The 72,089-nt window shown below is 37.7% G+C and overlaps 3 protein-coding genes across 4 annotated transcripts; all 3 read right to left on the reverse strand.

The window, feature by feature from the left end:
* Positions 1-16,953: 16,953 nt before the first annotated feature.
* Positions 16,954-40,854, reverse strand: loxl2b (lysyl oxidase-like 2b). Of its 2 annotated transcripts, none has more exons than XM_053481104.1 (14): positions 40,811-40,854; positions 38,363-38,732; positions 37,998-38,173; positions 29,951-30,162; positions 27,704-27,914; positions 26,050-26,230; positions 25,390-25,547; positions 25,072-25,239; positions 23,327-23,492; positions 23,000-23,240; positions 22,622-22,737; positions 22,389-22,525; positions 20,044-20,155; positions 16,954-19,200 (listed from the first exon to the last, which is right to left on the reverse strand). In XM_053481104.1, exons 2-14 carry the CDS (start codon positions 38,709-38,711, stop codon positions 19,130-19,132), a joined length of 2,298 nt encoding a protein of 765 aa, XP_053337079.1. In that variant the 5' UTR covers positions 38,712-38,732; positions 40,811-40,854; the 3' UTR covers positions 16,954-19,129. The 2 variants fall into 2 exon arrangements, with proteins under 2 accessions (XP_053337079.1, XP_053337078.1); XM_053481103.1 differs by having other exon boundaries at positions 26,050-26,233.
* A 7,955-nt stretch (positions 40,855-48,809) lies between these two features.
* Positions 48,810-49,510, reverse strand: LOC128509880 (histone H1.11R-like). The gene has a single exon (XM_053481750.1). It carries the CDS (start codon positions 49,488-49,490, stop codon positions 48,960-48,962), a length of 531 nt encoding a protein of 176 aa, XP_053337725.1. The 5' UTR covers positions 49,491-49,510; the 3' UTR covers positions 48,810-48,959.
* A 13,895-nt stretch (positions 49,511-63,405) lies between these two features.
* LOC128508918 (histone H1.11R-like) lies at positions 63,406-64,152 on the reverse strand. Its single transcript, XM_053480405.1, has one exon. It carries the CDS (start codon positions 64,112-64,114, stop codon positions 63,584-63,586), a length of 531 nt encoding a protein of 176 aa, XP_053336380.1. The 5' UTR covers positions 64,115-64,152; the 3' UTR covers positions 63,406-63,583.
* Between the last annotated feature and the right edge of the window lie 7,937 nt (positions 64,153-72,089).

Consider the following 72,089-nt stretch of genomic DNA (forward strand, 5'->3'; position numbering starts at 1 on the left):
TCTCCTAAAAACTTTTGAAACTGGGACACCAGAGTACCTGGAGAAAACCCACCAAGTGCAGGGAGAACATGCAACTTCCAATTACACAAATATGAGGTGAGAATAGAACCCTCAACCCTGGACATGCCACAATGCTGACCACTGGGACTCTAAAGCCTGTCCTAGAAGATTCTGGGCATAAGGCGGTAGATGAAAAGAATCATTTTAAGATATCATTGAAAGATTTGGTTCTATGAACCACAATTAACCACCAAATGGGGTGAAAATCATTTAAATACCTTATGGCCAAGGTTAAGTTCTGGCGGGATGTCACAGAAACATGGCTAAAACCAGTGTTACAGGACCAAGCCATGCAAGTGACTGAGTTCTTTTTAGTTTACAGCACAAAAACAATAATAGAGTCTGGGAAATTCAGGGTGTAGAGGAGTGTGTCTGGGGTAAACAGCTGGTAAGATAGGAAAAGTATTGGTCCTGTCTCACAATCCTGCACACCCAATCTGGATCTACTGATGTTGCCATATTTACAGTAGTTTGCTCAGGAATTTACCTTGGCCATAGTCGGTGCTATTTATTCACCTCAAACAGACCATCTAATGTGATCTCCAATCTTCTGACAGGGAGACCACAAGCAGTATACATGTCTCATCCTTCCTCACTCTCAGCACCAGAGCCCTTGTGGCTTGTGTTCTGAGCATCAGGCTGTACTCATTGTTAACTTATGAGTGTTTGGACACTTCCAACCATTTTCAAGTTTGCCTACTGTATTGGTGGGCCTGATTGCTGATAAGCAGGTGGACAGGTGACAAGTGTATAATTTCCTCTGTGACATCAGAAGCAGAAAACTGAGACAGTGGAGTTCAGCACAACACTTAAGTACAGCTACTGTACTACTGCCCTTAAGATGAATTCAATTGCACCCTAGTGAAAAGACAGTGGAAACTTCCAGTAGTTTGTGTTCACATTATGCAGGGTCTGTCATTTTTTGGCACAGTTACACCCTGGTGAAGAAGGCCTGTCAGCATCCTTAAAAACCTAGAGACATTATGGTCCTTAAAGACATTATGGTCTTGACACAACAGCAGGCGGGACAGGCATACTTTTCAGAGTAATGGTGTGATCACCTGAGCACAACATCTACACTGAGCTCCCTGACATGCTGTATCTTTATACAAGTGGTGTTGCATCATGGCCAGAAAGATTTCAACTGAGAGGGAAGACCTTAACCACCCAAACAGTAGACTCTTCTCACTGCTTCAGCCAGGGAGGTGGTTCTGCTTCCTTAAGGCCAATACAGAGAGGATAAGGAGGAGCTTCTTCCCATAGGCAATTTGGGTTCACAATCAGGAAAATACCTACAACTATCCTTGGGCCTTTTTTCCGTGTCACTCCATACAACATTTAATTGCACCATCAAGTCCAAATAGTACTAGAGAGCATGTAATGGGCATAGCAAGGAATGCTAAGTACTTTCCTATTACAAAATACCGCAAGACAAATTGATTTGTGCCATGACTTTAGGCAGAACACCAGTTTCTACAAAAGTCATTCTTGAGTCATTCAGCCACCAGTGGATACAGCACAAACATATCAAGGCATGGAGTTCCCCCACACTTTTTGTTGAAGTGATTTTTGCTGGAAAAAATAAATCACTTTAGAAAAAAAAGAATTTAAATAAAAAATAAAAGAAAAAAAAATTAAAAGAAAATAAAACACTTTAGTTTAGCATACTGTATGAGGTCATAGTCTGGGTATTATAAAATTCCAGGATAAGTGTGAGATTTCATGCTGGGCTGTAGGAGAGCTTGTTCCCTTTGGTAAGTCCATGGCAACTCTACACAATGAAATCACCATTTATGGAATAAGTTTCCACATAATAGTGGACTAGGTGAAGTTCTCACTAAATTTACTAAATTTACTCATGTGTTGGACTAGTATATGTTGAACCACAACAACAAATTAATAAATGTTTTATGTTATAGCTGACCTTGCATTTCTCTTTAAAAGAGCACATAGCCATAGCCTGGGCCAAACACAGAAACATAGATTGTTCTTCTTCACGTTCTTCAACCACATCTCCATTACAGTGGGCTAGTTAGAATCAATGTAAGCTACTGATTTTAGCTTTTCGGTGTGGTCACAGAAAAGACATGGTGACGTTCTGTAATACCACAGGAAGAAGCAATCCATTAAGGTACAACCTAAACTGGATATTAAACAGCTAATAAACATTGAGAGGCAAATGCAGTTTTTTCTACACCCATCTTAAGGATCCCAAAACAAAATGGCTGACTAGAGTCTATATATAAAAATAACATAGTATTTCGAATAGTGTAAAGACCTTTCGAGACCCATTGTAAACAACATTTTCTGCTTGCCACTTACACAGTACCAAAGACTCATTTAGCAAGCCATTCTTTTTTTAATGAGCTCCCTGAGTTAGAGTACATGAAGCATTTGGTCCAGGGCTACTGTGGAGTGATTTGGTTTACCAAGTTGTGGTTCAGCTCAAAGTGGCCCAAGATGTTTAAAAAAACTTTAGGTTTAGCGAAAGGCTACCCTTAGTTAACCCAATTTTGCGGCTAAACATGATACATTGCCTTACGTCATCAAGTTTTTTCTAGAAATGTTAGCATTTTGCTAACACTACAACAATAATGTTGGTGGGAGTCGTCTAGTTTTTGAAGTAATGACCAGAAATTTTGTCTACGAGTGCCACCAGAAGATCCGTGACCCTTAAACCCTCACCACAGACTGGCGCTAGCTTTGGTTAAATGTGTCATCCAGTGAATAAATAAATATTGTTGCGGCTTGCGATTGGTCTGGAGACTGTATTGGAAACACTGAGTTGTGGGAGTACAAGCTAGATGGGATGCCAGTATGCTGTACATACACATTCCCACCTGGATGTGTTTTAATGCAAGCCAACTATCCTGGTATGTATTTGGGAGGTATGCAACCCACACAAGCATGAGGAGAACGTGCAAAACCTGGAACAGCCTATAACCTCAGATCAGGAGTCTAAGACCCTAGGTTTGTGAGGTGGGGGTAACCTGCTGCAATCTCTAAATTTAAGATCCATAAAAACATATTGTAACAAACTGTGTTCACATAGGACTAACAAAGAGATTGTTGTTAAATCTGAGCATTGCTACACAGAGTTACCGAAAGGATCTGAAATTAAGCCCAGCATGTGGTTACTTTTTCAGAAAGGAAGAAGAATACAAATGCATTCCATTTACTTGTCCATCTGTATTACTCTCCCATTTGTAAATCTTCATTTTAAAGAGAACCAGCTTGTAGCCTTCTAAGGTCATGAAACAGCAAAACGAACCTAGTCCAAGACATAAAGATTGCCTTAAGACACTGTCAAATTTTTAACATATCTACTGTATGTGGATTTAAAATGATGATCAAAAAGATTTTTGCAGTATGATGGATGAGCGTACATGAGTTTAAAAAAAATCCTTAATACCCACTGTCCTTTATAGTTTCAAGATTTTATCTGACTCATCAGACACAGCTCTTGAATTGCTTAATGGTAAACTGCTGATGTGGTAAACCTCAAAATCGTGCAGGTCAAAGCGTCCCCATGCAGTATCACCTTGAGAAAGTGCTTAATAAGCAATAGTTTTTGTTCTTTCTCTTAAACTGGTCTTTGCTTCACGAGAAGCCATTTTAGGGGCAACTCAACTCTACAAGATGCACTACAAAGACTGCATTCATTGCTGGTGTTTCCTGTACATGTCATATACTTCTGAAATAAAAACGGACAAAAAATTGCCCCAAAAAATTCTCCCCTCACATTCTAACCACAGCTATGCTTATTTCGCATTCATGAAAATCCTTATCTACTATAAAGTACCTGAGGTTCCTCGAACCTTTCATTTTATGCCGGCTTTGTAACTTTGGTCTGGTCCAACTTCATGCATATCCCAGCATGCTGGTGGCCCCAAGCCAGACACTTTTCCGAAAAGTGCTCTGCATTTTCTCCAATGCCCCAGATTCCTCACATCTGCTCCCTATTGTTTTTTTCTCCACACCCATCAGTAAAGCTACTGTTCATAAGCAGTTTTCTCTGTTTCGTACACACAAATATATGCATACAGTATACATACACACACCTCTGGACAGTATGTACTATGGATATGATGTACTAGATTACTACATTTAGCATGCACCACAATGTGTTGTTTTTCATAAAGCTCCCTAAGGAGGCAGCCTGGAGTACAGAATTTTTCAGCTATAGTTCATACTTGACTTTCTTCAATTCATATGGTGCATTAATTTATCTGCATTTCAGTTTTCCTCATGTGAGTCATGGCAGCAACAAGCTGAGGAGATTGAAAGAGAAGACTAGAAGACTAAAGAGAGTTTAGACTTCTCAACTTCCAGCAATGTATTCCAGGTCTTCCTTTGCAGTTCCAAGATGTTTCCATGTTAAAAGTTTGTTATGAAATCTCCCATAGGTCCAGGATCTGCAGTTGGTCTTTGTGGTCTTTCTGAAGTGGAACACGCTCTACTGGGAGCTGTGCAAGGTGCAACCTAGTACAGTCTGTAAAACACCTTCAACATTACACCTTCAACTCTCCTGGATTGCAGAGCTCTCCACCCTATAATGGAGAGTAAGCCCAGTAAGCTTGAGGAGGAACCTTATGCTTGCCCATTGACTTGCCCATGGATCACAAAGATTTCATGTATCAACACTTCATTTTTCATATCTTTATATTTGTCAAATCACAACATTATTCTGATGTTGGAAAACATTACTGCATGTGTAGCTGTTCTCATTCATCAGAACCAGAAAGAAACTATAAACTATAAACTACTCATATGAAAAGTCTTTGTGTTGTGGGATCTAGCTTCATCATGTGGTTTGTGTGCTCCCAAATCGTCTCTTCCTGAAACCCAGATAAAGTGATATGTAAAAAGTGAAGTGTCCAAACAAGTCATTGCGTGTGATAAATATCTTCACACATCATAGAACAACCAAATTTTAATGCATATATTTTGTTTTCTCTACTTTAAACTTTGAGACAATTAGTTTCCCAGTTCACACAGCCCTTTTGTATGTTTATTAAATACCTGACCTTTTGGATATTGACTAAATGTTAGGCCTCTTGTATGTTATCCTTGTATTGCTGCCAACAATTTTGCATGCTAATCGAAGGACCAGCTGGAGCCCGGATCACCCGTGTCGATGCAGCCTTTGAAGACTGATCAAATCTTGCAGGTGGTGTTGTGACCTGCGTGAAGCTGTGTTGCATTATGGGACAGTGCACAGCAAGGGACATCTTCTCTTTTGTCCAAAGATCCAAATCACTGGATTCAACTCAATTCATTTTGACTATGGCTATTATATATGTTAGGAGTGGTGTCCTGTGGTATTTTACATCTATTACAAAATATGTTAAAAAAAACTACATACAGTACATACACAATAGGTTATGAGAAAGGCCTAACTGCATCATGAGGTACACCTTCTGGAAGCATCTACACACTAAGTTTTTCCACTCAATTATTGTGTTTTTCCTCAGTGTCACCCTTTTAAGTTTGACTCCTCTCAAAGTTCTTAAAAGCTACTTTGTTATGTCTGTTTTGTAAGAGAGTTATGGTGTTGGTGCCTGATGGTCTCAAAGAGTCTGTGGTTTGGTCCTGAACTCCAGTTCCTGCCTGTGAAGACATCTGTATGTTCTTAAGTCCCTCCTCAAATTGGAATAAAAAATTTCACACAGAGATCATGTGATTTGTCACCGAGACACCATGGAGTCAATGTATGAGAAATTAAATGGAAATTGATGAGAAGCAGACTGGGCATATCATTAGGCTGGCAACACCACACGTTAAGGATCTGAGTACTATTGTCTGTCAACACTCTCTGTTGTTTTTCCAGATGCTTTCATGCAACGTTTTTGGATCTATACTATATCGTTTTGACACATGCATGTTTTTTTTCTGAAGTTTGGTACATTTGCTGTTTTCATGTCTGGGAAAGCTAATGTCTGGTTCTTTTAAAAAAGGATGTCTGGGGCTCATTTTAACCGAACTGACTATTTGTATCAAGTGTGGAAGCTACCCACTTCTTGTGTTGTGTCCCGAGGAACTTGATTGGTTTAACTATTTACTTCCTGTTTCTACTTTGGTAATGGTGAGGTTATAATAGCCAGCATAGAAGACAAACTCCTTATTGACCTACACTGCCTAGCCAAAGGAAAAAAAAAGTCACACACTCTTTCATTTGAAATGGAATGGATTTGGATTTCATTTGAAATCCAAAGCTTGATTACAGCCAGGGCATATAGTTATGATCAGCTTATGCAATGTCACAACATTAATTTTCATCCAAAGTTCCATTAATTTCTCTCCAAGATCTTGTATTGATGATGTGAGAATCAGATCCCTGTTTAAACTCCTCTCCAGCACATCCAAAAGATTCTCAATGGCATTAAGGTCTGTACTCTGTGGTGGCCAATCCATGTGTGAAAATGATGTCTCATGCTCCCTGAACCACTCGTTCATAATTTGAGCCCGATGAATCCTGGCATTGTCATCCTGGAATATGCCTGTGCCAACAGGGTAGAAAAAAATTAATTGATGGAAACGCCTGATCATTCAGTGTATTTACATATCCAGCTGGACTCATTTTCTGGGCACATTATATTGCTGAACCCAGTTCTGACCAAAAGAAGCGACCCCAGATCATAATACTGTACCCACATAGTACATGTGGGTACACTACTTTTATAGTAGATATGATTGGTGCATAACGACATCATTGGTGCATTACAGTATGATTGGTGCATCAGCCTCTTTTCTTACCCTGATGCACCCATCAATCTGGAACAGGGTAAAACTGGATTCTTTAGACCACATGACCTTTTTCCAATGCTCCACGGTCCATTTCTCATTCTTCCTTGAAGGATTTTTTTTTCTGATAAGTGTTTTTCTTAAGACTACATTGCTGTGTAGTCCAAATCCCTTGAGTTCTCTTCGTATCAATGATATTTCAAAAGGTTTTAATAATGCATTTTATAGTTCTTAACCCAGTGTTAGTACTTTTCTTCTCATTAGTTTTCTTTGCCTGATCTTTGCCAAGACCACAGTCTTCTGACATGGTTGTTAAAGAAATTAGAAGCTCCTCACTGCATGGGTTAAGGCGAAATAACTTGCTGTCATCTGATCCATGTTAATTGCTGCAATAATTATCCAATGGAAGCTACTTGGTTTTATTTGTTTGTTTTTTGTTTGGAGGGCACTGTATTACACCATGCTGTCATTGGACTAGCTTACCTTTGTGGGCTTAGTGCTAGCACTACGAAAGTCTTAAAAAGTGCATCTTCATAGCTTAAAATCTTATATTCAAAGATGGCCCAACCCTCAAAACAGCCCTCAACTATAAGAACCAACTGCAAAAATACCCTTAGAGATAATCATTCTTGAGACATGTCATTTGGCATAATTCATTACAGACATTAGGACATTACATTACATTAATTGCCCTCTGACATTCAAGTCTTCACTAATTCTTTTCAAATTACACGGTTTGTCACGATATGTCCTGAATTGTTTCCAGTGTCAGACACAAACTTGGCATTGTCAAATTGGATTACTTCATCAGGGACAACTGAACATATGGCTGTCCTCAAATGTAATTTCGAAAAAGTTAATGTATGTGGTGTGTATACTCTCTTAAGCTCACATTTTCCTTTGGCACATCATTGGGGTGCTGACATTCTGAACTTTCTGCTGAAAAGAAAAGAAAACAACAGTTTTTATCCACTCTGTAACTCATTCATTACTGGTTGGGCCTTCTCGTTGAGTTGGATATACTTCTGTTGGTCAGGAGCTTTGATGGTGGTCCAAAGTCAAATTCCTGCTATGACTGAAAACATGTCTTCCCACGTCTTTCAACATATTTTGGCTTGTCTGACATTGTACACTCTGATGTCTCATTCTCTTTTTCCCCTCACTGCATTAATTTTTTGTTGTTTTTTGAAAATTAACTTACCTTATTACAAGGCTTTGTACTCTTTTACCAGTTTGTGTTTAACTCCTCAACTTTAAAATAACATTAAAATTACTTATCACATGCTAGAATGTTAGCTAATTAATTTAGCTAATTGTAGCATTTGCTAAAGACGAGATCAATGTGTTGGTATATTTGGAGTAATTGTATACTGCATAATAAATGTGTTATTTCCCCACCAAAATATTTCTTTAAACTGATCAGAATAATTTGAGGATGATTGATAATATATTGTCTATTCAATAAAAAGCAAATACATACAAGCAGGAAAAACATGGCCTAAGCAAAAACTGTCCATTACATTGTGAGCCTCATAGTAGTCCGCATTTACACACACACAAAACGAGTAAGAACTGTGGGAGTGTCTTGATTTATCCAGTTGGCAATAGTGCTTTTTCTGGTGATACTATAGTATATGGTATAGCTCATACATGACAAATATAACTGAACTAATTACTGTCCTTTCAGAATAGATAAAATGCTTTTAATAGGAAGGCTCAAGTAGTGATCCTGAACAAGTGATGTAATGGCTGACATTCTGCTTCTGTCTATAGCCACACTATTCTCGGCATGCTGTCTGAAAAACAGCTATACCCAGGGCCAGTGACTATATATCAAAGACTCACCAAGATTAGAGACCAATCACTGCTCTAGTAAAGAAGTCCGATTGGTAATAGGCTACCAGGCATAGGTAGGCTCACTTAGGTATTCAGTTGATGTTAAAAACTAAAGCAAGAGTAAACCACAAGTAAAGTAGAACATAAGGATGATTCAAACAGATTTAGACAGCACGTGGAGCCACAGCAGTAGAACTTTGTCAGGATCTGGCACCAGTATCACATCTGGCAGCACACACAGCTTGACAAAGTACAGATCATTAGAGTTTGGATACTGGACGTTGGAGTCTCTTATAAGGAGCATGGAACAGCACTTTGCACAGACATCCACGTTTTGAAAGACTTCTCTCATGGAATTGCCTTCTATGGACCAGGGTTAGAGGTTCTTATTTCAGGCAAGATAGGTTCAGACAAGGGTTCAGACAGAACACTGAACAAACTGTACCTTCCAAGATGGAGATCCTATCATGTGTATAATAGCAGCTGTAGTGACTTTCAAGACTTAATATCAGCTTCCACACTGTTCTCATATAAACAAAGAGCATCTTGGAACACATTTTCCCTGTTTAATGATTGCAAAAGTAGACTGTTTATTCGTGTTTTTACAGTCTAATACACTTTTTTGCCCTAAACCAGTTGTTTAATAATGGTATGCAGGAAAGTCTTGAAAACAATTAGCTGGGAGATTTGGAAAGTCCTCTGATACCTGAATACCCTCTAATATTGCAGCTTCATTATTAATTAAATGCAAAAGTATGTGGACACCTTCACACCAGCATATGGTTCTTCTTGAAACTGTTTCCAAAAATGTCTTAGCACAGAATTTTCAAGATTTTCAAGAATTTTCAAGATGTCTGCTGTAGCATAAAAATTTCTCTTCAATGGAACTATAATTCCATGTACTTATACTATTCTATTCTCTAAAGTATGGAATATTTGTTTTTGCGCTACTAACTCAGCCTGATTCTTTGACACATGATGATTGGTTGGTTTTGCCCCATTGGTTATGGTTTAGTTTGAACCCACACTGATTCACAATCAAATCGTTTTCTCGCTTCAGTTGAACCACACTCGAGTTTGATCAGAGGATGCTCTTGAACTGGATGCTTGGTGCACACCCAACTGTAATTATTGTGTTCTCATCAACTAAAAGACAAACATACCCAGGGTTCTGATCAGTAAGAACAAGAACCAAGACACTAGCCAGAATTGTCCTCAACAGAAATAATTTATTTTTAACCAGTGTTTAGATGACTAATTTGAGTATTTGCAACTGCTTGACATTGTAGACCAATGACCTGTCTGAACACTGCACTTTTAAGGGGCAGATAAATTAGTACACTGTAGCCAAAACCCATTACTGGCACTCATTTCTTGCCAACCAGGTTTGAAAAAGCCTCTCCACGTGATATTACAGTTTACAAAATGGTGACAGACAAATTTGAGGCAAAAAGACCTTCGAGAACAGTGCAGAAAAGTAGGAAACAGGTTTCAAAGGGGTTTTGTTTGAATGCCGAAACACCATGCTGAATTTGTTAAGGGTTTAGTTTGAGATGGTCTGGAGATTTAGTCATGGAAATAGAAGAAGTTTATCTTAGTTTACATGCTTTCATATTTTTCATATGACATGAGGACTCTTATATGATAGTTGAAGTGATTTCAAGATTGTAGTTAAGAATGATGGATATTTTTCATTTCTGCCCTATAAGAATTGTCTGCAGATTTCGGGTTATGGAAATTCCCATTCATGTGCCATCATAAATTTGAGATAACTTTACAAGTTGGAAGCCTTGTGGTAAAATACCATACAGATCCCATTTTCACTTTGTACCATTAATACTTCAGTACTTTGATTCTTCTGACATGAGGTTTGGCTTAAGCGCTTTTGGGCTTTTGATTACCTTAAAAATGATTAGCTTGTGTATGTGTGTGTGTGTTACATAATGGAAAGACATGTAGAAGACAAGGTGCGGTTTGAAATCTCAGACATCTTGTTTCAAGCCAGATGAGAAACAAAACAATGCAAAAGGGCTGAAACTCGCCCAATGCGACCTTTTCCTGTTTTTTTCTTAGATTATGTTAAGAAATTCCTGGGCAGCATAAAAGCATAGCTCATTTAAAAGAACGAGGCAAGTGGCTTTTTGTACGCTTGTCCACTTTTGGGTCGGTTCTCAATCTTGGCTTTTTCCTGATTTTCTCTCTCTCTCTCTCTCTCTCTCTCTCTCTTTCTCTCTCTCTCTCTCTTTTATGCTCTCTAGCTTTATTTTCCTCTTTCCTTCTCTGTTAGGTATCTGGTCTGTTCTAAAAGCCAGAGCTGTCACTCCATCAAAATCTCTTTCGGCTTCCCAGAGTTTTTTTTTCCTCCCCAAAGTCAGCCAGAATGGTTTTAATTTAGCCTTTCCCTCATTCCGTTTTGTAGTCCCGGTGGTCTTCTGTGCTCGATTTTGTTTGAATCCATCAACACATACCAGCAGGTTCTGTTATTTTACTGTCTGTGGAAACCTGCAGCTTCAACCACTTCCATGCTTTTTCAGTTCTATTAAATTAGATAACTTGTGCTTTAGCCCAGACTTTCGTTTTTGTTCCCAGTGGAGAGGAACAAATTAAGCTTGGACTTTCATTTTATCAGTTATCTCTTGTGAACTGTTATGTATTTATTTTAACAACCTTTATTAGACTTATTTTCTCTTTGTCTGTGCTCTGATGGCTTTCGAGTCCTTGAGCTTCAGCAGAGAAATCCTCTAGGTTGCTGTCACTGGTTGGCTGATAGTCTTGGTTTTGTTCCTCACAGAACACATAGGGGATAAAATCTGTTAGGGTGCTCTCGATTTTACAGCTGATTTACTGGAGGCATGCAAACACTGGCAGGCTTCAGAAAAAACATGCCAAGAATATCATACAGCGAAGGTCTGGGATTTTAATAAGTCCAGTCCCAAACTGTTAACAGACAGCTTGATAGCTAAGCATTTTTTTTTTTTACATCATAAAACAATGCAACCTTAGTAAATATATGAAAACCTGTTATTTGCATTTATAGTATGCTGGACAAGACATTGTTAATTTTTGTGGAAAAAAATAGGATTGTAGTATTCACTATTTATATCTAATATAATAATAGCTGTCATGGAGGTTCCACAACATTCAAAGCAACTGTAAACTGATAAAAGTATGGCACAGTAGGTGCTGTTGAAATCTGTGCTATGGAATAATTAGAGCATAATAAAAAAAGAAGACTTTTAAGAGTAAATAAGTTGTGAGAGAATTTTGTGTTTTTCATTAATAATAATAATAATAATAATAATAATAAAAAAACTTTCGTTGCCCTCTGGCATACATCAGGTCAAACCAGGAAATGTGAACTCAATAAAAAATCAATATTAAAGAGCAGCCTGTCGACAGTTTTTTTTTGTCAAACTGCTGGCCGTTCTCGCTTGGTTGAGCATTTGATTGTTTTAGTTCTGTTTTCCCCTTGAGGACAAAATCTGTAATGGTTCGCTTTATTTTACTGCAGATTTACTGCTCATGGCTGCAGAAGGCACGCAAACATCGTGAGGAATGGAGCACATCGTAATTATATTGTTAGCAGTGTGCAGTGATTTAAAGATGTATGTTTTTAGTTTGATAAAAAGACTTGTGGAAAGTTCAATATTCCCTTTTCCACTACATAAGCTAGGTGTTTGAGGACACATGTTGAAAGGCATACTAGGCTGTAGACAGAGGCTATTATTTGTTTTAGCACAGTAGATACATCGTTTCCTAAGTTTATTGCTCACAGTGTCGTGACCAATAAGGATTCACCAAGTGTCAATCAAATCAGAACATAACGATTACTGTATGTTATAATTAGATTAAAAAGTGCCAATGTTTATAGCATTTTGACCCTATTTACTTTTAGATTAAAAAATAAATTCTATGTTTAAAAAAATATATATTTAAGGATTATACCATTTGAGGCTAGTATTGACACTCTTTAAATAGCTGAGTAGCACAGCTAATGTAAACTTTCGCTGCTATGTTAGCAAACAAGTTAATTAATAAAGCAACTATTTACCATAAACAATTGCATAAAAGGAAAAAAAAATAAATACTTATTTATTCTTATATTCAATACTTGACTGCTAATATAACTTTACTGAGTCCTTTGCTAAGTATTGAGCAAGCTAGGTATTTACTACAGCAGCTAATTAGAGTCAAAGAGAGTATCATAACCCCAAAAAATTATAATAAATAAAATTTAGATTTTTTTTTATTGACAAAATCCAGCTGACACAAATAATTTTTTTCTCCTGGCTAGTTAACAAGCTAGTTAATAGGCAATGTGCGCTTTTGCTAAGTGAATAAATGTGTGTTGAGCTGAGCATAACAGTAGATGACAGAAAGGCATATTTTTTTGCCAACTTTATAATTTCAGTGACGTGCACAGTCATAATGAGTTAGCATGTTGTATTAGAGTCTGTTCTTGCCATTCCGGGGGGATTTTTACAAATTTTAACAGAAACATTAAACTATCAAGGGCTGCTTTAGAAAACTATCAAGAACCACATTGAGCAATATTCCACAGTGAGTCTCATTGGGTAACTCAAGCAGAACCGTTACAACCTATTATTGTTTTTAGAACACAATCATGTTTTTTTTTTTCTATTGAATATTTTATATTCATGCTACTACATTTATATTACCTTTTATTCCTTCATCTTAACTAAAATGGCTTACAAGTGAAGCCTTGAACCTGGTATGTAGATTAAAAATTTTTACGGTAACCAGCCATCCTTTCAGTTAAAATACACATATTTTAATATAAAAATAACACCTGCCCCCTTTTATTCAATAAAAAAAACACACACACACATTAATTTGATGACATATAGGCTTTCTAGCCCAATATCACTTGGGAAATGAACCACAACTATTAAACACACACAAAAAAAAAAAAAACACAAAAAGTAACTCCTACGTTTACCCAAAATGTAAACTCACATAAATAAAATCGTTGCAGGCCTTAAATTGATCATGTAATGTAATACGATTTAAAGACTTACATTTCTATTTAATAGGTAATAATAATCATAAACATTGTAATTATACAATTTCCCTTTGGGGTTAATAAAGTTGTTGTTGGTCTTTCGGCTGCTCCCAGCAAGGGGTCGCAACAGCGGAATACCCAGTCCGCACAACAACTTGGCACATGTTTTACGCCGGATGCCCTTCCTGACGCAACCCTCCCATTTATCCAGGCTGGGGGGTTTGGGCACTGGCTGAGAATTAAACCTGGGCCTTCCGCATGACAGACGAAACACTTACCACTAAGCCACCAGTGCCTAATAAAGTACTTATCTATCTATGTATTTATCTATCTGTCTGTCTGTCTGTCTGTCATCTGTCTATCTGTCCATAGTTATTGTTTTAGTTAAAGTTTTATTTAGGGATTCACAAGCTAGAGGTCATGACCTCACATTTTTCAAAATCTACCCTTTTGATTGAATTACTTATTTCACATTTTGTGTATGTTTTTGTGTGTGTGCGTGTGTGTGCGCGCTAGCATTTTGAAATGATAGTGGGACAAACATTCCATTTGTATTTTCATGTAAAAAACATGCATCAGGTTTAAACCAACCCTCTTTGCATTGCGGTGCACCACAAGCAATACAACAGAGTCAACATAATTAATTTTTATTTGGTTTCTATTCTCTTACAATATACATATTCACAGTACAATATGTTAGTGTCATCCAAAACAATTAAATGTTAAAACATTGTACTGTATTATTAAATGTGATTAAATATATTAAATGTAATATTCTAAAAATAATAATTAAAAAAATCATGGTCCAGGCTTGGGGTCCTAATGATTTCAAATTCAATACATAACCATACACAGTATGATATGCAGTGAAATGATTACATGACTCTAAAAGAGAGGCAAATGCCAATAGAAAATAATAGAAAATATAAAATCTACAATATGTAGTTATTATGTTACAATTAATAAAGTATAAAATAGCTGTATATACAAATGAAAAAAAAGTATAAACTGTATAAATAAACAGTATAAAGTACTTGGAATGTGCAATGTGTGCAGTGTGCAATCTGCCCTCTTCACCAATGTCCAACAGTTTTCTTTTTGGTTTAGGTCTGGAGATGACCTAGTCTATGGCTCCAGAAGCTGAATACCATGACCGCATAGTCAGATTTTCACTAGTTTTTCAGTTAACTAGCACAACTCTTCAGGCAAATAGGCTAGAACTATTTAGTGACATCACCTGGTGATATCATTTGCATATGAAGAACTAATACATGGCATATGTTGTCTTAATACATTTGACCACCGCTTTTTACTTCTATAAGGATATTGTATTTTCTCTAAACTTCATAGTGTTTATATCCTGGTAAGATCCTCATATGAAGACAGTTTGGCTTCACTTTTTTTGCCAAAAAGAGTCGTTACTCTATTACTTTTGTCCTGTTTGAATACACTAATTAAAATGTGCCGATAAGAAATTACAAAGCACAGAACATTATCGTTTAGGTCTGAGGAGGTTACTCCAGTACTGGCCTTGCAAAGCAGAGGATCTGCATAATGTCCTCTTCACCACAGGCATCTCCAGCGTTCCTGAAAGATGAGCTGGCATGACACAGAGGTCTCGTTTGCAGATCTTCACCACATCCATCATGCATCTCATCTAAGAAAAGCCTCCATTGCACAGCATTACTGGACTCTCTCTCTCTCTCTCTCTCTCTCTCTCTCTATATATATATATATATATATATATATATATATATATATATATATATATATATAAACTTGCAACATAATAATAAGGGCTTTTTATCCAGGATAGTTTTTTTTTTGTGGTTTGGATGCTGAAGATGTCCAGGAAACGAGTTCATGACACAATACTAAACTGAAATTGTGCCAGATTTGCTTTCACTGTCTTTCAGTCAAGGTTTAGCTGGTAAATCAAAGGCAGATCTTTAGAAATGAATCTTAAATTGTGCAGTCCAGTTGAATAAGCAAACATGCACGTCTTTACCTATGGAGGAATGCAACTAATGTAAACTGTTGTGCTGAAGTAGCTACAAGTGCAGACATACCAAAGCATGAAGTGTTCTCTATGGAGCCTCCACGTAACTGAGGACCTGAGGAGCATGTCACAAAATAAATCACTTCAAGTGTTTAAATGAAAGCTATAATTTAGCAGCTGAATTCTTTAGGGAGCAAAGAAACACAAAGTTTGCACATAGCTCATTTATCATGCTGTTGTTAAAATACAGTAGTGATCTTATACTGGCTACTGAGCACTTTGAGATGAAACTCCATACTATAGCCCCTTGTTTGTAACTAATAGATATGCTAATGGATGTTTTAAGTCACTCTGTAGTAGAATAGAATAGAATAGAATAAGTACTGTAGGTCTGCAATCTTCTCTTCCAAACTCCTTCTGAAGTATAACCACACAAAAGACTTGAAAATAATCCAAAATAAATCAAATCCAATAAAAAAGGGAGTTTTTTTCCTCAACATTTGCATTAGAAACCATTATGTTTTCTAATATAAATACAATGTCCACACTATAATCCTCCTTAATCTTTGATATATCTTATAATTAAGATGTTTGTATAAATTTGTCCAATTTAATCCAGAGTTTATTTCAACAGAGTTACTAGCCCTTCCTAGTGTTATATTTTTAGGAAAAAAAAATATATACTGTACCTCGGAACCAGACCTTGTCCTCTTTTCCACGCTAGCTTTCAAAACAAATAACTTTAAATCATGTCTAAAATAATCAACGCATGTCTGTAAGATTAATGAGTCAGCTGCTAGACAGCTAAGAGGCATTCATCATCCTTGTGTTTGTACAGTCTTGTGCATTTCCAATATCCACTGAAGGGAAATGTGAAGTAGTGGACCACCTGTCAGCAGGAAATGGTTCAAGGGCTTGTACACACTATTAATGGTGTGCAATCAAAGAAAATACTTGAAGATATTCCAAAAGTCTTTGAGTAGGTATCTAAATGATAGTTGTTTTTCAGCTGCTCCGGTTAAGGGGTTTCCACTGAACATCCCATCCAGGCATTTAACTCTTCATGAGTTTGACTCTTCATAGGTTTGACGCAACCCTCCCCTGGGAAGAAGCCTACCACTGAGTCACCAATAAATAAAACTTTGATATGATATATATTATATATACATAAGGAGCCGGTTAATTTTTCTTCTCTTACTTTTTATGGGGTTGGAGACAGATCTGCTTTATTATTGTACAAAATCGACCTCTTGTGGACAAAGAGCAAAAACACCACTCAACATATTCTCCATTTTCCTGGATGCTTACGTTTATTTACTGCTAAACAACATCACAAATGCACAGTATGGGATTTTTTTTTTCTTTTTAAAGCTCCATTCAAGTAAGCATAGTGTAAATTGTCCCCTCTAAAAACAGAAGGTAGAACTTTAATAGCACCACTACATCAGAAAACAAACAAACAAAAAAAAAAAAACTAAATATTATAACAAAATTATTCTGCACCAAATAAAATAAATGAACTAGATACAATTGTTAGCGAATCCCTGACTTAAAATAAGTTACTAACTGAAGCTACGAGTGGAGTAAAATTGTAATGCTATAACCTTAACTAAAACCAGCATGAAACCTTCAGTGGAATGAAAAATAAAAATGTTTCTTATTCACACTTTCAAGGCATTTTAATTAGCATTATCAAACAAGAAGTAAATCAAGAAAAAGACTTGTGCATCATGCTATCCTCAACCTTTTTTTTTTTTTTTTTTTTAAATGGTTGTACAAGTGTCCATTGTTTTTATTGAACAGGCTCAAAGGAGTTTTACTTACCTTCTTTCACATAAAATATTTGAAATGTTTTTTTTTTTTTTTTTAGCTAACTATGGTTTAAATATCATTGCATTCAACTAATAAATTTATAAACAGCTAGCTTACTTGGTCATTTATTTAAAATAAATAAATAAAAGTTTTGCGACATGAAACATTGGATATGAAGTTATCTGTAATGTTCTGTAAGCTACCAACAGAGCAAGGTAGGTCAAACCTAAGTGCTACTTGTTACACGGTGACATTTAAAACAGGACGTGCTAATGAGCAATAGAAAACTGATTGTACAAATGTTATTATCCATGTCACCAACTTTTATTTTACTTTTGCGTGCTCAGTGCCACCCCCAGCTAGCTAGATGCCACCCTAGAAGTGCTAGTAGCCTGTTTGCTGTTTTGGCAGTGAACATGACAGACATGCTGAGGGAGAGGAGGGTTTTTCTTTCATCGTCAGACTGTTCACTTCAATCTCGTGTAAATTACCCTGTCATAGTAGTCTAACCTGTAATACTTCTCATCTATAGATTTCAAGTCAATTGATTCTCCCGTATTGGTTCAGTATGGAACAGGTCTTTTACTGTATTTTATGGGGTGTTTGGCAAAACAGTCAAGTTACTAATCTGCTGCTTACCTACATTTTCGATTTAGTAGATGCACAAACACTAAATATGAAGATTGTGTCTTTATTCAAGCATTTATTTGGTTGTTCCACATTAATAATATTAATAATTGTAATTGTTAAGTAAAACTCCTGAGATTTCCCAAGTTCCCATAATTCTTACTTAGTACTGCAGAAGCTCTTAGCACTCTGGAAAAGAAATGTCATAGTCATCAGTGGCACCAAATGCTACTCTCATGTCTCCAGATAACTGTCAAACAGAACTGTACGACATAAAATCATAAAATACTCAACGATACTGAAATAATATTAAGGCAGCAAAATTATTGCAAATACAATTTCCACATTCCCAAATCTGGCTCGTTTTGTAATCTTCAGGAGTTCTTTCATGTTTGCACATGAGTCTACTAAACCTTAAAAAAAAAAGTGCAGAATATTAATTTAAAAAAATAGCTGAATCAGGCAAATTCACTATGTTTGGGTTGGTTTTAGCTCAACAACTTGAAATTCATTATGAAATTGGTGTTGTGCCTATGATAACCCACTTGTCCTGAGCTTGTAGTGGAGGGGTTTTGCTTTCCTAGGCATGTACTGATAATCTCATGATATTGAGAAAACAATCCATTCCAACAGTGGTCAAGGCCTAATTTAAGGATGATTGACAAACTGATTGTCAATTCCTAAATGCACCTAGGCATATATATATATATATATATATATATATATATATATATATATATATATATATATATATATATATATATATATATATATAAATATATATGTGAGAGAGAGAGAGAGAGAATATATAGTGACTATACACTATCAAATTAATTTCATAGTTATCGTTACATGCCTAGCAATTAGTGTATTGTATCATATAGTGTGTTTTTTCTTTTTAGGGTTGGGGTGGTGTTTAATCCCAACAGAGTGGCGAAGATCTGGTGCTTGTATTTAGCACAAGGTAAGGAAACGTAGTGGTCCGAGCTCTCAGTGTCTCCTTGGTCCCATTTACACCTTTCCTCCTTTTACCTGTGGATCACCTGATTGTTTAAAAGACCAGGAAACAGCTCCTCTGTTTCCCCACTTATTGACCCCCCTGAAAAATAAAAACAGACTGTCTTGAATACTTTCTTGTAATGACTTAAAATTAAATGATTAGAGTACAAATATCTTAAAGATTTATCTATGGAGATTATCCACCATAGTAGATGACTTTGTGTCCGTTTCGATGGAGATTAAATTAATCAAAACATTTTGACCAACCGGGAGGTCAGCAGCACTATTGTGTAAATATCAGGGGCCTTCAAGTCAAACTGGGACTTTTGGTTGTGCAGTAGAACAAGCCTCAGTTATGAAACAGAAAAGCAGCTAAAACTTCCTTTATTTCTCTACAAAATCCTCTGCACAGCCTTTCACCATTGCCTGGATACCATCCAGGTAGAAAGATTTCTCAGTATGTCGGTACCATGATCAGGCAGCCTGCTTAATGTCTGAAACGCTGACCTCGCAGGAACTCGCCCGAACATGTGGAAATGGCTTGTCGAGTTCCTGGAACGTGTAAGTGGTGCTGGTGAATGTGGTTCCAAGCTACATCAGCCAGGAGCGTCATTCAAGGACATACAGCCTACTTTATGTTCGCACCATTCAAATGTTTTACTGCAGAGTCATATTTACTATTGTTAGTTTAAAGTCTTTTTTTTTAAATGCAAATCAATTTTATGCCTTTATTCATGAGAAATTTAAGTAAAAGTCCCAGTTTGACTTGAACACTCTTTAAGATTCAACTGAAAGAGATTTGAGATATGTATTTAACAAATTATATGGATTCATATTAAATAGGTTTTATATGTACAGTATCAATAGTAAACTCCACTACTTATTTGTTTAAATTTATTCATTTAGTTATTTATTTATCTAAATAACCGTCTAATTATCTCACCTATGTGGCAGTTGTACATCCATATGCGGTGGCCGTCGTAACGAGTCTTGCATTTTACAATGTTGTTGGTGTAATCAGACTCGGCCACCTCGTAGTTGGGATTTATGACAATCTGTAAAGTCCAGACCGAAAGATTAGTTTCACTTTCACACCATTGATAATCACATAATATCTGAATACAGAGCTGCATACTTTTTAGAAACCTTGGAGGGAGATCTAAATATAATGGCAATGTTTATTGCGTTATTGCACATGTCCAGCCATTATGTCTTACACTAACCATACAGCATACACTGCATGGCTCAGGTTCTGTATATTTTAAACCAATCGCGACACGTTACCTGTGGTTAAAAGTCACGTTTTTATTTGCTGACATGTCTGTCTGTTTTGGCAGACAGAAAAGACACAGCATTATGAAGCGGTCCTTCTGCACTGTGTGTAAGCGACACATGCTTTGTATATGAGGCCAGCGGTGTTCATCCTCTTCTGTTGTAGCATTGGAGACAGATGCCTCTGTCATTTTTACGTTTTCATTCGCAATCTACCACGGCTGAAGATTTTTTTTCTGCTGTGCAGCCGGTTTGTGTGTGGTCATGTGACGACATGTGGTTATTGTTACAGCGGCTGAGTGGTATGATTGGTGAAACACAGTCATGTGGTAGATCCACCGGCTGCATTTCTCTGCCAAAAATAAAGAATATCTAATGTGCAGAATAAACAAGTGTAGCCGAATATAGTAGAGTAAAAGTAGCTTTAAAAGTAAAAGTAAAAAGTATGATGCAGTAAAACGACTCATAAAAGTAAAATTTTTTCAAAAAGTTGCTTAAGTAAAGTAACATAAAAAAAAAATGGCCAGAGAGTCTCATCAGACCTGAGAATTTTGTTTCTTATGGTCTGAGAGTCCTTCAGGTGCCTTTTGACAAACTCCAGGTGGGCTGCCATGTTTCTTTTACTAAGGAATGGCTTCTGTCTGGCCTCTACCATATAGGCCTGATTGGTGGATTGCTGCAGAGATGGTTGTCCTTCTGGAAGTTTCTCCTCTCTCCACAGAGGACCTCTGGAGCTCTTACATTTACATTTACATTTAGGCATTTGGCAGACGTTCTTATCCAGAGCGACTTACATTTTTATCTCATTATACATCTGAGCAGTTGAGGGTTAAGGGCCTTGCTCAAGGGCCCAACAGTGGCAACTTGGTGGTTGTGGGGTTTGAACCTGGGATCTTCAGAACCGTAGTCCAATGCCTTAACCACCAAGGCCCTTCTCCCCCGATCACTCAGTTTAGATGGACAGCCAGCTCTAGGAAGAGTCCTGGTGGTTTCGAACTTCTACCACTTACGAATGATGGAGGCCACTGAGCTCATTGGGACCTTCAAAGCAGCAGAAATGTTTCTGTAACCTTTCCCAGATTTGTGCCTCGAGACAATCCTGTCCTGGAGGTCTACAGACAATTCCTTGACTTCATGCTTGGTTTGTGCTCTGACATGAACTGTCAACTGTGGGACCTTATATAGACAGGTGTGTGCCTTTCCAAATCATGTCCAATCAACTGAATTTACCACAAGTGCACTCGAATTAAGCTGCAGAAACATCTCAAGGATGATCAGGGGAAACAGGATGATCAGGGGAAACAGGATGCGCCTGAGCTCATCAAAGGCTATGAATACTTACGTACATGTGCTTTCTTAATTTTTTTCTTTTTAATAAATTAGCAAAAATCTCAAGTAAACTTTTTTCATGTTGTCATTATGGGGTGTTGTTTGTAGAATTCTAAAGGAAAAAATGAATTTAATCCATTTTAGAATAAGGCTGTGACATAACAAACTGTGGTGCACTGTGATTACTTTCCGGATGCTCTGTATTATAAATTATAGTATAGAAAAGTCCACCAAAGTGGACCAGCCATTAGATCTAAGGGGGGGAATTTTCCAGATGATAATAATAATAATAATAAATAAATAAATAAATAAAGTGGGATTTTATGTGCGCCTGTATCTCTGTTTCATTCTCTCTCTTGTGCGCGTGTGCTCCATTCTCTCTTAATTAGGTTTGTCATGGATTGAGCATTGTGTATGATTAAACTCGCTGCAAATATTTTAGGGTCACTATAAATGTTCCCATGTATTGCCCTCACTCTTTTATTCACACATCTCGTGTTTAACTTTGCAGCAGTCTGAAGACGTGAAGAAGTTTTACGCTTACTGCAAGAAAATTGCCAGCTCCGTTTAAATCTGGGTATTTATTCATACATATAGAATAGTACTATAAATGTCAACGTATGAAATGCGGTCGATACATGTGACAAACAATGAACCTGCATGCAGCAAATGTCAAACACTGCCTACCTGGAACATATAATCCCCAGGCTTGACATCGGTGATGTCCACCCACTGGCAGTCGATGTCATGTCGGTAAGTGTCCCAGCACCCCACAGTGATGCCCTGCTCGCCAAAGTTGGCACATTCATATTTCTTTTCAATGCCTGATTAAAAGACAAGTGTTTAAAGAGCCAGCACACATGCATGCCAGGAAACGAGACGTTATGTGAGGAATGAAACACAAGGGGGTGCTCACAAACCTTCATCGCACTCCGAGTCCTCCAGGCAGAAACTGGCTTTGTGTCCTTCAGCTACTTTTGAGCCATTTAAGCTGAGCAGGTCATAGTAAGTGAAGATCTCCATGCTGTGGTAATGTCTGAAATAAAAAGCGAGCAAAAACAGCACTAAGTCTTTTGGCCATGTCTGCAATTACAATGTTGTTGTTTTTTATAACTTTAGATAATATTTCAAATATTGTTTATATTTTGAAAATGATGGATATAAACAGAACTGTAAAAACTATGCCCGCAATGTCATCTTTTCATTCTCAATTCACATTAACACATGGCGTTCTTATGCTGAAGGCTTAAACTACAACATCATCTGCACTTTATATAGACAGGTCTTCTTTGGCTGACCTGTGACATTCGTGCCAGACCCACGCATCTCTACTGGCTTTGGGTTTGAAGTCAGACTGGCCGTTGTTGTGGATCTGGGAGGAGAAGCGCAGTAGGCGTCGGTATAAGTTGGCCGGAGTCGAGCTAGATGTGGAGGCCAGGCAGTTCTCCTCATACGCACACTGCAGCATGAACATGGGCCGGTCCTCAATGTACGTGGTCTGTTCCACCACTTGTGGATTCAGCACAAGGTCCGGTGCAGCTGCACGCAGATATGGAGGTAAATAGTCAGTAACAAAACTTATACATCTGCTCTAATGAAACGAGGGGATATGCAGGGCATCTTACTCTCGGAGCAGGAGACCCCAGCAGCGTAACGCGCTCCTCCTCTGGGGCAGTTAATGTGCTGTCCATGATGCAGACAGTGAGACAGAGACATCTCAGTACCGGCACAGCGCACGCCGCTCATCACTATGCTGTCTGCGTTCACCTCTCCGGGCCAGTACCATGTCTCCTACACATACACACACACACACACACACACACACACACACACACACAGAGCACACAAAAGCACAGGGATGAGACAAATGTCCACATGAGGTCAAAACTATCTGTAATGCACTAATAACCTACATCTACACACTCCGTAACATAGTGTTATTTCTATTTTCTTTTGTTGTCATATTAGGATAATGATTACATTAATTAAAATTTAGTGTAATATTTAGTATATATACAGCTCTGGGAAAATAATGAGACCACGGCAAAATAATCATTTTTTTTTTTTTTTTTTTTTACAGGTGCATGTATGATAAACTGTTTTGTTTATTTATTTTTTTGTGAACTGCTGACAATATTGCCCCTGAATTTAAAGTATACCTATTGTTATTTAAAGTGTCTATTTAAAGGAAATGACATCATCAGAACATCAAATAATAACCCAAAACCATGCAGCATTTGCAGAGCTTTAACAGAGTTTTAAAGAAAACAAAATGCAAATCATTTGTAAACAAATTATCTTAATGCTTCACTACATAACATTACGAAATCAGCCTTTGGTGGTTAAACCTTAATTTGCAATTATGGTTTTCATATGTTTTGGCTCTCCACCAGTTTTTCACTTTATACCACTCTTTTTGCAAAAAAGCAAACAGCTCAGCTTTGCTTTATAGTTTGTGACCATCCATCCTCCTCTTAATGTCATTCCAGGAGATTTTCTGCAGTGGTCTCTCTCTTTTTTTTTTTTTTCTCTAGAGCTATTAAATTAATTTGTAACATCTGTAATTTGGCCACTAGAGGGAGCCTGTTTCCCAAGATTGTAACCTCACTGGTCTACGTGCACTTAAAATTAGTCCTGCTAATTTGTGTCATGGACATTGTGATGTTTTATTTCAGCAAATAACCTCATAACAATTTCTATCATTTAAAACATTTCTTTAGTTTGTCCTCCAACCCAAAAGTATAGGTTGAAGATTACAGCCTGAGTGAAGGAGACGTGGCCTCTAAATCCTCAAGCCTACTTATTATACTCTGTCGTATCGTTTCATATCAAATCAGGATTGAACTGCATCGCAGCCAATTGTACTGACTCTGCTATAAATGCATCTTTAATGAATTATGTAAAATGAATCCCTTGTGGAAATAAACAAACATAATCAGCTGCAGACCACTTTAAAGCTGTGTAGATGGGTTCCAGATGTGGCCAGCTGTTTATATGAAAGGAAGAGCTGGATCCTAATGCTAACATTATGCACAAGATAGCAACAAGTGTCAGAAATTCAATGTGGCTTTTATATAAAAGTATTGATGGGAACAAATGGGTTTGTGTCCTGCATGTGTGAATGTTTTATCATAAATGTTAACATTAAGGTCATAAATATCTGACTGTTCTGATGTTGAGCGAAAGAATGATGTAATATTATTATCGTACATTATAGTTATTAAACTTTTTTAACAAACATATATTCATTCCTCTTTTTAGAGCTTTTGGAGCACTCTGCGCATAAATACAAATGTGGAAAAAATTAAATTGTTTACAACTGTTGCTCTTGCTGTTGTAAAACCATTGAGAACCTCCTCACTGATCATACCTGGAAGGCATGGCTGGCAAAGCCGAGGCCCAGTTGCCTGCATGTTACCATGGCCTCCATGGTGCCCCAGCCATCTCCGCACACTGTGCCCCATACCAGAGAGCCGTTTCTCTCCATCAGCACCTCCACGCGGCCTTCGAACGGGTTACGGCCTCCGCTCAGACGCAGCTGTGTGCAGAGAAACAGGAGACTGCGTTTACCGGCTGCAAGCAGTAAGGCCCATAACATGTATAGGTTCTCCAGAAATGGTATTCAGAAATGCCTAGGCAGCTCCATTTGACTCAAGCCTGTACGTGCAGACTTATTTAAGGCGCTCACACGCTGCTGGAAGCCCATCGCAGGAATGTTGCAGCGGACTCCAGCATCCTCCTCATGGCTGCAGCCCGCCGAGTCTTTATCCATATTAAAGACGCACTCAGTGATAGATTTCTCAAACCCTGTGCATTGTACCTCATTCATGTGGACCGGGCCCATTCCTATAACACACATATGCTTATTTTTAAGATGGATATTGAAAAATAATTCACCAATATTAAAGAACAGCTCAAAACAAAAAAACTAAACCTAATACTAAAAATTCATTTCACAAGGAAGATCGTTCTTCACTAATGCAATAATAAAAGCATCTGCTTTGTTTCTTCATCACCCCCTCATGTTTTTCAAAAAAAAACAAGCAGCCCAGTTTTAAAGTTACAGCTTTACTAGTGTCTGTTACAAAGGGATGACATTGGAGACTCCCTCCGTTAGTGGTCTGTGCATAAATAAATGACCTTACAAATCTAAAAAAAAGTGTTTTGTTTGACTCGGCATAAGTCACTACTATAGAAATAATAACGTATTACAATAAGTGCATTAATATACGCCGGCACTACTGTTCAAGCTGCTGTTATAGAAAATTAATCAACACATGACATAGTGCAATACCAGGTTAAGATTCCAGTAGAGTTAGTCTACTTAAAGTAGTTAGTCGTTGCTGACCTTGACCCAGTTGGCCTCCAGACAGTGCTTCCTTGGCGGTTCCGAAGCCGAGCTCTCGACACACCACAGTGGCAGCCACCAGGTTCCAGTGATCATCACAAATGGTGCCCCACTCGCCATTTTTCAGCACCTCCACCCGACCCTCACCGACCACCGCACCTCCTTTCAGACGTACCAATGGCTGCTGAAATACATAATGAAATGCAGTACTTATCCACTGCTTGCCTTTAACCCAGGTTAGATGCTTAGAGTTTACAGCCTTAACCGAAGTAAAGATAAAGTTATCTTCATCTAAATTATAATCAATATTAACTAAAATCAACTTATATTATTGGAAATGAAGCATCAAAAGCATCTCCCACCTGATGGTGTGTGTGTGTGTGTGTGTGTGTGTGTGTGTGTGTGTGTGTGTGTGTGTGTGTGTGTGTCTTGTTTATTGCTAAACCATCAACAACGTGCAACATTTATCTACTGGAGTTCATTATTTCCTTCATCTTTAACAGTACATGTAGGTTATAATTAATATTATTAATATTTTCCCACATGATCCACCCCTTTATTACATAAACATAGACAGAGACAACATTACATTTTTTTTTACGCTTTTTGAACGTTAAATACAGTTTAATGTCCTCTATAATCAACTAAAGTGAACTAAATCCGTTGCTGTAAAATCTAAAGAGGTGGGTCAATAGGACATCCCAAAGTGACCACAGAACTTAAGAGCATGACACAGGCTTCCGTCCTGACATCTGGAAGCGCACAGTTTGGTCGATGAAATCATCCTTTTGAGAAAAAAGTCCTGAGCGAGCAAAGTTTGAGTTCGCTCGAACACCATCCCTTATATTAATGTCCGCATAATCATAGAGGTTTGTGTGAAATTGCAGGGTTGAGAACGGTGCCTTGATGTATGGAGCTGAAATGAATGTCCAGCTTAAAATACACGTAAATGATACACTGAGGTAGTGAGGGAAAAGCCTTTGGTTTGGGAGAAAGTTGGCTTGTGTGAGGAGGCTATAGGGAGCAGTGAAAGGTAAAATGCAGTGTGACAATGAACAGTAAGCAAGGAAGTGAATAAATAATAAGCACACCAAATAGACACAATCATAGAGTCTAAAAAAACACTGCCAGCATAATCAATACTCACTCTCATTCACTCCCTCCCTCACTCTCACTCTCTCACTCACTCACTCATTGTCTAAACCGCTTTACCCTGTATTCAGGGTCGTGGGGCGCCTGGAGCCCGTCCCAGGAGACTTCGGGCATGAGGCGGGGTACATGAGGTGGGGGCTAATCCATCGCAGGGCACGCACACACACACACACACACACTCACAGGATCATTTACATACTACCTTGGCGATTTTGGGAATGCCAATTAACCTAATCAGCACGTCTTTGGACTGTGGGAGGAAACCGGAGTACCTGGAGGAAACCCACCAAGCACGGGGAGAACATGCAAACTCCATGCACACCAAGACGAGGCAGGAGTTAAACCCTAAACCTGGAGGTACAAGCCAACACTGTGTGTCTCTAAATCTAATTAGTTTCAGAAACTCAAATTTCAAATCCATAAAAATGTAATCTGAGCAAAGACCCCAAAAAAAATCATAAAACTGAAGTGTCCATACGGTACAATGAGACCTGAAACTCACCTCCTGTCTGAAGGCTTTCCTGTAGCCAGATAACGGGGTTGGAGCGAAGGCTCGGCCTGGTACGCAGCTCACCACCACCGGAATGCCTTGACTGCACGTGTTGTTAGCTAACAGGGAATGTCCCAGGTTACAGCTCGACAGGTGGGCTTCATTTCCTGTGCAGTTCACGGAGTAATCCCAGTATGAGGGGGGCTTCCTTCGTGCAAACATTCTGGAGAGGTGAAAGTAATCGTCATCATTGTAGTTGAAAAAATGAGCAACAAGGTCTCATATGGATCAATCCTGTGGTGCTGAATAACAAACCTGCCTTTGTCTTCCGAGGTCAGAAAATTGACTTTTTGTTTTTTTTAGGGGGGGCTTATTTGAGGTTGGGCAGTGGGAGAATATCAGACAGGCCTTTATGTGTTAGTCTCTGGATATTTTTTTACTTTTGGATGAAAAACATTGTCTGGTTTTGTAAAAAAAAAAAAAAAAAAATGGAATAGAATTACTAAGCAAAATACAAGAATGAGGTGCATAGTTTAAAGAAACTACAACTATGCTTACATAGTCCCTGTGTTGACTCAGCTCAATTAAATGTTAAGTGCAAGGCACATAGACATGGAGACACAGAGGCGGAGAGGAGCCACACATCGAATGCATTTTCTTCACTTTTCACACATGTGCACTGTTTTTTCCTCAATTTATTTATTCTGTCCTACTGGAGCCAGACAGAAGCAGCTATTCCCCTCATGCCAAACCTTTATCTAAACAAATTGTCTTCATTTTCACTTATTGACTGAAGTGCGCTTGTTCTTTTCTATTAGATCCAAATGCAAAGGCTTGGGAAACTGGACAAGCCGAAATGTCAGCCACGCAACCATATTCGTCCATGCAAACGCTTTTAAATGTACCAGGTTTGTTTTTCTTTTCTTGTTAGTTGGTGTCAGATGCAAGAGATTGTTCCTAATAACCCACATGGACCTAAATACCATGATGCAAAACCAGAGCTCAAATATCTAATCTGCACATTTTCACTTGGATTTTGTGGTCTATTGAAGCCAAATGTTCCTCCAAATATGAGTGTTTAATAAAAGAACTCTGTCGTATGCGCAGAGGTGTTGCATCAGGCACGACTCAGGCCACATTTGTTTCTCATTTAGTCCCTGAGCACAGGAATGTCCTGGACTGGACTCCATCCAAAGCAGCCTGTGTTAAAAACAAACTCAACGGAGACATCGACCTACTTGCACAAAATAAAATACTGGCAGAACAAGCTGCTTCGATGGCCCGCTCATCGATGAATTACACAACAGATGGAAACTAAATTATTCAGCTGATTAAACACAACCTACAGCCACTAAAAAGACACTTTCGTAAACATTTAATATATCTTAGCAAGTGACTCTCAACAAATTCTGATTATAAGTGAATGCCAGCACTAGGCTTCTGGGCCAGAAGTATAATAAATGTAGGATGATTTACTGGTCGGACATTGTAGAGCAGGTTTCCACATGGTGCTCTCAGAGATTTATAAGACACTGGGCAGCCATGCATCATGGAATGTACCAGAAACAGCCATTTATAATTTCCTTCCAGATAACATAAAAAAATTCTGAGCAGGGCTGACATACAAATATTTGTGACTTTTCTTCAGATTTTTCAAGGCTGGGGAAACAAAAACAACCTCTAGTGATGTGCACGAGAAGGTCAGTGATTTGTGCATCGGGTTATTATACATTTAGACATTTGGCAGACGCTCTTATCCAGAGCGACTTACATTTTTATCTCATTACACATCTGAGCAGTTGAGGGTTAAGGGCCTTGCTCAAGGGCCCAACAGTGGCAACTTGGTGGTTGTGGGGTTTGAACCTGGGATCTTCCGAACCGTAGTCCAATGCCTTAACCACTGAGCTACCCCTGGCCCAGGGGTATCTCAGGGCTGGCCCATTATACACAGCTACATTGTGTGCAATGAATATAATTTTGTTGGCCCAAAGATTGTTACAACACCTCTAAAATCCTCCATTTTAAAATAGTGCACGGACTAAAGAATAGTGATGGAAAGATAGTGGAATTGTGGAATGTTATGGAAAGATTGTGGAATCGCAACAGAGAGATTGCGGAATAGCAATGGGCAAAATCATAGAAGAGCATTATGTGAAATGTGAAATGTAAAATGACGTTCTTCAAGCGCCCTGCACATTTGCTTGCGCAGGAATACTTTTAAAAATCACACTGAGAACTGAAAAAGCAGAGTACACTGACCTGTAGACACGCGTGTTGAATTTCTTTTCAGTTGGGAAGCCAAACATGCCACAGATCACCCTGCTGTTCATGGGACTCCACTCCTTATCGCAGATCTGCTTCCATTTGCCACCATCTTTGACCTCCACGTAACCCTCAGTTACAGGGATTCGCTTTCTATAGGAGGACAGAACCGGCTTGATGCGTACGTCCTCCACCTGGATGGTCAAATGCTGAAAAGAGAAAGATAAAACTGCCAAGATTACAAACAATAAATTGTAGATAATCTTGGCCAGTACTGTAGTTTCATGTATTTGAACCTTTTTCCCTGGAGAACTAAACTCTTCCTGGCACAAAGTCATTTCCTGATTAATGCAGACATTACATATCACAACCAGAAAACTCCCGTTCCTGCCAGTTTACTGCAGGATTTTATGCTTCGTTATGTTGTAACAAGCCACTGGCAGTAAGACTCCTCATATGAGACAAGGCCAACAATGTGAACCATTGAGCGGATAACATTTCATAGCAATGCACATTGAGAATGTGATGAGACAGAAAATGGAGGGGAGTAAGAAAAGGGCTGGAGGCTTAGACTAAATTTGAGTATAAGCCTCAGTAAGTTGCAATGTTAACAGAACTGTGTAATTTATGCTATTTAAAAAAAAATACCAGGTTGAGCATGACACATCGACTACTTACATCAAAGCTCTGTTTAATAACCAAACCTGCCACGAGCTCTGGGAGGACCATGACAAATACAAAAAAGTAGGATTCAAATATCATAAGAAAAACATAACAGTGTTGCTGGTTTAAGGAGATTAAGGAGATTATACAGTATAATCAACTCAACCTTCACAACATGTAATGACACTCCTTTACTTACACAGGAAAATTAGTAGCCCTTGTTTGAAACTGAAAAACATTTAGCAGATAAATGTTAGCAAAGAATGAAGGCTAATCCTTTAAAACCCCTTTAAAACATCTCCCTATGACACCAGTGTGCATGCTTAGCTACTTAGGATTGAGTTTATAAAAATTTAATCATTTCTGTTATAGACAATTATACAGAAAAACAGTTAACAATGGACTGGATGATTAACAAAAGGAGGGGGAAAAACAAGCATGTGCTAAGTAAATGTACTGTTAACCCCAAAAAGCAACTACTTGGAAGCAGCGATGTCATGATTCGAATGCAATTGATAGTTATGGGAATAAAAGAATGGAAGTGAATTTTCTGTGAAAGGATGCTAACCGCACGATGGTATGGGAAGGTCAGTGAGTTTATCTGCATTCCATCGTTTATTGTAAGACTCCACAATTAGCTATGCTCAGCAGAAAAAAGGCCTTAAGCCTCCTACAGCTTGACCTCGACTTTACACACACATACACACACACACCACCTACATCCATCTGGAAGAAGTATAATGACCTTCCTGAAGCTTAGGAAACGTTTTCTTTACCACCGTGGCTGAAATGAACCTGTCACTCTTTGCTGAGCAAGACGGCAAACAGAAAGCACAATAATCTTAAATACAAAGCTGCGAGAACATCATTTCTGTGAATGGTCAGAAGGAGGAAAAGTATGGAGCAGTAACTGCAGGGAAGCTGCAGATCAGACGTTTACATGAACTTACATTTCAATGCATTATCACGACTTACATAGCATTTTAATTTTCATACCATAAACCCTTAATTTCACTTGTGTAGTTCAAATTATATTCATGCTGCACAATTACAGTCTTAAGACTGCTGTTTATTAGGAAGGAGCCATTTATGCTTTTGGGTTAACGTTTGGAAACAAGCTTCTTGAAGGCCTGCGATTGGTCATAATCCTCCAAGACTTCTCCAGTAAGACATCTGAGACTGATTAACATACAGGACAAGTCACTATAGCATCCAGTAGGTGAGTTTTGCCATGTGGAACCAGCCATTCGAGAACAGTTAGTTCAAATAGATAGCCGAAAATTTCAACTGATGTTTCAATGCACACATGAATATCAGCATTTTTAACCAAGACTAATTACTATGCTTCTGCAAAAGTTTATTTTTTTTTTTTTTCCAAGGCCACTCATCCCAAATTTTAGACTCAGATATATTTTTATCTGAAACATGAGCAAACTGGAATGAGTTTTTCCAAAGAAAAAAAAAAAAAATCTTAACTCCACTCTGTGGTCAATAACCAAGGAATAAAATATAGGATCTGTTTTAGTGCAATGGCATGAAACCAACACATGTCTTCCTTTACAGGACTGTTTTTAGGACAAACCAGTAGATAAAGCAATGCAACTAAAAATTAAATCCCATATATCTTTGAATATTAGTTTACATGTAATACATATTCATTTATATGGTGAACCCAATATAGTGTATGAGTATCAATCTATCTATCAATCTTTCTGCACCATCTGGTATAAAAAAAAGCTTTTTTTGCAGGGTCAAATGATTGGCTCGCACAAAAAAAAACATAATATTATAATGAATGGAATTAGGTTAAGAACTGTATAATGCATTACTAAAACTGAAAATGGTAGCACTGAACTGTCAACTTTGTGGAAGAGATCACTTTAAGTTGCATCCTAACAGGATAAACAAGACCTGTATTTAATAGTGTAAGTAAGAGGATATCCACATGCACAATACAATGAGAACTCACAGGACTGGGACTAAACAGCTGTGTGTCCATAAAAAAAGCTGTTAGTGAGAGTGGAAAAGGGGGCATGTGGTCAGATGAGTCCAGACTAACCCTATTACAGAGATGTAAAGCACATGAAGTGGCTAGTGAAGCACCCATCATACCTAGTGCCCACTGTACAAGCCTCTGTAAGCAGGGCTACGATCAGGTCTCCAGTGCCTAGGTTTAGGCTCAGCAAAGTAATGTGGCAAAGTAAGGAATGCGGCTGATAATCTAAATGTACTGAATGACCAGGTTATCACATCATTGCATTTTTTTTGGTCTTTGATAGCATGGCATATTCCCAGATTCAAATTGTGTAAAAGTGGTTCTAGGAGCATGAAGAAACATTTTCACACATGAATTCGACAACACAGAGTGTGCGACCTTTTTTACCATGGCAATGTATCGATGAAAGCATGAACGCAGTAAAATAAAAACACACATATACAAAATAATAGCAACATGCTTTATATGTCACTTTACTGTGTGCTACTTACAGTAGGGCTGAGCAATATGATGATGTTTTATCAACATCATGAAACAATAAAATGTCTTTTAAACACCTTTTTCAGCAGTTGTGTTGTACCTGCTCCTGAATCTTATGTAAAATGACCACAATAAACAAATATTTTTTTACTACTAACCCATTATGCACATTTTAAACTTGGTTGTACTTATTATTTTCCTTGTGTATGGTAAGCGTCTGAGGAGAAAGCCTATAGTGGTTCCCTTTGGGCTATATTTCCTCACAAAAGGCTTTATAATTGACGCTGACGGATGTCCCATACTCTTCCCAACATATTATTAACATGAAGGGAGTACATTTAATGTGCAAAGAATGCTGGCGATGAGAATGCACATGAATACCAGGTGTAATATGGGCAAGCTCAGACCATTCATTATCCAGATAGTGAGATTCAGATAAAGACTGAAAGTTAGGGCAAGACGTAATTGTGGTCAAAAGGTCAGTAGAACAAAGCACAGTGGAATTTGTTAGCAAATTAGCAATAGAGTGTTAGTGTGTGCATGTGAAACGATTTAATACAAGAAATATAGTTCTTGTTTAACGATTTAAACAAGAAAAGGCCATACAGGGTTCTTATGTATTGTAAACTATAGTATGTGTTATTTCTGAGGTAAAAAAAAAGAGTAAACTGCTGAAATGTGGCTGGTCCCGATAAACTCTTAAGCACACACACCCCACACTGTTTGCTGCTCAACTTCATGTCACTTTCAAGCTCATGTTAAAACAACATGTCCCTTCACATACAAGGAGGTAGTGTCAGTTACAACCCATTACCAGAAAAATGAGCTTCGGTAACTTTCCTAAACACATGCGGCTTGTTTCTGCAGACGGAGATGTGTGTATATGTGTGTGCTAGGGGATTGTTCACCAGCTGGAAGATCGATTTGCAAGAACATGTCTGTCTTTTTTTTTCTTTCAGAAAGAAATAAAGCCCCCTCAGGCTCACCAATCTGGAGAAGGAGGCAAAGGCTCAAGCGGTGAACCTGTTTCTTCAGCATGTCAAAAAAAATATCAGTCGAGGAAAGAGAGACTAAAACAAATAATGGAATACATGTATTTGTCATGTCCAAATAGAGCGAAAGAGACAGATGGCCAAAAGATAAGAAAAAGGAGTACTACTACAGCTGGAGTAGAAAGAGTCTGGTTCTCATTTTGCACTTTGTCTACTTTGCTGGAAATATAGCTTTTTAGGAATAAAATTCAGAAGTGTCCATAGTGCAGAAAAGCCCTTGTCCAGTACTCAGTAATCAGTTCACTGGACCAGAAAGGTCGCCTGATAAGGACAGACTTCCTTTCCTTATTCTTTGAGTTGTGTCAGATTAGAAAATCAATGGTGATCCCAAATGTGTTGGTGAAACAATATTGATTTGTGATTGGTCATGGGGAACAATACTGATCTATGGTCACTGGGGACAATGGAAACTAGTCACTTGTTTTTGGGAACGGTGGTGATCAGTAACTGGTCATTGGGAATAATAATATTGAGCTGAAATAAGAACCTGGTCAAAATGCCATGTTGGACCACTGATCTTATCTGTTGTGTCTGGTCTGTTCCATGGCGTGGAATACAGTGAAAGGCATGTTGTTTTTCATCTCCTGGAAGCTGAATGACATTTTCTAATGCATCTTGTTTCACAAGCCTTAGTATAATGAACAAGCTGTGATTTTGGACTGACCACTGCAGTGGAGCAGTAGTGTGGTTGCAAACACAGACTCTATCTTTCTTGAGTGCTAATTAGGCTTTCAACATGTGTTACCAATAGATGATCATAAATGATATTCTAAACATCTTTGAGATCCTGAGGAGTCCACATGGCCTTGAACATCATCTGGCTAACTATGTAAAAAAACGTGTCCTCCAAGTCTCCAGTTGCAAAAGATCTGATCATGTTTTTCTAGAGATGTTACAGCAAGGATTAAAATGTTTTAACAACACTCGCTCGTAGCAGCTGATTTCCTACATAAAATGAACCGCATTATTTAAACAGATGGTGACACTCTGCACTGTGTTGATGCGAACAGATCACATTATCTGACAAAAAAGAAGTACTCTGGACCGCCAGAAACACATGCACTATTATCACTTTTTTTTGTTGCTAATAGACAGTTTTAGAAGAGGAGTTTAGACAGTGCAAATGCAATGTATAAAGGATTAAAATGGAGAGTAAAATGTCAATCTGAAAATATCACAATATACTGTAATAATGTTAGTGCCTAAACATAAATCCAGGTTGTAAGGATAAAATTAAAACATGAGTCTTTTGAGTTGTGGAAAAAGAGCTAAAACAATCGTTACATGTGGTTTTGGAGACTAATTTTAAGGCTTCATTAGGGCAAGCGCAAGATGTTGCACATATGGTTTTTGTATGATGTCCTGATACTTAATGAACACATGACATATAGACTCCTGCAGGCAGTTAATCTCCTTTTGAGATTTCATTGTAATGTCTAAGCCAAGAAATATAAAGTGACCTAATTTAAAGAAATACTCTTATAACCCCCCCCCCTATAAAGGAGTGAAGAGGTTGATGCAAAAACACTCAACGCAGCTAACAAGTGGTAATAACATTTGCTGGAGCAGAATGTTGTGAGATTCATTGTGAGACTGAAGTGAGTGCAGGAAAGACTAAACGATTAAAGATCAGCTGCAACTTCATCCTGTTTAGGAATTCAATTTTGAACCTCGTGTTAATTATAAAGCAAGTATTCCTTGCAATTGCTCCCTATTTTGTTGTCTTACCATGAGAAATGTTTATCAGACACAGAACCTGAGATAAAAATGCACACCAAGACAACACAATTGAGTCCAAGACCAGACTTCAATGAATCCAGAGTGCAAAGCCAGGCACATACAGTACATAGCTGTGAGTTCCCAGCTCACCTTCAGGGTAATCGTAGTGTAGTGATCCAAGATCAGACAGTTTCAGTTCCACACTCACGTGCAGACACATTCGAAATGGAAAAAAAAAAAAAAAATTATCCTGAAACAGTTCATTATATATGACTTGGGGGTTGTGTGGAGGAGTTTGGGAACATATGAGTCACTGTTTGGAACAGAACAACAGGATCTGCAGTGCTTCTCCTGCTGGGATAACACTGTCTCTGAGCTGCGGAGAAAGAAGGAGATTTGTTCGAAATAAACTTTACCTTTATAAAGGCTAATGAGTTCTGCGAGGTGTGTGTGTGTGTGTGTGTGTGTGTGTGTGTGTGTGTGTGTGTGTGTGTGTGTGTGTGTGTGTGTGTTTGGGGGTAGGTGGAGGGTTTATCCAGTATGAGATAAATCTTATGCAGAAAACCTGCTAATTGTTTTATGTCGTCATTTTGTTATTTTCAGTTCCTGTCTGTGTAAACTGGAGCTAAACAGAGGAAGAGCCAAGAAGGAAGTTTATACAGAGATAACATACACTTTGCATTTATTACCGCTAAGTTTTAGTTTGCAGCTTTTTTTTTTTACAAGCCAGCTATGATTTGATGAATTGTTAAAATTCTTCCAAAATTCCGTCTTGTAAAAGGCAATAGTTTACCATTAGTATCTCATCACCTCTTTTTCCTTATTGTCATATTTAAATTGAATATGCCTTTCGATTTTAACCTGAGTGATGACTCTGAAGCTCAACTTCAAACTATGCATGTGTGCAGCACGGTGGATTAGCAGTTAGTCAGCAAGGAAGCGTGTTCGGCCAAAACCCTTCTCCACACAAACACAGACTAGTCGCTCATCAGTGTTGCACAAAGCTATCCTAGAAATGTCACAAGTGAATCACACAAACTCTAGAACACTATGCAACAGCAGAGTTAGTGGTTTAGACCTAAGACCCAAACTTTGGATGAGGAAATATTTCCACAGTGCGTGGACGGATTCACACTGGGACATGATGTTTATCCTGGTCTTAAGTAATCAATAATGCTGCTATGAAATAAAGCTAACATGCACTAGAACTTGTAACGAGATACACTTGAGGATTTTTTTTTTTAAATACTTAATGACCACTTCTTCACTTTTGATTCCTGAACATGCTGGGATGAATTCTCGCTAGCAGTATATTATGCTAATACCGTTCCCCTTTACATGTGGTCTGTTGTTATGGCTGACCTCGTTTCCTCTTAACCACTGTTGTATGTGGTCTACTGCCAGACGGGGTAAAAAAAAGTTACTTTTTTCCTCTTTGGCTCAGTTGGTGGCTTGAATAGAATCTGACTAGATTCCGAGGTCTGAGGGCCAGATGTCTAGACGGTCTCTTCTGGAGTGCAAACAAACCAACAACCAAACAAAAACAATGCTGCATTATACTGTAGTTCTACTCTTTGCTATCAGATTCTTTTGGAGAATTAATGATGTACCAGCGGTATCAAGGACATGTTCTGCAGAATTTAAAACCCAACACTTTTCCTGCAGCAAACAATTTCCAGTTCAAAGCTTAAATAGCACCTAAAACCTTAACATAGTTGGAATGAAGTTACCTCATTGTGCAAATATAATGCACTAAAAATAATTTCTTTCTCTAACAAAAGAAACTTATTGCAGTGGTTAGAAAAGAAAAAAATTGTTGTCGTAAACTCTGTGCAACTGTAATCCAGTGGTCAGCAAACTTGGCTGTGACCTAACGTTCATAGGTTTTATCTAGTGTTATCTATGTTCTCCTAGTGCTTAGCCAGAACACTTGGGAATGCAGAGCAACTGTTGCCTCTACCAAGCTAAAAGAAATTCAATTCAATTCAATTTTATTTGTATAGCGCTTTTAACACTTGTCATTGTCGCAAAGCAGCTTTACACAGTCAAAAGAATTATTCAAGTTTGTATGGAAAATGAATGTGTATGAATCAAGTCAAAGAAAAAAAGACTCAGTAAAGAAATGTGTGCTCACGTCTAAGTTGTTGGAGACCGGATTGAGGAACCTGAATCCTGGGATCCTCTTGTCACTACAGACAACTCCAACATCTTCTGAGTGTTTGCAGTCAGACACACCAATGCCATTAGACTCGCACTGTGCTAGGGTGCTCTCCTTACCATTGCAGTGGACATTATCGAACCAGATGCGGCCTGAAACAACACGGCAAATCAGTCAGAATGCTTTCCCATTTATTGCCCAAATTCTGTAATTGGTACTGACTTTTGTCGATGTGTGGTCACATCAAACATTACAAAAACATGAAGCCTAAATAAAACAAAATCAAACTAATGCCCCATAACTTGTCATTGCCCACTAAGCCATAAGCTATAACAGTATACCTTCTCCTTTTCCGTATTTGGCAGAAGGCGCCCAGGAGATAGCTTTGGTGTAGCCAAGCTCTCTGCACACCACCTGAGCGGCATGATGGTTGAAGTCATCGTCACAAACGGTCCCCCACTGCCCATCATAAAAAACCTCGACCCGTCCCTCATTGTGCTTTCGTTTCTCTCCAGCTAAGCGTAACTGGATCCTGGGCACATCGGTGGGAATCTTCGGAGGGGTGTAGTGATCTTGCTCAGACTCAGGGTAACCATATGGGTAACCCAGATACTCATATTGTGCTTGGCACAGGCTCAATATGCATGTTAATACTGGCAGGTGCCACTGGAGAGACCAGGGTGCTGGCATTGTAGGGTCTGTCCAGCAAGTCTAAAAAGAAACAGAGAATAAAAAAAATGTGTGTTAGTGTAAAAAATGTGTGTTAGTGTAAAAAAAAAATTGTGTGTGTTAGTGTAAAGGTAGGGTCTAGGAGGAACGGTAGCAAAACATGCTAGTTTTAACCTAGCTGTTTTGTTGGCTTTATGAAACATGCTTCACTAATAAAGAAGGACAGAAATATTAATCAAATATTTAAACAATGCACATTGAATTCAAAGCTGAGGACTGTCAGAATTCCAATCAATCACTGTTACCCATCAACAGCAACAGATTAGATTATTTGGATAAGAAAGTAATTTTAGATAAATGTCTATTAAATTGAAATTTCCAAAGTGTTAAAAAACAAGAAAAACTTAAAAATGTCAAAAACATCATTTTTTTCACTCCACAGCCTTTGTCAGGTAAAGAAAGGAAATTTGCTTAGTTGTTTTTCTTTCTTAAGTGTTTTTGGTTTTCCTTCAAAATCTAAATAAACACCCCATGCAGTCATTTCCAGTCAAGACATTTACATGCATCTGTAAAGTACCTACACCTAAACTGTCTAACACTGTCAAAAGCCAGGAGCTTTATGTGGCTCGAGTGCAGATGTGGCAGCCTCAATCCTCGAGAACCCCTGAAGAATTAGTCAAACTTTCCATCTCTACACTGTAAGGCCTTGCTCAGGCAGAGCGCAGTGAGGCAGTTATTACAGAAGGTTTTAAAAATGTACACGTTACAACATGGTTGGAAAAGAAAACCAGGAGCAATACCATGGCCTGTAATTCAGCGAATATGTGGTTTGTTTTTAATTCCTGATGAATTTAACAGCATACATTCAGACGTATGAGGAGATGCTCATGCTAAGCTAATGCGTCCCTTGTTATGTGGGTGGGTTACACAGACACATCATTGCACAAAATTTGAAAAATGTTTATTATTCTTTAGCGAAGGAAACAGCTGGAAATTACATTAGTGATGATTCTGAGGATTGTAAGGAACAATGACAAAGAAAAATACATTAATTTGCTGATGTTAATCTGAGCGGATCTACTTTACACTAGTATGCTTACTTTAGTACGATTCTACTAAACATTGTTTGTGTTACACAGATTTTCCAGATGTTTCTGTATTTAGACTACAGTAATGCAACTACAATATAATTATCCACTGTGTTTTAAGCTGTTACATTTCACACTTTGTCTACATATGCCTGTCTTATTTGAACTTTTTTGCCCCCACGTGCCCCTGACCACCATGAAGGAGGATTCCAGGACCACCACAGAGGTCAAGGGTCATAGAAGTACAAACAGCAGTGGCTTACGGTCATGCATCATGGATGATGTTTATTTGAACAGTAATAACACGTTGCTATAGTAACAGCTCATTTATGCTAACAATGGCAACAAACACATTGGAATATATGCCCTTGTTTAACAAAAACAACAAAACATGTGATTTTTGATCTGATTTTTTTTTTCCGATAAGTGTCAGTAGATCAGACTTTTCATCCATTCATAATTACAGCTAACGTTTTGAAGCGTTCACTATGCAAGTTAGCACTTATGCTACTGCAGCTATGAACTTAGTCGTTTCCTAGTTTTCTCTTCAACCTCTTGACACTTTCCCTAACATGACCACCATGCTGACACTGGAGACTCCTTCCTCAAACATTCCTATAAGATAAAAGGCGTGCATATCATAACAAAGACGTGCATGGTCTAGGTTGTTTAAACTTTTTTTAATATTATTTCCCTGTCTCTCTCTCTACATATACACACACACACATATATATATATATATATATATATATATATATATATATACACGGTGTGTGGTTTTTTTTTCTTTGTTTACATTTCCAAGGCTATATTAAAAGGCTCACAATATAGTCAGAATATGGCAACATGGGATTTTTACCCATAACTTCTAGTCCTGATATTTATCTTTTCTGGTGACATCATTTTTTTTCCCTTAACTGCAGTTTTCAAAACTTCACTCTATGCATGTCGTCGTTTGTATTATCTTGTCCATAAACAGCAATAAAACAAACATCACTGTAAAACTTAAACTGAACATTTTGTTCAACTCACCCTTCTGTGTCCGATGTGGCTTCACTCCCCTCTCATCTGTTTCCCAAAACTCCTTCAACTTTTGTCTGCAGTCCAGCCCGAGTCTTAGGGTTGCCAGATTGAAATTATTTCTTTATTCATTTAGGCCTTGTTTCAGTTTCCCTTAAGCAGTGGTTCCCAACACTGGTTCTGGAGGACGGATCCACCGATTTCAATTCAGAATAAAAGCTGTTATTTACTGACTATTACTACTGACTAGTACTATTTACTATTGACTACTTAAATCAGGTGTGCTGGGAGATGGAAAAAAAAACCACACAAAAATCCCAAGAGCAGGGGGTCCTCCAGGACCAGGGTTGGGAACCACTGCTCTCAAGCACACCCTCATGACTTACTTTCATGATCCAGAAGTGTTTAGAGTAAAGGTGTTCGTGTGATGCTGAACAAGATAAAGGCGAAATATATATATATAATATATATATATATATATATATATATATATAGTCAGATTATTATTAGGTGATGATAAACAAATAAAGAAAATTCATACATTTTACTTGTTAGGTGTACGGTGGTAAAACAGGCTGCAAACAAGACCTTTTTCTGCCCATTAGTATATATTTTTTGTTCAGTTTCACTATCATCACTACTGCATTTGTAGCTGATCCACGAATTATATTATTCTCCAATTGGTGGCTTTTAGATCATAATCACTGCTAGAACTATTTTTAAGCTTGTTAGCTTCAATAAAGAGCCAAAAGAAGTCCTGATGAGAGAACCATAATATAAGCTGCTATAATGGAAGTGATAACAGGAGGTAGGCTTGTTTCGGGGCATTTGATGTGACTTGAAACGCATGCAATTGTTTATTAGTTATTAAAATTGTACAATTGTTGACAAGTTGCTGTGGCGCAATCTTTAAAGGTTAACTTTAAGGTGATGAGGGTAACTCTGCTTCATCACCTTACCCATCATGCTTTATTTTTTTCTCAGTAATTAGTATTAACATTATTAATTAAACAGAGACTATTAAGACTTGCAAATACAGCTTACACTTTTGAATTGTTAGATATTTTCTGAAATGGCCTATACAGAACAATTTGTCCCAAGATGAACCACACTTTGAGCTGATTTAAATCTGGTACTGAATTATATTTCATCGAACAATCACGACACAATCTGCAATGATATACGGTCTAGATGTGGCTTTAAGATGAATCTGGCAACCATAAAGAGTCACGCCCCCTTGTACAGCACAGACATCCCGCTGCGATGCTCTGTCGGTCGGTCTCTGAAATTCCACCAAGCAGCGTGGAAACGTGGAAAACGTGCAGCGGGGAGTGCCAGCAAAGAACGCCCATAGTTTAGGAAAAGTTTAGACCGTGCGCGTGCAGCTGGCGGATGCTCACGTGCTTGCGCTCTAATGAGAGACATGTGATGTGCGGGTCAGGACGGAGGTTCTCCAAGCACCAGGTTTCGGGAGCCAGTACTGTATACTAGAACAGACATCATCTTTTCACTAAACGGAGGCACGCGCACCAAAGCAGCTCACGTCTTACTAGGACGCGTGCTGCCACCGCGTGGATATATCACGTGCATGTATTAAACACTTGCAAGGCACTGTTATTTTCGGCTTTTTTATCTCAAACACATAGATAGGGTATTTTACCGTTCTCTTTAGGAAAGAGACATGCTGTAGAGATATCATTGACCCGCAATGAAACACGTGTACAACTATGTTGCCTAAACCAGCCGTACAACGTAACGAGGCCGCTGAACACTGACACCTTTAATCACAATTCTGATCAACGCAAATTAAGAAAAATCACGTCTTTTTGTTTCTTCTGATTCCTTTTTTTATGTTTATACTTATCAATATAAATAGAAAAAAGGCTTTGTCTGTACATTGGTCAGAACTCACTCTTTCAACGATAACTTTACGTTTTATACATTAAAACATTAAAATTTCTGTCTGTACAGTATAACTGTCGTCTGCGTTGACTCTAGCGATATACAACTAGAATTTCAGAAAAGTTGGGATGCATTTTAAATATAAAATGAAAGCTCTAACTATGTTTAACCATGATTAAACACATTTTACGCTTTTATCCACTAAATCATTTCAAAAATGATGTCTGCTACAGGTCTCAAAAAAGTGGGGTCAACAAAGGTCTAAAAAAAAAAAGCAAGGAAGCTAGGAGAACATCTTGTAACAGTATTAGCTATAAAAAAGATGTCTTAGAGAGGCAGAGTCTCTCAAAAGTAAAGATGGGCAGACCCTCTCCAATCTGGGAAAGAGTGTGAAAAAATATTGTGGAATACAGTGGAACCTTATGAACATAATTCGTTTCGGAAGATGGTATTCCAAAATACTTGTTAACCAAATCAAATTTTCTCATAAGAAATAATGGAAACTCAAATTATTTGTTCCACAGCCCCCCAAAAATCCATAAAAATAATTAATACTAAATATAAAGTAAAAATAAAACTAATTAACCTGGACTTTACTTGGCGAAATTGGTGGGCATAAGGGACAAGGCTGAAGACCTTTGTTGGATGCCTTTGGTTTTCGAGCTTATTTTTAGTTTTAACTTTTTTAACTACTACAAATTCAAATTCAAAAATTTTAATTCAAATTTTATTTGTCATATCCACAGTCATACACAGTACAATATTTAATGAAATGCTTACACGACCACCAGTGACCTTAAAAGTAAAAGCTTATTTATAAGAAATAAATATGAACAAAAATGATATACAATAGAAAATAAAATTTAGCTAGATAAATGAAAAAAAACAAATTCTGTACAAAGAAAAATATTCTGTGCAATATAAAATATAGAAAAAAATGAAAGATTTTGTGTAAATAAAGAAAAATGACTGAGGGGGTGTGCAAATATGCATGAAAGTGACTTATTATTAACGTGACTTATTATTAAAGTGACTTGTGTGCATGATCCAAGAATAAAACATAAATATGAAGTGTGCATGAATGTGTCCATAAGGGTCGATGAGTGTCTAGGATAAGTGCGAGAGTCAATGTCATGATTGTGGATGTTTTAAAAAATGGTTTTAGTCCTGTGTGGTGTTGTGGTTGTGTGGTCTTATCGCCTGCGGGAAGAAGCTCCTCCTCAGTCTCTCTGTGTTGGCATTCAGGGAGCGGAATCACTTTCCAGACCGCAACAAAGAAAACAGTACATGGCTGAGATGGCTGAGTTCCTTCACAATCTTCCTGGCCTTGGTCCCGGTGCGGGTGATGCGCTCAGCTGATCGCACCACCCTCTGTAGAGCTCGTCTGTCCTGCATGGTGCTGTTTCCGAACCAGGTTGTGATGTTTTCTGTCAGGATGCTTTCTATAGTGCATGAGTGGAAATTCCTTACCACCCTGGATGGCAGTCTAAAGTTCATCAATCGTCTGAGGTGGTAGAGATGCTGCTGGGCCTTTTCCACAATGGATGATGTGTCAGGACCATAACATGTCCTACTGGATGTGAACATCGAGGTATCTGAAGCTGTCCACACTCTCCACTGGGCTCCTGTTGATAATGGGGGTCTGGTAGTTCCTCTCCTGCTTTGGAGTAAAGTCTACAAGTTCTACAAACTCTTTTCCTTTAACAATGGCTATAAATGGCCTCGCACAGCCAACCAGTAGTACCCTTACGGCCCACCAGGTGGTCGCTGCCCACTTTGGGAAACATTAGTTTAAATTACCGCATGCACTGGTCCTGCCATGGGCATTCTTTATTGTGCACTTGTCAACATTACTAAGAATTTTATCAATAAAATCTTTTAAATTTAATGTTTGATTGATCGACCCCATATACTGGGTTGTGAAAGTGAGTTTTTTTTTCTTTTAGACATTTAACCGAAATAAACCTTAAGCTAGGTAAAATAATGTAATTAAGGATAAGTATGCTTTCCCCCCAATTTTCTCCCTAATTTAGTCGTGTACAATTCCTCCTTGTCACTAGGGCGCTCCCACATTAAGCTACTACTTTTACTCAGTCAGGACAGCTGAAGACTTTCACATGTTTCCTTCGAACCACGTGATGCCAGCGACCGGATCTTTTCAGACTGCTTGCTCATGCACTGTTGGGGGCGGTTTAACACACTCGGATGAAAGTGCTATCCGCTTTTTCCGCTTGCATGAGCTCACATCCCTCCCCTCTAAGAGAGCTTGGCCAATCAGCGAGAGGTCACAGCGTCACCCAAGTATCAAACTCTTTTTTTTTTAATAATACATTGGAAAACATGTAAAGGATCCTAGGTAGGGAGCATGAATTGTGAAAATATTTAAAAATTAAATTGTATTATATAATTAACCCTTTAAGACCTACCATGGAAGAGCTCCACCAGAATATATCATATTTTTACATATCATTTGTTCATCCTTACACCCTAACCTTCAAAAATATATGTAATAATTCTCAAGTAACTAGATACATTAATTAAAAGTAAAATAAACATTAAAAAGTTTTTTTCTACAAATTTTTATGAATAGAGAAGTGTTCTGGGGTTGAATCCCAAAGTGTTAAATTGAAAGCTGTCAGATGCAAGTTATGACAAATTAAAAGCAATTATTAAGGAGAAAAATAATTGTACCTGTATTAGATTATGTAACATTATCAGACTTGTTGTTAGAAGTGGAGTCAGAACAGTTTATACAGTATTATTATAATAAACACTATTGTTTCCCACACTCTAAAAAATGATTCTGTGGCCTTGTAAATTTCACAGTTATAAAAAAGTTATGTTACCTTAATAAAATCTCTAAAAGTCACATACATGATTGTTTGAGTTAGACAAATCAAAATAAATGCCTAAAAAAACAATTATTCATTTTGTCTTAAATTTACACTATAATTTAAGTTTACTTCACTAGTAAAAATCAGTATTTGACTAACTGAATTATATTTTTAACATGCACTTAATATTTTTTTGATACATTTAAATCAAAATATCTGTTAATGGAGTAATTGTACTGATTAGTTTCAAGAACTACATAATATAAATTATTCCAACTCAATATTCTTTATTTTTAACAACAAAAACTTAAATAATTGAGTAAATTGCCCTGTGCAAGTGTTCATGGGAAGTCTGGTGTAACATCAGAGACCAGAAGGCTGTGAGGATGTGAGAATGGACATGAAGCACCTGGAACACTCTGGAACACTCCTTACAAATCCTGGTGAGTAAACAGCTAACACAAGTTACTGTAATAATGACTCTGTCTGCCTGCACACACAACTTTATAGGGTGTGAGTTACTGTTCTGAATCCTGTCACAGCCGAGCTCCAGAGCTAACGATAGCTAGCAACAGGCCAGTCCTGGGGTTCAGTGTGATTTAGCTTGTTTGTTCCAACCACCGAACAGCTCAGCTAAAGCGGCGTTAATACAGACACTTAAAATCTGGTGTAAAAGGAGAGATTTAAGCAGCGGCGCGTGCATGTCCGGGTTTCTCGGTGTAACCGGCGGCGGTTGTGCCGCAATATTTGAATTTCTCCCGCCAAATGCGGTGATTTTGCGCAGCCTACCGCCATTGTGGAGAGGATATAAAACTAGCGTGTTCAAATAATTACCGCATGTGTACCGGTCCACCTCACACACTGAACCGCGAGTCTGCTCGGTCATTCCCACACTTTAAGGAGGAAACGCGGACCAAATCCGGTTTAAACAGCAGAAATGAGGTGCAGTGTCCGGGTTCTGGCAGTGTTTTATCCGTTACTGTATATAAGTATTTTAACATGATTAAACACTGAGCAAGCAGCAGCAGATGTTATAAATAAATGTGCTAAGTACTGTACTAGTAACTAAAGCTATGAAATATAAAGATTTAGTGAAAATACAACATTTCTCTCAGAATTAGAATTGGGAGAAAGTAATATGAAATTAAAATATTGAAGTGAAACATTATGTATGTTCTGATATGTAAGTAAAAGAACCTAAAACTGATTGATTTTGTGTGTGTGTGTTTGTGTGAAACATGTTATATATTTTCTATATCTCTTTCACAGCACCAACACCACTAATGAAGAGAAGTTGAATAGAGATAAAACAGGAGGTAAATGTCAACTTTTTAAACTTGTTACAGAAGTATTAAATGTGTAACCATTGAATCAAAGATAGAAATAGACTATTAGTCCAAAAAGTATGTATTTAAACAGAAGTACTATTTTACCAGTCTGGTAGACTTTATAGTAACAGTCACACTTGTACTTACTTGTATACTATTGTTCCTTTTTCAGGTGCCAGCATTATGGGATGGCGGTGTAAGCTCTGCACATTTGTCGAATCATCAAAAGGAATTTCGATCATTACTGAGTGAAGCATGGTACTGTTGGTCATGGATATTTAGTTTCCTGTCTTCATTTAGACTGTCATTGCTTCTTTAAGACCTGAGAAGGTCTGCACACACATTTGTATGGATCCCACAGTTTGCAGGAAACTGAAGTGTGAAGGTGTGCAATCTTTCAGATGTAAAATGTGACTCATTAGATTCTAATACAAAAGTCTACTTTCCACATGTTAACTGTATAATACTTGTGGCAGGAGTATTGTTTCTACAACTGTTTACTAATAAAATAAATTCAGCTCTTTGTTTATGATCTTGTTACATGTCATTTGCAAAGTAAACCAGGTTGAGTTTAGACTTCATGTCTTGTCATATTTGGCAAATAAATGTTTAATTAAAATGAAAATGCGTGTATTGTTTTTCATTCAGTTAAAATATTTAGTAAATGTAGCACATTTGTTTATTAAATAATAGTATAATTTTAAGTATCTTCTACCTTCCATTTCAATTATATCTACTCAATTATTTTACTCATTTTCACTTTTCATTAACTTCTAATTTTCATTACATTTACTCAATTTTGTACATCATTGTACTAAATATAGTTATTCAGGTCTACTTAATTTTTTTACTGACATGTACTCAATTCATGAAGTATATTTTACATGATTTTTATATTTTTTTATATTTACTCAATATTTTTAAGTGTAAAAATGTTTCACCAAAAAAATTGAGTACAGCACAGTTTTATTTTTTAGAGTGCAGGATGCAGCTTACTCAGGCAACACTCCGCCCAAATGTGAAATATAAACTATAGGCTATAAAGTTATGCTGGAGCCAGTAAAGGTTATGTAAGAACAGACGTGTTCGGTAAATTAGACATTTTTAAAACATTTTTTTAAGGTATTTCTTGCTATTTGAAACATTGTGTGGCTTGAATAGAACATTTAATTATTAAAGATTATTTGAGATATGTAAAGGTATATATAACAAACACTTAGATCTGTGATATGCGAATAAGAGATGATGTAGATTGTGCTTGATGTTCCATCTTACAATTCCAACAGTGAAGTGTAATGTTGCAGTGTAACTAATTACAAAATAAGCAACGTTTTAATGTCATTTTGGGTTTCATTTGAACGTTTTGTATTTTTTTGCATATGCTGTACAATAAATTAACATATTTAATTTGTACAGAAATCTTTAATCATTATATATTTATTTACAAAGACAAACGCGAGACTAACATGCGCACATTTTTTTTCAAAGTATGTAATGACCGTAAAACATATTTAAAGGTATGTACAAACAGTTTAAGGATTTGTTGTTTGCTTATTTGTTTGTTTGTTTGTTTGTTTGTTTGTTTGTTTGTTTTCCCCAGGTTTGTGGCATAAGCGGCTCGGAAAAGGACTGGGAAGCTGCACGAAGCCTTTATCGGATTAGTCCATGGTGTGGTGTGAGAGATAGAGACAGTGAGAGTGTGTCGTGGTTTCAGATTCCATTCAATCAAGAGCAACATTTCTATTTAAATATTCTATCACAGTTTATGAAATAAAACAGCCAAATAAAACAAAACCACCACTCTTAGTTCAGTCAAGCATGTTTTTTTCCCCCTGGAAATTACCCGGTTAAGTGATAAAATATTAATTTAATATAACATTTTTATTACATAGAAAAAATATATATTGTTTATATAAATACATTTATATAAACAAATATATCCACAAACCATGTTTTTTTAAAGGCTAAAATCATATATCTAAATCTCTAAACACAGCCTAATGCGCATGCTCACCCCAAATTTTACGTCTCTGTGGAAACCCGGTGTCTTTTTAAAAAGCGTCGTTGTTGTTTTGGAGTTACGGGCATGGCAAACTCTTACTTCTTCCTGACAGCTCTCCTCCTCCTGACCTTGGACCTTTTGCGTTTTGCTGCTTTACGCTTCGCGGCTTTCACCTTCCTTCTTCGGCTAGAGGTCACTCTCTTTGCTGAACGTTTCTTCGCGCTCCTCCGGCTCCCCTTCACTCTCCTGGATGCGCTTTTAGTAGCTCTTTTACGCCTGGCCGATTTAGATTTTTTCAGAGCACGTTTCTTGGCTGGCCTCCTCACCGCATCGCGTTTGCTCACACTGAGCTGTCTGCGCGCTCCGGTCTTTATGGTCTGCACGAGCAAGCCTCTTTTAACCAGCGATCTGAGCGCGAGCTTGACGCGCGAGTCGTTCTTCTTGACGTCGTAGCCGTAGCCCGCGAGCGCCTGCTTCAGCGCGACCAGAGACACGCCTTTGGACTCCTGAGACGCAGCCACGGCTTTCAGAATGAGATCTGAAACTCTTGGTCCGGCCTTTGATCTGGAACTCCTTTTCCTCTCTGTGGCAGATGAGGCTGCCCGTCTTCTCGCGGTCCGTGCCATCGGATGCGGCTTGATGCGAATGTGTTGACTTCTTGGTGTGAATGTTTACGCTTGTTTATTGCTTAAAAAATAAGCAGTGACAATTATTACGTCGAAATTGAAATTTACCTGCTCAATCAATTACATTTATTACGCCAAAAACCGGCGATCAGAACTGTATAGACTCAACGAAACGCGCGGTACAGAGTGGACTGGAAGATACATTTATACAGTTATAATGTATTGTTTATGTAAGGATAATCGGTTCTAAAATAAAAATTAAATTTAAAAAAATCTGTTTGCTTTTTTGCAAAAAGAGTGGTACTGTATAAAGTTACCGGTTGTGATTTTTTTTTTTTTTTTAACTGGTGGAGAGCATGCCAAAACGAATGAAAGCTGTAATTGCAAGTCGAGGTTATTCCTCAAAATACTGATTTCTTATTTAGCCAAAGCATTTACATAATTTGTTTACAAATTATTAGCATTTTGTTTAATTTGTGTTATCAAAGCTCTGCAAATACTGCATGATCTTGGGTTATTTTTTACGGTTAATAACAATAGTAATATTTTGAATTTGGGAGAAATATTATTAGCAGTATTTCTCAAAAATATTTAAAAACTATTCATCAGCAATACATGCACCTGTAAGGAAAAAAAAACAAAACATTCGTTATTTTTATGGGGTTTTACTGATTATTTCGCAGTGGTCTCTCTTTTTTTCCAGGGCTGTATACTACTAGAACTCTTTACTGATTTCAATTATTTTCAATATGAAATGCATAAATATTATTAGCCCTCAATTCGTAATGAAATTATTCAAATAAAAAACTGATTTTGAAAGCTGAAAACAAACAATTCTAACACACAATATGAGCAGATGTATTTATATATACACTATATATTAGCACTATATAATTTTTAATTATTTAATTCTACATTTCTACATTTGTATGTGAATATAGAGTGGCAAGAAAAATTTGTAAACCTTAAGGAATTTAATGGTTTTCTGCAAAATGTGATCTGATCTTTAAGTCAAAAGTATTGATAAATATATTGTGCCTAAAATAATTTTTTAAAATCATAACTTTTTCATATCTTCATTGCGCCTAACCATAATACCTCATAATGCTCAAAAAAGCTAATTGGAGTTAAGTGTTAGCATACCTGGAGTCTCGATAAGAAAATTTGTTTAGAGTAGTGGACTAGAGCTATTTGACTGAAATATATATATATATATATATATATATATATACATACAGTGGTGTGAAAAACTATTTGCCCCCTTCCTGATTTCTTATTCTTTTGCATGTTTGTCACACAAAATGTTTCTGTTCATCAACAACCGTTAACTATTAGTCAAAGATAACATAATTGAACACAAAATGCAGTTTTTAAATGATGGTTTTTATTATTTAGGGAGAAAAAAAATCCAAACCTACATGGCCCTGTGTGAAAAAGTGATTGCCCCCCTTGTTAAAAAATAAACTGTGGTTTATCACACCTGAGTTCAATTTCTGTAGTCACCCCCAGGCCTGATTACTCCCACACCTGTTTCAATCAAGAAATCACTTAAATAGGAGCTACCTGACACAGAGAAGTAGACCAAAAGCACCTCAAAAGCTAGACATCATGCCAAGATCCAAAGAAATTCAGTAACAAATGAGAACAAAAGTAATTGAGATCTATCAGTCTGGTAAAGGTTATAAAGCCATTTCTAAAGCTTTGGGACTCCAGCGAACCACAGTGAGAGCCATTATCCACAAATGGCAAAAACATGGAACAGTAGTGAACCTTCCCAGGAGTGGCCGGCCGACAAAAATTACCCCAAGAGCACAGAGACAACTCATCCGAGAGGCCACAAAAGACCCCAGGACAACATCTAAAGAACTGCAGGCCTCACTTGCCTCAATTAAGTTCAGTGTTCACGACTCCACCATAAGAAAAAAACTGGGCAAAAACGGCCTGCATGGCTGATTTCCAAGGCGCAAACCACTTTTAAGCAAAAATAACATTAAGGCTCGTCAGTTATTGCTGCTAAGGGTGGCCCAACCAGTTATTAGGTTCAGGGGGCAATTACTTTTTCACACAGGGCCATGTAGGTTTGGATTTTTTTTTCTCCCTAAATAATAAAAACCATTATTTAAAAATTGCATTTTGTGTTCAATTATGTTATCTTTGACTAATAGTTAAATGTGTTTGATGATCAGAAACATTTTGTGTGACAAACATGCAAAAGAAGAAGAAATCAGGAAGGGGGCAAATAGACTTTCACATCACTGTATATATTAGTTTGCTCTACACAAGAAGAATATGCTTATACCATGCCTCTGCAAAGGCGCTTTCTCAGGGTCTATAATCTACAATCAAAAAAGCTGGAAAGGGTTGGAAATGTATAACGTGAATGTATATTTAATGCAGAATGCAAGCAGGGACTCTGGCAGTACTAACTCTGACAGCATAACTAAAAGGGAGAGAAGGAAACACAGATATGGTCTCCCTGAGATGTAAAGCGACCAACCACTTTAAAATCAACAAACCTGAGTGATCCATGAGACTGGGGAAGTGGATAAGATAAGAAGTTTTATCAGGATTAAGCAGAAGGAACATCCAACCTCTGCACTGTGATGAGGCCTGAATCCTGACTGATACAGTTAGTTTATGCTATTTCTATATAAATATGAACATAGCTGCTGTGATACTATCTTTTTCAGGATTCCAGAATTTACAGACCCAGCCCCACATTTGAACTCTTCTGTCACAACTACAACACATCTCACCACTGTCCTTCATCACTCGAACATACTTTTCTGCCACTATAGACTTCCTTATACTGTACAATACAGAACCACAGCATTTTTCTTGGCACCCTGTTATATGCTTTCTTTAAATCCACAAATACACAATGGAATGTCCTATTACATACTGTGTACCCTAGTTTTTGCTGTTTGGTAGTGTTGATTGCAGTGTGATTGAAGTAAGTCTCAAGCAATTTGTTCTCAGGTAGTCAAGAGTATTTTCAGGCTTCCTTAAGGTGTGAATTGTGGACAGGGCTTAACTACATATATTCAAGGTGGATCTAGCTCAAACTTTAGTGTGCTTTATTGTTTTTTATAATTTGTTACAAAATACTTTGTTTGAGAAATTCCAGAGCTGGTTTCCGCCCTTGCCACAGCGTGGAAACAGCTCTGGTTAGAGTCACGAATAACCTGCTGATGTTGGCTGATGCTGGTTTTCCATCGCTTCTCATCCTGTTGGACTTGTCTTTGGCCTTTGATACTGTTGATCACAACATTCTTCTTCACAGATTACATCACACTGTTGGACTCTCTGACTCTGTTTACAACTGGTTCTCTTTTTTTTATATTGTATATGCTTCCCTTGGGCTGTATTATCGGCTGGCATGGTATTTTATTTTATTGCTATGCTGATGATACTTAGCTCTACCTCAGGATAAAATCAACCTCCTCGTCTACTCTGCCATCATCCACTTTGACCATCTGTTTGGAGAAGATAAAGTCATGGATGAAGCAAAATTTCCTGCAGTTGAACAGCTCTAAGACTGAAGCTATTTTAGTAGGCACCCACCCCAGGTTAGGACATCTAACATCACCAGTATTACCTTTTCTGGTCAGGATATCCCATTTTTAACATCCGTTATTAACCTTGGGGTTAAAATGGACTCTCATTTGACGTACAGTATAAGGCTCATATCAAACATCTGTGTAAAACGTCTTATTTTTACCTCAGGAATATTGCAAACCTGTGTCCAGCACTCACTTTTGCTGATGCCTAAAAGTTAGTCCATGCGTTTGTCTCCTCCAGGCTGGACTTCTGCAATGCACTTCTCATTGGGACTACTGGAAAAATCCTTTCAAGAGCTGCAGTATATTCAGAACAGTGCTGCTAGGATCCTGATGAGAGGGCGTAAATACGCCCATATTAGGCCCATTCTTAAATCTCTTTACTGGATCCCTGTTTTATTCAGAATTTATTACAAGGTTGCCTTTCTTACCCACCAGTGTATTTATGGGGATGCCCCTCCCTACCTTAAAGAAATTATTACCTCACATACGTCCACATGCAACCTCCACTCTGCATCAGTACATCTTTTGAAACCTCCCAAGACTAAGAGCTGCACCTAGACTGTGGAATGCTCTCCCTGAGTATCTGAAAACACCACAGACTGTTGATGCTTTTAAATCTGGTTTAAAACTGTATATTTTTGTCAGAGCTTTAGGGTTGAATTAATTTTTAGCACTTTGAGATTTGCTTCAGATATAAAGTGCATTATGAGAAAAATATATTATTATTATTATTATTATTATTATTATATTGAATTCTTCTCCACTGGTAAGGTAGGTTTTTTAATTTTGTACTGTTTTTAAAGCATGATTGGCAAATCTACCTTTTGACTGTCTCAGTACTGTACAGTACCACCCTTCATAAACATTGGTATGGATGTATTTGATCCATGGAGTTTAAGGTGCACTTGTGGGGGTCATGCCAACAGCAAAAGGTGGGCAGTCATTTTTAATTGTCTAAGTCTAAACAAGAACTATCCATATAGGGCTTATCAAATCAAAGGACACGTCAAGCTTTATCAATGTCCTTTACTGGTCTTTTGCTCTGTGAGGTTGGTCAGACCATAACACAAACTTCAAGGGAGCTTTAGATTAGATAGCTTTAGATAGCAATGGTGTTAACATACATTACAATGAAGAATGCATCTGGATCTTCAAACCTCCTCATTTGTCTCATTTGAGCAGAGCAAGGATGATAGCAGTAGCAAGGAGAATCCTGCTTTCCAGAGTAGCATTGTCATATTTCAAATACAAAGGGTTGTCTACCCTTTGCATTGGGGTGAGTAGAAGAATAAAGAACTGCATTTTGGACTAACTGTAGCTTGTTTATTGGGAATGCAGGACAACCAAGTAATGCATTACAATAGTCCAGTCTGGAGGTTATAAATGCATGAACTAGCTTTTCTGCATCAGATATGGATAAGATGTTCCTAAGCTTGGCAATATTTCTAAGGTGGAAAAGGCTGTTTTTGTGATATTGGCGATGTTATGATATTATGTGTTACTGTCTAATATTATGCTCACGTCTTTTACTGTCAAGCAGTAACAGTACATCCTTCTAAACGCAAGCTGAATTGTGAAAGCTGTTGTGTACTGTTTTTTGGGCCAATAAGTAATATCTCAAGTCTTATCTGAATTTAGTAAAAGAAAGTTATTGGCCATCAATCTTTTATATGCTGGACCCACTCAGTTAGTCTAAACAACTTTGCTTGGACCAGTGGTTCAGAAAATTACTCTGACCACTTGTGTCAGTAACTTTTAAACATGCTGTGGCGTAACCATTAATTAAAAAAGCTATCCTGGATGCCCCGATTCTGTCTAACTTCAGGCCAATTTCTAAGTTACCATTTTTTTCGAATGTATTGGAGAAAATTACCTCTGTACAGCTCCAATCTTACAGATGCACATGGCACATGGCAAAGCTTGTATTGGAGCAGTTTATCCAAAATGCTGTTGTGTGTTTTTTAACAGCAACACGTAAACAGGAACACATAACTCCTGACTTAGCGTCCTTACACTAGCTCCCTATAGGGATCAAGTTAAGCACCACCATATCTTTTTTGCCTTTTAAAGCGATACAGCCTAACACAGTCTCACAGGTTTAGTGATGAGCCTTTACTTACAGGTCCTAAATTGAGGTAGAAGAGTTGGGCGATCGTTTGTAGCAGGCTTTAAACTGTGGAAATAGCTGTCCTTATATATAAGACAGGGCCTTACTCTTCCTATTTTTAATTCTTACCCTAGAACCTTTTTATACTTTTTGGCATTTAATAAAGTGTGACAAGATATTATTCTCCCTGTTATTATTATTATTATTTTTATTGTTTGTTTTATTTGGATTTAGATTTTATTTTAATTATTTTCCTCATTATTGTCTGTTTCTATATCAGCAGGTATTTTAGAATAATACAACACGTTGGTCAACTGTTTTGTTTTAAATCTGCTTTAAAAATAAATTTTTACATTTTTTCCTTAGACTTTGACTTATGTTGGTCATCTCTTTGATTTTGTTCCTTTTAGTTACGCATACTACAATTAATCTTTTTATGATTATCCAAGCTTAGTTTGGTATAGTGGTAATGTATCAAATACCAGGTGGGAAAAACAGTTATTTATTGGAAGGCAACATATGCAACATATTCCATTCTCTTATTATTTCATGTAGATTAGAAAATGGTGCGCACTGTCAGCCTCCATACATAGAGCATAGGCAGCCCAGATTTACTTTACTGCCTCTGCCAAAGCTGGGAACTGCTTCTTATTTCCCTTCTCATTTTTGTGATAAGGTTTTTAGCCGTTTTACTCTCTGCAGAATAAGGCTCAAGCTTTATGAAGATTTCTTCTATACAGGTTAAGCAAGATTTAGCTGCTGTCTTTGTGAATAACTGGAAAGGGACTGGAAAGCTGCACAAATTTTATTAAGAGTTTAATAAATTATTGATATGTATGCATGTAAACTTAAGATATGAAGGGTCTCTAATACATTTCATAAACATATAGTTTTATACATACAAATGTAATGCATTATTTTTTGTCAGCCGTCTGTGTGAAAGATACAATTTCTAGAGGAGAGAGGGGTTACGTATTTCAGGAAGAATGACTCCAATCCTGGTCCTTCTAAGAGACTACGTCTGGATCTAAACAGCCCTTCTCCTCATGCCTTTCAGCTTCTTCTGTTCTAAGGCCTGTTTGTCATGTAAGTGTTGCCACTCAGACCAATTTTAAAGTGTCTGTTAGTGCACAAACTAACGAGAGTGCAACTGTTGGCACCCAATCAGATTTTCCTCCATCACCTACACCAATTTCAAACCGCAGCATTTCTGCTTTTGTCTCCTCCACTGATCTTCCTGTTGGTGTCGTTCTGGCTCAGAGAAGGTTGATGTTTGATACAGTATGTGTTTTTTATGCATTTCATTTTGCTATTGATGCTTACCCAGACCCCCTATTTTTTTGTACTTTTATGTTGGGCCTTATACTTTGTATTTTGACATTGAATTTTTCATGTATCTCCTTGTTTGTCATTATGTAGATGTACATACTATTTTATTTTTGTGTCTACACTTATTAAACTCAGTATTCATAAAACTGATTGTATGTCTTTTGGTTATTTGTCTATATTCTTACTAGGACATGTGAACACGGCTGCAGGTGCATGTGTTGCACGTGTATCCAACACCTGTTTCAATCCTTCACCAGGTATGCTCTTGTCTCTGCCAAGTCTGGCACCTGGCGCCGTGTCTCTGCCAAATCTGGCACCTGGTAATCTCTATTTATCATACACATGACAGCTAATTAAAATAAGTACAGTTCATGTTTGGGTCACTCTAGGTTTTTTTTTCCATGTACGTTGGGCACACACTGTACACTGAGTATCACTACTCATCCCCTTACTGCTATGATCACTTCTGAATAAACCCAGTATGTTTTATGACCTGTCACACTCCCGGTCTGCTTTACTTATCTCGCCTCTAAGTGTCAATATGTTTTATTTCACTAAGATTAATATTATGTCAATTAATATTATCATATTATTACATTTCTGCATGGACAAGTATATTTTAATAAAATATGCTTACAGGGTAAAGCTTTTTTTTTTTATTTGTGTCCAAGTGTAGTGACTGTTCTTTAATATCTGTACTGTAATAATGGCCCCCATGAAGAAAAAGAAGAAAAGTTTTTTTTTCCCTACCCAAACAGGGTATATTATTTCTTATAAAGAAATTTGATTTGATATATGAGTGGTTTGATATACAAGTATGCTTACAGAAAGAATTATGCTTGCAATTCAAGATTTAACTATACAGGATATTGTTTTGCTTGTATCCAATTGTGTTGCACAATTTTTTAAACCATTTTAACCATTTTTTTTCCATATAGCAGTTTGTAATATGGTGTATTTTCTGTCCTGTAGTAGTGCAGGAGAACAAGGCTAAAGTTAGCTCCTTATTCGCAGCTTCCGATTTGTTTGGCTTCTTATTGCCAATTTATCGTTTATCTTATTTATCATTACTAATAGGAGTGTTCACATTGGCGAAAGCTGCACAGTTTATCAATAAAACGTTATTTTGGTGGCTGAAACCATTCTGGCCAGGCAAATATAAACTATACAATACACAGCAGGTACCCAACGATATAGTAAAAGTGAAATTGTCCTGGCCCAGATTAATTTTACACTTTAAAAATCAAATGGAAATATGCCATTCTATTATGCACAATGGTGTGAATAAGAAGCCAGATTTCCAAGACCATTTTAGTAGCTAAAATCTCTCTGGGCCAGGCAAATATGAACTATACAACACCTACATGTAGCTGGTACCTAACTATATAGTAAAAGTAAAATTGTCCTGGCCCAGATTGATTTTACACTTGAAAAAGGATGGAAATATTTGACTATTTAATTGTATTATTAAATTGACTTTTCAATTGAAATTTCGTTTTAATGAATTTTTTTCATTGTTATTTTTAAAATGGTAGTGATTTTAATGTCAATTAAACTTTAGAACAGAATTTTTAAGTGTATCGAGCACTCTGACCGATTAATGGATATGTATTAATTATTCAGCAATCACTATATTTTTAATATTTGCCTATCCCTTACTTGCTATATACACTCGCTAAATTATGAGTATGTTAGGAGAGTATGCTACTATTCAAACTGATACATTTTACTTATTTTATACAGCACATTAATGATAGTAAAAAAATGTTGCACATAGCAATAATAACTAATAATAACATTTATTAAAAAATTACCCAAACAGGTTTTAAAACCAACAATAGAGATACACATCCAAAATGCAATGACAAACTATATGGGATTATGCTAAAAATTTTTGATAGTAAACTAATTTAATTTTCATTGTATCTCTTACATTTTCTAAAAACACTAGCATGTTCTTCATTTCGGAGAAGACTAGATTTACTAGAATATCTTCTTTTTCATCTTCTCCAACATTTTCTAGCGTGTCAAATGTACACAGGGCCTTCTCTGCTTCATCCTTGTTTATGTACAAGAGCGGAGGTGAAGCAACATTTCCACTGAAAAGCTGTTTATTTTTTATTGTGCCACCTCTCAGCTTCCAAAATGCACTGATATACCTGGTGACTCTTAAATCAGAAAATATATTAATCTCAATACATATACAGTGATTAACACAGTGATTAGATTACTGCTGATGTTGACGGCAAAAAAAGAGAATAAAATAGGCTGTATCTCAGTTTGTTACAAAAACCTTAAACAATGTTCAGTCTAAGGCAGTAAAACATTTGATCCCATTTCTTTTGTTTAATCGGTGAATATGCTGAAGACAGGACAGACAACCACACAGGACAAACAAACACACAAACTAATTTAATTAGCATATACACTCACCTAAAGGATTAGGAACACCATACTAATACGGTGTTTGACCCCCTTTCGCCTTCAGAACTGCCTTAATTCTATGTGGCATTGATTAAACAAGGTGCTGAAAGCATTCTTTATAAATGTAGGCCCATATTGATAGGATAGCATCTTGCAGTTGATGGAGATTTGAGGGATGCACATCCAGGGCACGAAGCTCCTGTTCCACCACATCCCAAAGATGCTCTATTGGGTTGAGATCTGGTGACTGTGGGGGCCATTTCAATACAGCGAACTCATTGTCATGTTCAAGAAACCAATTTGAAATGATTCGAGCTTTGTGACATGGTGCATTATCCTGCTGGAAGTAGCCATCAGAGGATGGGTACATGGTGGTCATAAAGGGATGGACATGGTCAGAAACAATGCTCAGGCAGCCCGTGGCATTTAAACGATGCCCCATTGGCACTAAGGGGCCTAAAGTGTGCCAAGAAAACATCCCCCACACCATTACACCACCACCACCAGCCTGCACAGTGGTAACAAGACATGATGGATTCATGTTCTCATTCTGTTTACGCCAAATTCTGACTCTACCATTTGAATGTCTTAACAGAAATTGAGACTCATCAGACCAGGCAACATTTTTCCAGTCTTCAACTGTACGATTTTGGTGAGCTCATGCAAATTGTAGCCTCTTTTTCCTATTTGAAGTAGAGATGAGTGGTACCCTGTGAGGTCTTCTGCTGTTGTAGCCCATCCGCCTCAAGGTTGTGCGTGTTGAGGCTTCACAAATGCTTTGCTGCATACTTCAGTTGTAACGAGTGGTTATTTCAGTCAAAGTTGCTCTTCAATCAGCTTGAATCAGTCGGCCCATTCTCCTCTGACCTCTAGCATCAACAAGGCATTTTCGCCCACAGGACTGCAGCATACTGGATGTTTTTCCCTTTTTACACCATTCTTTGTAAACCCCCAAAATGGTTGTGCACGAAAATCCCAGGAACTGAGCAGATTGTGAAATACTCAGACCGGCCCGTCTGGCACCAACAACCATGCTACGCCTAAAATTGCTTAAATCACCTTTCTTTTCCATTCTGACATTCAGTTTGGAGTTCAGGAGATTGTCTTGACCACGACCACACCCCTAAATGCATTAAAGCAACTGCCATGTGATTGGTTGATTAGATAATTGCATTAATGGAAAATTTAACAGGTGTTAATAATAATCCTTTAGGTGAGTGTATGCTACATTATACATATATTACACACATTAATATACATTATACACATTACCATGTATGGAGGCTGATCTGAATGGTAACCCACTTCTGAATTGTCCTGCTAACAGAAATTAAAATATTAATTGTACAATTAGAAGCAAAATTAGACCTGGTAGTTTGTTGATAAAATGTGAAAATGGTTGATAAAGTGTGTAAAGACATTAAAACATTTGCAAACTCTGTTCCACCTGGCTACTTTTTTTTCTTTTTCTGGTAAGTAAACTGTTTGCGGTGTCTGTGTAGAAATTGTAGCTAGAAATATCCCAGGTTACTCAACAGAGTAAAAGTAGCCAGGTGGAACTTAGATACCTAGATAAAGTTGTATGCACATACTGCATTTAATTTCTGTAACTGTTCTTTATCTGGTTGCCTTTTAATTAAGTCTAATTATAAACTTTTTTTCATTACCTTGTTAGCATTTAGTAACATAAAAATATACATCATATTGCAAGAGTCAGTGTTGGAAGAGTTTGCAAATGTTTTAATGCACTCCCGTTAGTAACGAGGTGAATAAGGAGCTAAATTCAGCCGCAGAATGAGACACTGCGCAATAAGAAGCCAAACGCATCGGAAGCTGCGAATAAGGAGCTAACTTCAGCCTCGTTGCAGGAGATTAATGTGTTTAACAACAATGCAATGCCACATTTGCACACAATCCTCAAAAGAAGGCAATAGCAAATGTCAAGAAATTCCTTTTTTTAAAAGTTTGCAGAAAGAGCAGTGATTCCGGTAATGTGTTTGTGTGCATGTGCATACAGTATGTATAAAAGTTGTCCTACACAGTAGCCCACTTCCTCCTCTTCCCTATTGTCTTACTTCAGTCACAATTCTTAGGTAGAGGGCAGGTTAATTAGTTTTATTTTTACTTTATATTTTACATTTTATATATATTATACATTTTATTTGAATATTTTGGGTTGTGGAACGAAACTTCTGAGTTTCTATTATTTCTTATGGGGAAACAATTTTTTTAATCAAATCTCCATACAGCAGTTTGTAATACGGTGTAGTTTCTCCTGTTTTATCTTGTTTTTTAATGTATTTTGAAGTACTGCAGGGAACTAATTTCCCAGCATGCACAGCACCACAGTACTGTCTCTAAGCTTATATAGTCTTGTTTTAAGTTTAGTTCAGTTTAGGTTGATTCTTGTTTCTTGTATCTATATTGTCATTATTGTTATTTCTTCTGTAGTAGGTTAGGGTTTTATCTTTGTTCTTGTTTGTGTTTTTATTAAGTATCTTATCATTTTTGATTATTTTATGCCATCAATACATTACAAAAAAATGAGGTTCTGTGACTTTGTAGTTGCATTGCCATCTGATGTGATGTTGAGTATTCAATGCAGAACACAATGGTTCTCAGGGCAAATATGGCTACCTGCAAGGACTGCGAAGAAGGGACCAGGGTGTTCAATCATGGGGGTGTTTTAATATGAGGCATATACCAAGATTGGTCCCACATAAATTCTCTTTTGACAGGTTTGTTCTGTTTCAGTTATTTTGTTTAACAGCTACGTTTTTGATTATTTTGGCAAGTGTTTTGTAATCTGTATTCATAATACTTATTCTTCTCAAGCTTTCAGGACTATGTGGGTTACATTTCATATAGGTTGTTAGTCTTTTGGCTGCTCATAAGTGACTTTTTACTGTGATAACTGCATGCATTTAAATTAATTTACTGTGTAGCTTTATTATATACATAAGCAAAAAAGGTATCTGATGTGTGATTTACACGATCTATCAAATTCGGCTGAAAGACCATCAGGGCAAGGATTTTTAACATTGTTTAACTGGATAATGGCTTCAAGAACCTCTTTAGTTTATATTAGCTTGTATAGAATATGTAAACTTGATGTTTTTAAAATAGGACATGTCAATTTAAAAAGGATATGTTTATATTAATTTTGGATACAGAGTCTTGTATTGTTTTCACAATTTTTCATTTTCAATAAAATTTCCATTCATTGTCCCTAATTCCTTTCTTATTTCACTCTCAGTTTTTTTTTTTTTTTATCGTTATAAAAAATATTTGTGGGTTTCCTAAGCTGGATGTGTTCATTCCAGCTTTAATTTGTGCTGTTATGACTTCCTTGTTAATCTTCCTCAGTTAATTCGGATTTAATGTTCTTTAGGTAATCTAAATCATGATTGTCTTTTTTCTGTTTGGTTTAAGGCTAACATGATCTACTCGGCTAACATGATCTACTTGATTCACTCGTTTATTTATTTATTTATTTATTTTGATGGTGGGGTCAACAAATTAAATTAAATTGGTACTTGTTCTTGTTAAAACTGCTTAATGCGTTAAATTTCCGCAAATGGATCATGTAAAGCCCCTTATTTTTAAACATGTGACCATTTTTAAACCATCCAAATGATAAAATTCTGTAAGGTATTCAGTTTTATACACGGCAATTCGTACTGATCTAGATAAATAAATATGATGCTTTCCCGTTTAAACCTTTTTAATGTGAAAGTCATTTTCTTTAAATGTATCTTTTAAATTGTAGATATTACACACAATTGCCCTTCTTATGGTACTTATATGCTTATGTTAGGAATTTTGTCGTTGATTTGACACCACAAATCACCACAAATTAAAATTAAAATCACCACATAGAATAATATTGAATAATACAGAAACCCAAAGTTAATAATTCTTATATTTTTTATATTCTAATTTTGCATATTTATCAGGCAGGGTGTGAACATGAATTTTTTATTTTTTATTTTGCTTGGCTTGTTTGTTTGTTTGTATTTGTATATACAGTCGCCAGTCTTCCGGGAAATATTTCTCTATATGAAGTTATTTCATTTGAATCATTAGAGAATATCCACACCACCAGCACGATCTTGGTCGATATAAATCAAGGCGTCTTCATGTGTCCAATTTGTTTTTCACTCCATCAGTGTCCATTTTTTTCTCGATCTTAGTTCGTGAGGAACAGCGATTTCACATTTTCCTTTCACATGGCAGACCATTTCTAGTCTCTATTTGTGCTGATTTTATGACACTTGAATGAATGGATATGACATTTAAAGACTAATTGATTAAAAAAATAAAGAAACGGGAAATACTACAATTAATTATAATAAGCAAATCATTGATTTGCTTTATTTTCAGTCTCTGATGGAGATGTTTTTTTTACATTAAAAATGTCTAATAGATTTTTTTTCGTTTTAGTTCATATTAAATAAACCAAAGTTACTTGAGATGTCTGCGTTGAGTTGTATTTATTGAGACGAGCCAGTGATGGTTGTTGGGTTCTTTAATTTCTCAATATGTTCACTAGCGATTTGGTTGTGCTTAATTGCCTCCTTTCGTGTCTCAGTTGTGTTGTCCTTATTTTGTGATATTTTGTCCTTAGGTTGATTGTCAGTAAAATTCTTTTTGGAGGATGATGGTGTCTCTTACTTCTTCTTGGCAGCTCTCCTTCTCCTTACCTTAGCTCTTTTGCGTTTTGCTGCTTTACGTTTCGCAGGTTTCACCTTCCTTCTTCGGCTAGAGGTAACTCTCTTTGCTGAACGTTTCTTCGCCCTCCTCCGCCTCCCCTTCACTCTCCTGGATGTGCTTTTAGTAGCTCTTTTACGCCTGGCCCCTTTAGATTTTTTCAGAGCACGCCTCTTGGCTGGCCTCCTCACCGCAGCGCGTTTTCTCACCTTGAGAGGTCTGCGCGCTCCGGTCCGTTTGGTCTGCACGAGCAAGCCTCTCTTAACCAGCGATCTGAGCGCGAGCTTAACGCGCGATTTGTTCTTCTTGACGTCGTACCCGTAGCCCGCGAGCGCCTTTTTCAGCGCGACCAGAGACACGCCTTCGGGCTCGTAAGACGCAGCCACAGCTTTCAGAATGAGATCTGAAACTTTCGTTCCGGCCTTTAATCTCGATCTTCTTTTTCTTGTTCTGGCAGTGGGGACTGACCGTCTCCTCGCGGTCCGTGCCATCGTTTGTGCGCGCTGAAATAGTTCGATGCGAATGTCTTGTGTCTTCTTGGTGTGAATGTTTACGATGTCTGAACAATTATTACGTCGAAATTGAAATTGACTCTCTTAATCAATTAGATTTATTACGCCAAAAAGTAAGACAAGTTAGAAGTCTTTGTGGGATGTGTCCTATATTGCATTTACATTTAGGCATTTAAGGTGAAGTATTCAAGGGCCCAACAGTGGCAACTTGGTCGTGGCGTTTAAATCTGGGATCTTCCGAACCGTAGTCCAATGCCTTAACCACTGAGCTGACCGAAAACTAATGTTCACGGTTCAAATGTCGTGTTTTTGTCTTTAAATTAAATTAGAAGCTCGCTAAATCAACACAAGGCTTATTGTTAATGTTTAACAGTACTTGTGGCATAAATTATCAAGGATACTTAATAGTAATGTTGCCAACTCCGGACCACACCACATGTCCCAGTTTGACTTGAACACCAATCGGATATTATTTTATCATTTTATAGTATATCTGTATAATTCGTTTGAACCTGTAAACTTGTAAAATAATTGTAACGGTTTTATATAGTATGTATGTATTGTTTATAAGTTAATAGTTTATATTATATGATATTATATTATATTATATTATATTATATTATAGCCTATTATATTATATTATATTGGTATATTATTGGTTAATATTATAGTAAAAATAACAGTTAAAATGATCACAGTTTATCATTTATTGCAGACTGCCTTACTGCACAGCTTCAATTTGATTTTACACAGAACCACTGTACCATACAGTATATTCACAGTGATCAGTGATTTATTCAGCGACATATTATATAGTGATTTTACTAATTTACTGAAATACTAAAATATTTTAGTAATGAAATTTGGCAGTTATCTCTTCTTGTCCAGTCTCTGTTGTTTTCACTTTAACTGAAAGAGCTCTTACTTTTACCGAGGACATTTATTTTCATTTATTTAAGTGAAAGCACATATGGAATCAGTGACCTAAACTTTATTCACTAAGAATTGTCTTTAATTTTGTGTCATGATTTGAATTTGAATCTGAATGATAACGTTATGAAGTGTAAAATGTCCTGGTTTAATCCCTCAAATATTAATAGTAGTTTTCAGGCTTTCTTTGTTTGTGGACTTCATGTAAGCTTTCAATACAATCATCCAAGCACTGCTCCAGACCGATCTAACCCAGGCCTCGGTTCTTTGCTCTATCTGTCATTTGATCACCAGCTTTCTGACAGACTGGCAACTAGTGAGACTGTGGAAATTTAAGTCCAGTAGCTGCACCATCAACATTGGCTATGGCCAAGGATGCATTCTCTCCCCATTGCTCTTCTCAAATGACTGCACCTCTGCAAACCTCTCTGTCAATCTCCTGAAACTTGCAGATGACACTACAGTAATAGTCCTCATCCAGGAATGTTACAAGTCTGCATATACTGTAGAAGTGAGATTGAGCAGCTGGCTGTCTGGTGTAGTCACAACAACCTGGAGCTGAACACACTCAAAACAGTTATAATGTTTGGGGACTTTAGGATACACTCCCCTACACTTACCTCCACCATCAAGTGGCAGGAGTAGAGTCATTCGGGCTCCTGGGCTTCACCATCCCTCTGGTCATGAAGTGGGACAATTACATTGACTCTATTGTTAAAAATGCCCAGCGGAGGTTGTATTTCCTTTGCTAGTCATTGAATCTGTCCTGTGCACTTGAATAACTGTCTGGTTTGCCTTATCAGCAGGGGCAGACTGGGACCAAAAAGTGGCCCTGGACTTCCTGGCCCACAGCAGCCCACATTATAGTACATTGGCTCATTAATGTCGAGATACATTTTTAACACCAGTTACTAGTATAAAAACATAACACAATACAGAAATCAATGCTATTTAAATATATTGTTTAAAGCATCACTGAACATATATTGGGTCATATTAGTAAAACAAAGAAACAAAGGAAAAAGCATCACGACAAACAACATATAAATCTATAAAGACAATATTTTTAAAAGAATGGCAATAAAACTAAACAGGTAAGCTGAAATAAAATCAGTAGCAGCATTAGCCTATGCTAGTAAACTAGTTACTTATTTTAATTATTATGGTAGTCAATAATAATTCAAAATAATGCTGAGAAACATTATTTTGAAGTAATATTGACTACCATAATAATTACTAGCATGAGTTAATGCTGCTACTGATTTTATTCCAGCTTACCTGTTCAGTTTGATTGCAATTCTTCTTCTCAATTCACTTGGCTCTGGTATATCAGGGGAGAGGTGTTGGTCATCATCAGCAGGCACTGGTTCATCATCACCGACCCTGCTGCATTTGCAGCGTACACTGATGAGAGGTATATCTTACACTGCATCAAGATGATATCTCACAAACAAAAAGACCAATCTGTCTTTTCACATACAGTGTTAAGGTGAAATTCCACCCATAGTGTGACAAATATGCAAAAAAAAAAAAAAAAAAAAAAAAAAAATATATATATATATATATATATATATATATATATATATATATATATATCAGGAAGGGGCAAATACTTTTCATGGCACTGCACATGTAGTCAGATTGTTCCACTGGGATGAAACTTTGGCAGGTGGAGTTATAGCACTTTTAATACCACACTAACTTTACACTGATATAAATAACTTTGAATGTTGAATGCTTTTTAACACCCTTGTGACTCAATAAGAGACAATGCTAACAGCCAGTAAATGATACATTTTGGCAATATTGTCTTGTATCTTTTGAAATAAATGTAAAAAATCACAATACTGCCAAAATGTCTAATTTTGCTGTCAAACTGTTTATACGCCTCCTGGGTCTCTGTAAGACTGGTACTACTGGTCACTGAAAATATTGTTTTTATACATAGTTTAATATGTTGTTTGTCTTATTGTTCTTTCCCTTGTTTCTTTGTTTTACAAATATGACCCAATATATGTTCAGTGCTACTTTTTTTATGTTTTGTATTGTGTTATATTTTTATACTAGTATGTGGTTTTAAAAAAGAATCTCCACTTTAATTAGCCAATATATTATGATGTGGGATGTGGTGGGCTGCTGGATTTAGCCTCGCTATCCCTGACCGTAATGTTAGAGATGTGTTAAATATTTTACAAAACTATAAACAAAAATTAAAACAATACACTGAAGCACAACTGAAGACTTTACTCGAAACACAATCACCATAATAACTATAACAATAACCATAACAATAAATGCTAGACGCCTGGCTCAACATAAAGAGGCTATTTATACTAGCTTACACTGATGAGTCGCCTCGGTTCAGGTGAAAGCTCCCATCACCTGACCAAGGTGCATCCTGGTACATGTAGTTCAAATCAAACAGAGAGATTCCTCCCCTTTTCACCGGTGTGACCGTGTGACGCTGGTTGGAGCGTCGGAGCATTGGAGTGTCGGAGCATGGCGGCGACATGGGCATGATGTCCTCAGTGCTGGGCTGAGGAGCGAGCACGACATCCTTGGAGCCGGGCTGATAAGCGGGCACGATGTCTTGGAGCCAGTCTTCGCAGAGGACGAGGAAGAGGAAGAGCGACATCCTCGCTGTCGAGCGGAGGCAGAGGAAGCGCAACGTTCTCGCCGTCAAGCAAAGGCGGAGGAGAAGGAAGTTCCTTGCTGTCGAATAGAGGCGGAGGAGAAGGAAGCACGACGCCCTCGCTGACGAATGGAGGAGGCCCTTTGGCCCTTCCTCTGTGGTGTGCTCTGTGCAGGAAAGTTTCCAGCATAGAAAGACAAATAAGTCATGAGTTCAGTACCCAAGACTTGCTACTCACTAGACTCCTTCATTGTCTTCTTCCTTGTTGTTTAATTTACATTTACATTTACATTTAGGCATTTAGCAGACGCTCTTATCCAGAGCGACTTACATTTTTATCTCATTACACATCTGAGCAGTTGAGGGTTAAGGGCCTTGCTCAAGGGCCCACCAGTGGCAACTTGGTGGTTGTGGGGTTTGAACCTGGGATCTTCCGAACCGTAGTCCAATGCCTTAACCACTGAGCTACCCCTGTCCCCTGTACCCCTGTTTAATGGCAATTAGAATCCAGTCAGTTGCATTACAACAATTTTACAGTCCAGCCTACTTTAAAAACATTAAATGCTTCCTTTCCTGACCTTGTAATCATAGTCTGCATGTCAAACTCTTCATCTGCTTTTATTTGGCACTTCCACATGTGGGAGATAATTCTTCCACCTGTTAATGTTGCATTCACTACCATACACTACCAAGAGCAGACTGACTTTACTGTGAAATACATGCTCTTTTTATACAGTTCACAAGGGGAGGAGAGCTCACCTTGTCTCCTCCCCTGTACATTTTTTTTTCTTCAGCCTTGGTAAATATTAACCCATTATAATCCAATTTCTTTCAGAAAATTCACCTATTATAATTGCATTTTTTCCACCTTTTATCATTATGTCACACACCTCGCTATCTGACTCCTCCCCATACTCATAACTTTTTCCCATTATAATTAATTTTCTTTAATAATTATTTTCCATTATCTTTACACTTTTCTTATCTTTCTTAAAGAACATTTGGGTGGCACTTATTTTTTTGCATTTTCTTAGCTTTTTCCGGTTTGTGCTTCAGTCTTCAAGAGACCAGCCATGAGTAAGCATCCCCTTTGCACTATTTTACTTATTTGCCTTATTTTACCCAATATTTTAATAGAAAATAAATATTAAAGAAAACAAATTATAATGGGAAAATTATAAGCGTAGGAGGAGTCAGATAAGCGCAGAGAGGAGTCAAAAATAACGAGGTGTAATTATTATGGAAAAATTAATTGATAGAAACTGGATTATAATGGAATAAAATTTTGATGTGGTCAAACAAATGAATGTACATGGGGAGGAGACTGGATAAACTGTATTGTAATTTGACTGTGAATTCAGTCCGATTTTGGCACTGCTTGGGATTTGATCCAAAGCATTGCTAGTCTGGCTCATCTGGGTTCTTATTGCTGCAATAAAAGCCTGACTTACTTCATCCAGCTCTGCGTGGTGTCTGAAATTTCTTTAATTTCTCTGTGTAAGTAGTTTGTTAATTGATTGATAGTTTAAACTAACAGCAACATCAACAGGTAAAAGAAGTATCTCCCACATTATCCTTGATTGTCTGAGACTCAACCTTGTCCTTGGTATTTTTATTCTTGATTGTCTGGGCCTCAACCTTGTCCTTGGTATTTTTATCCTTGATTGCCTGACTTTTTATCCTTGATTGTCTGTCTTCGTCTGCCTTACTTCTATCCTCCCTTTTCGCTGTTATACTGCTAGTTTTAATTTTTTGTTGGTTACATTCCTGCATGCATAAGTATGTTTTTTACTTAAAATATGCTTATACACACACTCTATCTGCTCTACATGTTCTCTGTTAGTACTGCACCGCACCTTTGGTTGGCATTCCATAAGTTCCCTTACTGCCACATAAAGATCTTGCTCTCTCTCAGCATCAAGGTCATTTAAAGCTGAATTTCCAATCGAGTTTTCTTTTTAAAAAAAAAAAAAAAAAAAAAAACTTCCTTCCCTGGCTCACTATTATAAAATTCAATTCAATTCAATTCAATTTATTTGTATAGCGCTTTTATCAATTGTCATTGTTGCAAAGCAGCTTTACACAATCAAAAGAATTATTTAAGTATGAAATGTGAATGTGTATGAATCAGAATGGTCAGTTTGTCCCTGGTGAGCAAGCCGAGGGCGACAGTGGCAAGAAAAAACTCCCTGAGATGGTTATAGGAAGAAACCTTGAGAGGAACCAGACTCAACAGGGAACCCATCCTCATTAGGGTGAAACAGAAAGCAGGAAACGATCTGCATTTATACAGTGTGTTAGGTGGCAGGCAGTTCAGCTATAATAGTTAATGTTAATTGATGTTAATATGGAGTCCAGGTAGTTATTGAAGACTCAGGTAGACTTGTAGGAAGTTCCAGTCCCAACACCAGTTGCCAACACCAGTCGAGGCCAGAACCATCTTCTAGATAGAGAAAATCATCCCCAGACACCAGACACATCCCAGAGAGACACACGGGGCATCCGTGTGACGAGATCTCCAACCAGAAGCGGGGCACCAGGATGGGTCAGACAGGTCCAGAGGGCAGAGGGAGTCTGGATCACTGGCAGCTCAGGAACGACATGTGTAGCTCGACAGAGAGAGAGAAAGAGTGAAAGGGGGAGACAGGGGGAGAGAGAAAAGAGAAAGAGGGGGAGAAAGAGAAGAAGAGGAGAGATGGCAGTTACGTATGGTCACAGTCACACAATGTATAATGCGAATGTATATTAACTGTAGAGTGCAAGCAGAGACTCCGGCAGGACTAACTATAGCAGCATAACTAAAAGGGGAGAGCCAGAAGGAAACACAAACATGAGGGCTTCCTGAGATGTAAAGCAACCAATCGCTTCATTGTCAACAAACCTGAGTGATCAGTGAGAGTGGGGAGGACAGCATATAAACATGCCAGTTTACCATAATACTCTACGTCCATTAGTCCCCCAGATCTGCTCCTTTACCTAAGGCAAATCTATTTATAAAAATGCTTGGCTAAATAAATAGGTTTTTAGTCATCGGTGCACTTGTTGAAGACAACATCCCAGGCAGAGTGCTCAGAGAATGTGCTGAACAGCTGGCAGATGTTCTCACCGACATCTTCAACATCTCTCTGAGCAGCGCCGTTGTTCCCATGTGCTTCAAGGCCACCACCATCGTCCCCGTGCCCAAGAAGTCTACTGTGTCCTGTCTCAATGACTAACGTCCCGTTACACTTACTCCCACCATCATAAAGTGCTTCGAGCGGCTCGTCATGAGACACATCAAGACCCTGCTGCCCTCCTCACTGGACCCACTGCAACTTGCGTACCGTCCTAACCGCTCAACGGACAACGCTACCTCCACTACACTCCATCTTGCCCTCACACACTTGGACAAAAAGAACACATACGTTTGAATGCTGTACATAGATTTCAGCTCAACGTTCAACACTCCCCCAACAACTGATCGGGAAGCTGAGCCTGTTGGGTCTGAACACCTCCCTCTGCAACTGGATCCTGGACTTTCTGACCGGAAGGCCTCAGTCAGTACGGATCGGTAACTGCACCTCCAGCACCACTACACTGAGCACTGGGGCCTCACAAGGCTGTGTGCTCAGTCCCCTGCTGTTCAAACTGCTGACTCACAACTGTGTAGCAACACACAGTTCAAATCACATCATTAAGTTCGCTGATGACACAACCGTGGTGAGTCTCATTAGCAAGAATGATGAGTCAGCATACAGAGAGGAAGTGCAGAGGCTAACGGACTGGTGTAAAGACAACAACCTGTCTCTGAATGTTGAGAAGACAAAGGAGATGGTTGTTGACTTTAAAAGGACACGAGGCGACCATTCTCCGCTGAGCATCGACGGCTCCTCTGTGGAGATCGTCGACAGCACCAAATTCCTGGGCATCCACCTGGGGAAGGACCTCAGCTGGTCCCCCAACACCTGCTCCCTACACAAGAAAGCCCAACAGCGTCTCTTCTTTCTGAGAAGACTGAGGAAGGCCCAGCTTTCACCACCGATCCTGACCACCTTCTATAGAGGAACTATCGAGAGCATCCTGAGCGGCTGCATCACTGTCTGGTTTGGAAATTGTGCCATCTTAGGCCGCAAGACCCTACAGCGGATAGTGAGGACAGCAGAGAAGATCATCGGGGTCTCTCTCCCCTCTATTAAACACATCTACACCACACGCTGCATCCACAAAGCCATTAGCATTGTGGCTGATCGGACACACCCTTCTCACACACACTTCACACTCCTGCCATCTGGAAAAAGGTACTAAAGCATTCGGGCACACACATCCAGACTGTGCAACAGCTTTTTTCCACAAGCTATCCGTCTTCTTAACAAAAAGGGACTGGACTGATAAACACATACACACGCACACACA

This window comes from Clarias gariepinus, chromosome 21, assembly GCF_024256425.1.
Source record: "Clarias gariepinus isolate MV-2021 ecotype Netherlands chromosome 21, CGAR_prim_01v2, whole genome shotgun sequence".
Classification (NCBI taxonomy): domain Eukaryota; kingdom Metazoa; phylum Chordata; class Actinopteri; order Siluriformes; family Clariidae; genus Clarias; species Clarias gariepinus.

Excerpts from the sequence above, each read along its gene's own strand:
- LOC128509880 (XM_053481750.1), bottom strand. The coding sequence starts at position 49,490 with ATGGCACGGACCGCGAGAAGACGGGCAGCCTCATCTGCCACAGAGAGG.
- LOC128508918 (XM_053480405.1), bottom strand. The coding sequence starts at position 64,114 with ATGGCACGGACCGCGAGGAGACGGTCAGTCCCCACTGCCAGAACAAGA.
- loxl2b (XM_053481103.1), bottom strand. The coding sequence starts at position 38,711 with ATGCCAGCACCCTGGTCTCTCCAGTGGCACCTGCCAGTATTAACATGC. Across the intron at positions 26,234-27,703 it reads GGAAAGCCTTCAGACAGGAG|CAGCCATTGGTACGTCTGAA; the intron begins GTGAGTTTCAGG and ends TATGTATTTCAG. Across the intron at positions 22,738-22,999 it reads GTCTGGCACGAATGTCACAG|ACATTACCACAGCATGGAGA; the intron begins GTCAGCCAAAGA and ends TTTTTATTTCAG.